Source organism: Vanellus vanellus (genome assembly GCF_965231255.1).
Source record: "Vanellus vanellus genome assembly, chromosome: 1".
Classification (NCBI taxonomy): Eukaryota; Metazoa; Chordata; class Aves; order Charadriiformes; family Charadriidae; genus Vanellus; species Vanellus vanellus.
Window position 1 is genome coordinate 49,917,891 of NC_138905.1, and position 67,481 is coordinate 49,985,371.

The 67,481-nt window shown below is 38.2% G+C and overlaps 1 protein-coding gene across 1 annotated transcript; it reads right to left on the reverse strand.

Annotated features, from left to right (window-relative positions):
• Positions 1–32,842: 32,842 nt before the first annotated feature.
• On the reverse strand, positions 32,843–55,275 carry EPYC (epiphycan; the record flags this gene model as incomplete). The annotated part of the gene is made up of 6 exons (XM_082491327.1): positions 32,843–33,013; positions 34,668–34,763; positions 35,955–36,157; positions 37,706–37,864; positions 40,595–40,748; positions 55,108–55,275. 6 exons carry the CDS (start codon positions 55,273–55,275, stop codon positions 32,843–32,845), a joined length of 951 nt encoding a protein of 316 aa, XP_082347453.1.
• Positions 55,276–67,481: the final 12,206 nt, after the last annotated feature.

The following is a 67,481-nucleotide window of genomic DNA, read 5'->3' on the forward strand; positions in this document are numbered from 1 at the left end:
TCTGCCTAAAAATACAGGGGGTCATAAAGGAGATGCTTTTCAAAGTTCTTAAGCTATTCATTTTTTTCCCCCTCAGTATCTAAGTTGAAAATGCCTCCCCTAGTTTGACTTATGGGACGTGTCAGTCTATGGATGAAGAAAACTATGAGTTCTGCCTTAAGTTAATTTCCTCTTTCTAATAATGATACATATCAAGATGACAAGCATTCCCCCCAAAAGCAGGGGCCAAATCCATTACCATCTGAGGAAAACTGCTTGACGTTTGTGGCATTTAAACCACATTCTCAAATGTAGTCAAGGGGTGTGGCAAGAAGTGATGGCTCTCAGTGAAAGAAAGTAAGAGGTCACAGAAACATTGGTTATAAAGGACAGTCCAGGGATGCTCAATATGTCACACAATCTGTCTTAAATTGCTGACCACCACATTTTACACTGCTGAAAAATGATAAAATATTATCCCTTTTTCTTTCCTCTTAATCATTAATAGCACAAAACATGGTGACCGAAGCATGTTGCTCTTCTGCATAGGCTAAGGTCAGTGCTGTTTTTTATTTTTCACAGATCTTCTAGACAAACCTGTAATGAAATAACTCAAGATTTGGATGTATATCTTTAGGTTTGGGACTGCAGTTGCTAAAGCCTTACTTTACACCAATAGTGCAATATTTAAAATTATTTCATTTTTTAGCTGTTTTCTGAAGAGACTAATCTTCCTAAGCCATATGAATACAACAGAAGTCTGTGGCAGATATGTTTTGTGACTAAGTAGACGTTCAGAGCAGTGAATTCTGACTCATGTGCAAAGAGACAGTGAATTAGGCAGTTCTCTGACTCAGGGTCAAGAGTGATTACACTGCTGGCATAATTTTGAAAATGCTACATGGAAAATTTTGAATCTTTTAGCCATGAACACTTGCTGTGACTGCTGGACCACCTTAAATAAATCTTTCCTTTGCTTGACAGGCTTAAAAGCTCAATCAATAGCTGTGAACTCTAAGAAGAAATATCAGAGGTTCATGTAGATCATGGAACAGATCCTCCTAGGAGGAGGATCGTAAAGTACATGGAGGACAAAGACGTGATCCAAGACAGCCAGCTTGGCTTCACCAAGGGCAAGTCTTGCCTGACCAATCTAGTGGCCTTCTATGATAGACTGACTGCATCAGTGGACAAGGAAAGAGCTACGTCTATCTGGATATTATCTATCTGGACACTGTCTATCTGGACTGCTGTAAGACCTTTGACACGGCCCTCCACAACATCCTTCTCCCTAAATCGGAGAGCTATGGATTTGATGCATGGACTGTTTGGTGGGTGAGGAATTGGTTGGATGGTCGTATCCAGAGGCTACTGGTTCACAGCTCAATGTCCAGATGGAGATCCAGTGGTGTCCCTCAGGGGTCCATATTGGGCCCAGTACTGTTTAATACCTTCATCAGTGACATAAACAGTGGGATTAAGTGCACCCTTAACAAGTTTGCAGACGACACCAAGCTGGGTGGTGTGGCTGACATGCCTAAGGAATGGGATGCCATCCAGAGGGACCTGGACAAGCTCAAGAAGTGGGCCCATGTGAACCTCATGAGGTTCAACAAAGACAGGTGCAAGGTTTTGCACTTGGGTTAGGGCAGAGCCCAGTATCAATACAGGCTGAGGGATGAAGGGATTGAGAGCAGCCCTGAGGAGAAGGACTTGGGAGTACTGGTGGATGAAAAGCTGGACATAAGCCAACAATGTATGCTCGCAGCCCACAAACTGTATACCACATTGTAGCAAAAAAAGCATGGCCATCAAGTCGAAGGAGGTGATTCTGCCCCTCTGTTCCTCTCTCATGAGACCCCACCTGGTGTCCTCCATCCAGCTCTGGAGCTCTCAGCACAGGAAAGATATGGATCTGTTGGAGCGGGTCCAGAGGAGGGACAAAAAATGATCAGAGGGATGAAACATGTCTCCTGTGAGGCCAGGCTGAGAGAGTTGGGATTGTTCAGCCTGAAAAAGAGAAGACTCTGGGGAGACTTTACTGTGGCTTTTCAATACTTAAAGGGGGCTTATAAGAAAGATGGGGACAGACTTTTTAATAGGACCTGTAGTGGTAGGATGGGGATAATGGTTTCAAAATAAAAAAGGGTAGGTTCAGACTACGTATAAGGAAGAAATCTTTTACAATGACGGTGGTGAAACACTGGAACAGTGTTGCCCAGAGACGTGGTAGATACCCCATGCCTGGAAACATTCAAGGTCAGGTTGAATAGATTTCTGAGCAAGCTGGTCTGGTTGAAGATGTCCCCGCTCATTGCAGGGGCATTGGACTAGATGACCTTTAAAGGTCGTTTCCAACTCAAACCTTTCTGTGATTCTATGAATACTGAGTGAGAAGATATCATTAATAAATGGGTCTGGACAGGAGGGAGTGGGAGTTTCTTAAGAAAACTCTTCAGGTGAAGGATTTACAATTTGGAAATGCATCTGAGAAGGTAACAGTCTTCAAAAAAAAGGTATAGACACAATGATATTTATGTCCATCAAGATGATGGTAGTTCTGACCATGTGAAAGTTCTACCTATTTCAGCCAAAGAAGGTATTAAAGAGAAGCTATACTGTTGAAATTAAGCCCAAAACTTAGTCTACTGGGCCTTCTTTTCAAAGTGAAAATGTTAAATGTCCAATTAGAAAAACAGTGTCTAAAACTGTATTTCATTCTTCGTTCTCTGTTTTTCCTATGGACTGAGATAAGATGATGCCTTATGCTACCAGGAATTCTCCTGGTAATGGTTTTAAACTAAAAGGGGGTACATTTAGATTGGACATAAGGAAGAAATTTTTTACGAGGGTGGTGAAACACTAGAACTGGTTGCCCAGAGAAGTGGTAGGTGCCCCATCCCTGGAAACATTCAAGGTCAGGTTGAACGGAGCTCTGAGCAACCTAATCTAGTTGACGATGTCCCTGCTCCTTGCAGGGGGTTGGACTGGATGACCTTTAAATGACCCTTACAGTCCAATCTATTCTATGATTCTGTGTAGACAGTTTACCTATTTAGTTACATTGAAGTACTGCTGCTGCCTCTTTTCTCCTGAACTGTCTCCTGAATGACCATCTTAAACCCCTTTCCTTGGCAGTCCAGAAAAATATACCTGTACTTAGCAAGTTCTTCATATCAAAGATAAATGTATCTGGTTCTAAGGGAAAAGAATGCAGCTACAGTAGTCCATTGTTCTGACTAGCTTTTGTAACATCCATAATATTTATCACATTAAGCATTATCAACAGTAATTCTTCTGTTTTGGTAATAAAAGCAGTTTCCATAATATTCTGTGTTAACATCCATTCTTCAGTCTCAGCAGTGTCAGACCTTCAAGTCTGTATGTGGGATATACCTCTTTTATGGGGTGGGTTGGTTGTTTTTTTTTTTTTATTGGCAGCATTATAGAATTTGTCTCTTTAATAAAGCCATATTAATTTTATTGCAGAAAAAGAGCTATTTGGATGGCTGTTTTTACAGCCATTGTTTTTGTTAATTGTGCCTTCTTAGCAGACGCATGCTTTATTTGGTATTTTGTCAGAATTTGAAAGCATCTTGCCAAAGAAAAAAGGGTATTTTTCTATCATTATATATTTACAGTCCAAGTCGCAGTTCTTGCTGTTGTTTTGGTTGATGTTTCAAGCTGCACTGGAAGCAAGTCAAGTTCCAGTGGCAGTTGATATTTTATTCTTTAATGTAGGCAGGTGCAGTAAGAAAAAGGTATGGCGCAATATCAGAAGAACTATCTGTAAACATAGGTCACATCTCTCTGAAGACATAGTGGAACCAATGAGCCACTAATATTCACTGTAGTTTTAAAGCCTGTGTTTAAAGCTATATCTATCTCATGGATCAATACTTTAGCGTAACAAGAAAGAGGAAAGTACTTTAATGATGAGACCACGAATCAATAGCTTTTCTGTCAGGCTTGATCTGTGTCGGGAAGATAGATTGAGATGCTCCAAAATGTTGACATAATATCTTTGAACAGAAATAAAACACTAAAGTAACTAGAGTTTGAAATGGGAAGATGACAAAGTCCTTACTGATTGCCATATTGAAGTAGAGGAAAGACCTTTATTTTTAGCTTTGCTTGTGTTTGAGCTTTCATTCCTAGATGCACTTTTTAGTGGCTGCTCAGCTGGACTTATTTAGCTATGTCCTCCAGGAAATAAAAACGGTTATATCTCCATAGTATCAAAGCAAAACCACTAAATTAGTTGTCAGACTTATTTTGGATTTATGGTAATATAGGAGGAAATGAGATTCAGTTTGTAGATTATGGCACCTAATGCAGAAATCTTTAAGTAGACTTGCAGACCTACCTTGAGCGAGGTGTGTAGGCTGCCGTTGCACTGCAGAGATCTATATTATACTGAGAGTTTAGATGCCGATGTGTAAGCATAAAATTTAGGTGTCTTAACCTTTAAACTAAATTCTAGCCATGCTGTTTTACTTAGGCTATTAACCTTGAAACTGAAAAGTGATCATTTGAGACAGTCATGCAAAAAGCCTCTGGGTCAGTTAAGCAGGGGTAAATAAAAAGTTGTTTGGGATTCTTGTCTGGATCTGTGTGAGACTGGATTTAATAATTTTGGGCTGTCATGAGATTTTCCTACTTCCATTTTTTCTGTGACTGAAAAAAAAAAGTAATTGATGAAGGACTTGAATATTGATGGAAAGACTGGCTTTCGGGCTATATATTGAGCTTTCAGACTACAGCTGATCAAAAGAACATAGACATTAGTATCCATCTATACTAATGAGATGAATGTATTTGGGACCATTCTCCATATGACTAAACTCTCTTACCTTCTAAGAAACTTATCCTTGTAACTGCATAATGAGACTGATATTCAACCCATGCTAACTCCTGAACAGCACCAAGGAGGTGTTTGGAGCAGTGCTAGCTGACTTGGTCCCAGCACCACAGGACCTATTCTAACAATTTAGCTTTATAAACTGGTCACTTCAGGGCCTGGGAATATCTCTTTGTACTCTTTTAGTTTATTTCTATAGATACAGCTTATATGTTTCTCTAGCAACTTATTTATAGCAATATAGCAGTGGATGGGGTGATTCTTCCTCAGGTGCAGGACTTTGTACTTCCCTTTGTTGAACTTCATGAGGCTCCTGGTTGCCCACTTCTCCAGCCTGTCATAGTCCCTCTGGACGGCAGCACCTCCCAACTTAGTGTTGTCTGCAAACTTGCTGAGAATACGCTCTGCCCTATCATCTTGATTATTAGTGAAGATGTTAAATAGGCTTGAATCCAGTATTGATCCTTTGGGTACACCACTGCTTACTGGCCTCCAACTAGACTTTGCCACTGTTCAATTTGCCCCACTGTTCACCACCCTCTGGGCCCAGCCATCCAGCCAGTTTTCAAGCCACCTCACTGTCTGCTCATCCATCTATGACTTCCCCTTGGTGAAGCCATGCTGACAGCTTCTGATGATTTCTCATTCTTAATGTGCCTGGAAGTAGTTTCCAGTATTACTTTTCCAGGGATTGAGGTGAGGCTGACCAACCTGTAGTTTCCTGGGTTCTACTTCTTGGCCTTCTTGAAGATGGGGGTGACATTTGCTTTCCCCCAGTCTTCAGGTACTTCTTCCAGCCGCTATGATCAATCAATTATTGAGAGTGGTCTTGCAATCATCAGTCAACTGCCTCAGTACTTGTGGGTCCATCTTATCAGGGCCCATGGACTTACATATGCCCAGTATTCCCTGACCTGATCTTATTCCACCAAAGGTACATCTTTTTTGCTCCATTTTTTTCCCTGGTCTCTAGAACCTGGGATTCCTGAAGGACCTGTCTTGCTGGTAAAGACTTAAGCAAAGAAGGTATTCAGTACTTCCATCCTTTCCATGTCCTATGTAACCAGGTCCCCATCTCATTGAGCAATGAGCCCATATTTCCCCTAGTCTTGCTATTGTTTCCTATGTTTTCTAGGTTTCTTAATTCCAAACACTGAAGGCTCTATCTATATGGTCCTGTGCACTATCATAAATCTCACCTTAGGAAGGGGTTACAATGTGAGAACGTAGCTGGGAATAGTGTATTGACTGCTGCCTCTGAATATGAAGGCCCAACAGGTAGCAAACTGCCAGCTATAGCACAACCCAGGGATCTGGTTTATCACTTTGTGACTGTAAGCGCCTGATCCTGCTACATCAGGGTCATGATATCCTGCACAAGGAGAGGTTGTCGTATCACAAATGGTTACATGTCTTGCTGTCTGAGTGCCAGGGCAACCTGACAGACCTGTGGAAGTTGTAGGAGTTCTGGCGATGATAAATGGCCTCACCTCAACATACACAGATCCCACTCTGACCTTCCTGATACCACACTACTGTGAGACTTAGCACCATCACAGATGGTGGCAGACTTAGTGGAGGACCAGACCAGCAGGCTTGCAGGGCAGGTCTGTAGTTGCTGGGTGGCAGGTCCTGGACATGTCTGCCACAGAGATGCCTTCTTGGACGTCTACCCTATTTTAGGGAAGGCTATTGACTGGGGCCAGCCAAGACATGTAGTTGGAAGGTATTACCCACAACTTATTGCTTTCCTTAGATATCTCCTGTATTATAAACTTGGTGATCGATGGGCAGTGCAGGATTGAAAAAGAATAGCAGGAGAGGTACAGAAAAAGTGAAGATTCAAAGCATTTTGCTTTGGCAGGCCTGGCCTGCTCTGAGGCTGGTGATGTCAATACATCAGTTCCTATCAACTTGGTTTTCACCAGAATTTATTTTATTTGTGTTCATTAAAAAAAAGCAATCAAAAAAAGTGAACACAGTTGTGGCAGTTCTCGTCAGTGGTGTTTTTTTTTCAGTGAACTTGGTTTGGTAGTTAGAGAAATATCAGTCTGTTAAAACTCTAATAACTAATCAGTGACATTGGTATGACATTGGTTACCAATAACTTGAAAGCAGAAACCTCTGTGGAATCCAGGTCCTCAGGTGAAATAAATACTTCTGGTGACACTGCCTTGATTGGATATGAGAGTTTGTATTAGTTAAGAATATCCCAGATGCAGACATTTGTTATATAAATGGCATCACTTGCAAAAATCATTTGTTAAGAGCAAGGTGTTATTTTTCACATAATATATAACACATTTTTCTTTTTAAAGTAGTGAAAAAGTAAACTAAACTTTATGGAGTGGAATGGAATATAGGCTTTAAATTAGCAGGAAAATAATTCTTCATAGCTTTGTCAACTCAAACGGTAGTTCTAGTTCACAAAATCTCTATCACGCTAATGCTACCCATTAATTTGGTCAATACTTAAAAGGCACAAAGGTTGACATATACCCCCATAGGTTCTTTATTTTTGTTTTTATATAAAATAAAAATTAAAAAATCTATGCATATGTTCCAACTGCTACAAGTAATTATATTTCTTAGGTGAAGATTGCTTAATTAATTTTTAAGCCCCTGATTCTCATTTAGGGATTTAGGGATGATGCACTTTCAGTGACTGTTACTTGTATTTATTGTAAAATAAGTAGTTTATTTAATGATGTGATCTTAAAACTTATAGTCAGGTAGTTTTAATTATCTGACACTCTTTATTGAAGAGCAAGTTACATGTAAAAAATTAATGTAAGATTGTTTCCTTATAAATATACCCTTTTTGGGGGGGAGGTGTTAAAAAATACTTCACAAAGAACATGGGAAAAATGCTCAGGAATTTTCTTTAGTGGTTTTCATTGGGTCTTGTCACTTGGCTCCAGAGTTTGATTTCAGAAAAAAAAAAATATTACCTGGTTCAGCTATTGTCTCTGGAAAAAACTATTGATTTTTCATGAAACTGTAAGTTTTTATTGCTGGAACTTGACAAAAAAAAAAAAAAAAAAAGACTTATCTCATTTTTAGAAGTATTGCATACTGAAACATTCAGTAGAGTGTGAGGACATGCTTCAGGAGTTTTATATCAAGAAATGATTTAATATTCTGCCTCCAAATCCTCCCGTTCTTAGTTCCTTAAAATTGTAGAATGTATATCTTCTCGTCCTTGTAAAGCAGTAGTGAAAAAATATTGTAAAAAGCATTGGAAGGATTGCAAAAACCTGTTAAATTATGAGTCTCTTAAGACTGAACTTCAGATTATTTCTATTTATCAGTTTGAAGAGTTTTATTAACTTTTTTTAAAAGTAAATTTTATATTGGTACTAAAATCAGCTATTGAATTGCAGGTGATGCTAACAACTGAATTGTCGAACAGCTATGAAATTTCTTTTCCTTGAAAGATAAATATATAATGTGACAATAAAAATGCAAAAAAAAATTAGCATTGTCTCTAAATTATGTGTAGCTGTTCCTTATTTCCATGACACAGTCCTCAGCCTCTTTGCTATAACACCCCAAAATTTACATTCTGTGATCATATCCTGCCCTGATGCAATGTTGTCACAGTGGAAAAAGGATGAATAAAACTGATTTTGGAAAAAAAATACCTTGAGACACAAGTGGATAGAAAACCCTACTAATACGACGTTTTATCATTTAACTCTTCAAAACTTTACTGCACAAAAAGTCTTGAAACAAAATAGGTTTTAGGTTTTGAGATTGTTTTTTGTTGTTGTTGTTTGTTTGTTTGTTTGTTTTAAAATAGTAATTGTTTCAATGTTACAATGTATTTAATTTGGGTTTCAAAAACCAAAGGCAAGTTTGGCCATTAGGATCTCAGCGTTTTCTAAAATCTCTGGGGCATAGTAACTTAGAATTCTTTCCAGGAAATCCTGATTTTACACATTAATTTTCTTACCAGTTTTATGAACAAAGAATGAGTTATGTGTAGTTTTGTCCACCATTGCAGAGAAATGTATGCAACAAGGAAGCTTTTCTAGCTGTTTGTTGTTTTGTTTTGTGTTTGTTTTTTTTTTTTTTTTAACCAAGCAAACAATCATTCTCGTTAAGACTAAAAACACATTTTGAGAATACCTGATATTTTGGAACAGTTTCAACATTTGCCTGTAGTGCAGAACAGTTTGTGAGGTGTAGTCTCAAAAACACCTGGAGGTGCAGGTATGAGAATACCTGGCACATCTACACAGGAGTCTCAGCTTTGTCATACGTATGGCAGCATGTTCACAAGTGCAGTGCAGATGGGTCCCAGCGTGCATTGGCCAGACCTCTGACCATCTGCCCTCGAAGTGATATCCCCAGAGCTGCGTCCAACAGGAAATTCTCCAGGGTGTAAGTGGGTAGTTTACTTCTTGGGCTCTTTTCAAAAGACAATTAGGATTTTGGAACAGCCTAACTTCAACAGCAGAGGACAATGAGGTCAATGTGGAGGTGGGAGCCTCTGTTTGGGAGTGTACCACGTTTTGGTCTGCCTCTAGCTAGCTCAAGGATGTTATAGCTATCGCCTTAATTTCTGGTAGTTCAGCACATCTTTGAGTTTTAGCTTGAAGGCGAATGCTGCTTTCAGAACTGTTTGAGAGGTAGGAATACAGGCGACAAAGTTGCCGTATGTAGATTTGTGTTTACTTTGCAAAAAATCTTGGTCTGCATAAAATGCTATACATCTATATAGTAAATACTCTTAGATTTGTGACAAATATTTTGGGTTTTATTTTAAATGCAGTTTGAATCACGGCCTGCTGCCGTAACATATTAAGAACAACATTTTTGTGGCGTAGCACTGCACTAACCTTTCTCTGAAGCGCTCATTTTCACGTTCTCCGCAAAAATCTGTCAAAACAGAAATTTCAGCAGTGTTCCAGAAAGCCATCTTTCATCCTAGAACAAGCACACACGAACACCTGCTCTTCCATGTAGGAAAAGTCTCAGAGGCAGGAAAAGAGGCTCTCATGTGAATCCAAGGATTACTCAGCAATGCCTGCTGCTGTCTTGAGCAAACACATTAGTCTGTTGCTTAAAACAGATGCAGGTCACGTTCTCCGGGCCAACAAGCGCAGACAAGACTGTTGAATTGCCATCTGTGCTTAATCTGTCACTAAAGAGCAAACAAGGGTGTTCCAGCCTTTCAAAGGAAACGCTGACTGGTAGGAACATGTGCCGCATTAGAAGGCCCTCCAGTAACAGGGCTTTCTTCAGTTGTGCCTTCTGTTTGATTGCTTTCTTAATTCTTCCTCCAAGGCACTCAGCTTTATTCTGACATTTTACAAGGCTGCTCATCTTATTTAGTGTGTTCTTCTCCCCCCCCCCCTCTTTTTTTTTTTTAAGACTTTTTTAAAAATTGGGTTTATTCCTGAGCTAAAAAGGGATCCGTCATGTAATCCTAATTTGAAAAAGAATTCTTCTCTGTAAAAGGATAATCCAAACAGAAATCTGCCCCAGCAAACCCTCATTCTGAGCAGTGAATGAATGAATTTTAGCTGTAAAATATTTTCAAATAATCAAGAGATTTATAGTCAATTAAGCTAAAAATTGGATGCTTATTTGGCCAAGATAGCTATCTTAATCAGTATAGGCATTTACTTAAAAGAGTAACTGATAAAAAAAGGAAAATAAAAATCCCCTTGAAGATTTTTTTTTTTTCCAGTATATTACAGAAGTTATGTAATTTCTGGACATGTCTGTTCTAATTAGCCATTTTGTTAAAGAAATCCTGTTTTTTAAAACATGATTTAATAAAGTACGTGCTTAGGGATGTAAAAATGCACAAGAAGTACTTTCAAGCTATTTTATTTTAATATATTATCTGAGGGTTTTTTTAGAGACAATTCACACTGAAGCATGTTTTCAGGAGAAATGTTCTGCCAAAACCATTAGTTTGCCAGTGAGTATTTTAGTCCTCTTTTCTACACCAGAGATACTTCTGTGGATTAAAAGTAGACTCTACCCTGCCAAAATCCATCTCTTCTGTGACTCTCTCCTACGTATACACTAATTCATGCAGCTCCATCTTATTGCCCATCACCAAAGAAAGGATGTAATTTCACAAACCGTGTATTATGACTCAGCTACAGTAGCAACTAGAAAAACATATTAAATTACTTTCTCTCTAGGGGCAAGACATCTCTTTGATAATTAGGCGAGGCGGCAGAGAAAGTTGGTGAAAACAAGTTCAAGATAAATCTCCCTGGATTTTAAATAATGTGGATGAGATGTATATCTTGTATGAAGTGATAGAGTTCCGCTGATTCAAATGACATCCTTATTAATACAGCCTGAGAATTAAACTGATGTGTTCTTGTAATTTATGTAACAAACTACTTAGCTACCTGCTGTCATGGGCTGGGTGGTGGGGGCAGGGAGAGAAGATAAAATATAAATAGTCAGGCAGTTTATTTCCCCGGGGCGGTTAGAGGGCCTCCCAGTGGAGACACTGAAATAATAGGAGGAGAATAATTTTGTTGCACCTTCCCTTCTGCTGGAAATCTACAGCAAACTGGACAATTTCTTAGCCTTTAAAAGGTCTGCATGAGCTGGCTTACCTACAAAAGAAGCAAAATTATGAAGATAAAGATTTCTGAGAACGATTAGGTTTTTTTCTTCGCTCTGCCAGTGTTTGAAGTCCTCATGCATCTTCTGTAACCTCACAAGTTTTCAAGCACCCCTTTTTTCCAAAACTTACTATATTTCAATATGCCTCTGTCTCCTCAGAGATTGATTATAAGTTGGTTTTCTTGCACATTTAAGAGCAGAGACATCCCTAGCCTGTATTTTGCTGAGCCTAAAAGGGAGAAGATTCAGCCCTAAAATGGTAACACTTTTTAATATGCAGCTTTGCCAAATTCAGTGGCATATTACATCAACTATAGGCACCTCGTATAAATATATCTCTGTGGGTTTTTTTCAGCTTATGGGCATAAAATCATCACTGTATTTCATATTCACTATGGTTTTGTGCTCACAAGTTCTATTCTATAGAGGCAATGACATTAAAAAAACAGTGTGTGATTTTTTTTAAGTCTCTAAAATATTTCTAAAGCAGTTTTTATGCACTCTTTGTGCTATATCCAGAACACACGGCTATGCAATATAATGGTGATTTTGAGCAGTTTTTTGGGATGTATGATGTAAATTGATCCTGGTTTTACCATGTATAGATAATTCAGTTTCTCCAAACTCACAGAACAAAAAACCCCAAAAAATTATTTGGAAACAAACCCAAAATATGCTCCCTTCTGCTCTGAGCAGAATCTCCCCTCTGTCACAATTGTTTTTTTTTAAACAATGACAGTTTGTCAGTGTGACCCTGAACTATGTTTCAATTTTGATAAACTGTTTTTTCAAGCAGGAAAATGATCTGTTGGACTCTTTGACTATCTCTGCATGCTTGAGCTGAGCAGATGGGAAGCTACTTCTACTACTCCCACCAGCAGCAAGATTCAGGAGGTTGATACTTTTCACTTCCCAGGAATTTTTACTGGCTTAAAATTTTTCTCCTCCCACTCCAAACCATCAATCCTCACTGGGGCTGAAACCAGCTTTTCTTCTGTTTTTCAGTTCTTGCTTCTTAGTAACGGTTAAAAATACTCCCCACCCCAAATAAGAGCTGGGATGACCCCAAGATACACAGACATTTGTATTTCTTTTGCAGTGTGCATCCAGGGCTTTCTCAACAATTTGTGAATGGATTAAAGACACTGAGATATCAAGTTGTATCAAGTAAAAGATCACTATTTCACCTGTAAAAAAATCAAAGTTCAAAGTCGTTTGGCAACTTGCTTGTCATCGTTCAGCATGCCAGGACTGGAGTGGAGATGAAAACAGGTTTTACATGGCTGTGGGCACATTATTCATGCTGTCCTGAATTATTTTGTCTCTTAAGTATCAAACTATTAAGGCTATTAAACCATTTAGGACTTAAGAGGACTGTCCCTTTGATGCCCAAATGATATAACGCTTTGGTGCCCAGGTGTCATTTGTCAGGGAAATTGAAAGGGTATCTTGAAGTTGTAATCTGGTTCTTTCAGACTACTGTCACTTGGTGCAAAAAAAAAGCTCTGCTGAACACAGAAGGGTTTCAGTGCAAGGAATGAAAGCCTGGATCTGACAAAAACCTACAAGCCCCTTTTTCCGCAAAAGCCCAGCCACTTCGGGAAAATCACCTCTTAAACTAACAATGCCGAAATGTCTCTGCTCCCCTTATTTTGCAGCACTTCGAATGTACCGTGGTTGTGCAGCTGCTGGAAAAGACCCGCAGCCGAGCCGTAAGGAAGAGGCAGCGAGAGGCGGTGCTGCCGGAGCCGGCAGCAGGAGCCATCTCTTTCCCACCGCCGCCTCCGCCTCCCCGACGGCGGCCGCCCCCGCTCGGCGCCCGGCAATTCCCGCGGGCGCAGCGCCACCGGCTGGGAACGGGACGGAGCCGCCGCCGCTGCGGAGCGGGACGGAGTCGCCGCTGCTCGCCAGCAGCCGCGGTTCGCCAGCCCCGTTGCCCGGGAATCGGCACAACTCCGGAAAGCTATGGCAAAATGTAGGGGGGGCTGGGAAGGGGAATGTTTGTTCATATACAGAAGAAGAAGAAGAAGAAGAAGAAGAAGAAGAAGAAGAAGAAGAAGAAGAAGAAGAAGAAACCCAACCAAAACAAAACCCACATTTAATTTCGTTAATGCACCCTCCCCTGTTGTGTCACCATGCTGGCTCTGTAACTACTTGCGGATTTCCATCCAGATTTTTCACATTCAAAAGGATTTTAAAATATAAGTAGATAATTTAAGCCACAGTTTTGATCCCATCATAGAAGAAATGGTACAGTACTGGGATCTCAATTTTGTCATAGCTAAGTATCACACTCTGGCCAGTCCTCTGACTAAAAATGTCATAACTTGTGGTTCTGTATGGCTTGTTCTTACCTAGATGACCAAAATTTTCCATGGGCATCTTAAGTAGTCCATATGTAAATATTGTATGCTGCTAATATCTCCATAATGCACGTATTAGTCTGCCAAAATGTTGCACCAACCTGAATGACTCAGAAATCACCTTTTCCTGCCAGGGCTAAAACTGGCCGTGCTGTGGATGAGGTATGGAGCTGAACTCAGTGTGGCCTGGAGAATGCATCTTGTGCTTGCAGGGCTGAAGCTCATTTTTCTTTTCTTTTGTGTCTGGACCCTGTTCTTAAAGCCCCGTAGGGGACAACTGACATTGAAGACATCTAAAGTTAGGTGGGATGATTTCCATCTCAGGTTTAGGTATGAAAACTTTGGCACAGACCAAGGTTGTTTACTCTATCTGGTATACAGCTGTGTTCTTCAGAATACGTTTTTATTCAGGTGTAATTTCCTGCAGGGAAACAATTACTTCACACGTGTGCAGTTTTTGTTGGTAGTTCACTAGTTTGTAATTTTAAGCGCTGCCTATTATCAATGGTAATTCTCACTGTAATACCCCATTTTCAGGTGTTTGTAATTTTGCCAGATTGAGCCTGGGACTGAAATTTTCCTTGTTGGATATCTTCTTCAGGTTTATCTTTTGGGAAACTTTCAGTCAAATTTATTTTAGCTGTTTCTGAGAACAAGACTCTGAAAAGGTGTCATGTCCCTGTTAGAAATCCCTATAGCTCTTCTTTTTCAACCTCCTGTACTTTAGAGCAGAAACTCGATGTTGAACTGAAGAATGGCTTTTGGTTTAGGGCACACTAATTTTTCTTCCGTTTATGAATCTTTAAAGAAAGTGCAGTTTAGTTATTGCTAACTTGCCAAGGTTTTGCAGTTTGACTGCATAAGGATTTCACCTGCTCCGAGCACACCCATGCTATCCACACAGGCACACACATACCAGCAATTATTCGAGTGTAGGGTTGGAAGGGGTTCATAAGGATTTGGGCAACTCTGATCTTTTACAGGCTGAGTTGGGGCTGGGGTCTGAACTCAGAGCAGGGAGTTTGCTTCTGTTCTGTGTGAGCCTGTGCTTCTACCAAGTAATGTAGAAGGAAAAAATATTTAATTTGAACCTAAAAGGGAGAAAAGATAGATAAAACAAGATAACAGAGGATATACAGATTGGAACAAAGACTCTGAAGCTGCATCTATATTAGTAGATAAATGGGCTTCTCTGGCCTTGAAACCAACTGACACAGCATAGCTTGTTGCTGTATAGCTCAAATCCCTTCCCGCCCAAAATAGGATGTCCACATCCTGACTGCTGGCTTTGAGTGATCTCCAGCCTATGCTAACTCCAGGTATTGCCTGGAAGAGCACTGGTACACTGTCATGGTTTAACCCCAGCTGGCAACTAGAACCATGTAGCCGCTTGCTCCCCCCCACCTTTCCCCCCCCAAGAATTGGGGGGGAAGGAGAGGAAAGAGAGAAAAAAATTCCTGGGTTGAGATAGAGACAGTTTAATAGAAATGATAACAGAAAATGAAAAATAACAATAATAATAGCAACAATAATAATGACACACATTACTCTCATCACCCAGTGAACAGGCACCATCCCGAGCAGTGATCGTGGGTGCCCGCCCCCTGGCTAGCCCCCATTTATATACTAAGAATGACATCTATGATATGGGATATTTCATTGGCCATTCCATCTTTCTGTCTATTCTTCTATGGGAAGCTGAAAAATGTCCTTGAATAGTGTAAATATCATTTAGCAACAACTAAAACCAATAGGTATTATTGGCATGCCTTTCACAGCAATCACGAGAAAGAAAATGAACTCTTTCCCGTCTGAAACCAGGGCATACATTCCGGCCAAAATGATGCCAGATTCCATGTTAATGGCATGGAGAGCTGCACAACAGTCCCTTAAACATTTTAGTTTTCTAGTGTAGATGAAGGCTTATGGTGGGGGTGAGGTGGGAACAGGGAAAACATTCAGCTGCTCAGTCTGGGAATATTAGAGGAGAAGACTGAGGAAGGGGTCTAAATGAGAAATGGGAGACTGGGAGAGAGCTGGCTTTAGTGCTTACCATGAATGAAGAGTTCCTGGATGGGGAAGGCTGGGATCAGAAAGTTATTTAATTGCAGTCTTTGTAAACAACTATATCATTTTCAAATGCAGTGTACTTCTCTCCTAAACATCTGTCAAAACACGGTGCCCAAATCTCTATTCTGGTGTAGCAATAACAGCAGTCAACACGGCATGATAATCAGTCTAGTGCTTTGCAGTCCCAGATTAGATTTCACGGATTTTGAAGGATGTTACATTTTTGTATTTTTGTAATGATATCAATACATAATAGAGTATAAACCATGTGGATGTCTCATTTGCAAAAAAAATTATTACATTTTTTGGATTTCTTTTAAGCATATACTTAACTGTGCAATTTCTTAAGTTTATGTGGCTTAATTTGGAAATAGTTACAGGTACTGTTTAATGTTTACATTTCAGATGTATTTTCTAAGCCACACCTCCTATTTAAACTATAATTCCTGCAGGAATTTTATTGCTTTTCAAAAAGTTCATTCATGATCACTAAGAAGGTAAATCCAAAGGAGCACTATTACGCAATCATTAATGGTGCGGAGCTGTTTTTTCAGTAGAATTCAGTTTATTAGAGTAGTGATTAACAACTACTTTGCGTTGCCAAAGGAGAAAAACACAGCCAAGGCAAAGTGCCTACAGAATCACACAATGGCTGAGGTTGGGAGGTCCCTTTGGAGACTGCTGCATCAAACCCTCCTGCTCAGGACAAGGTCTGCTAGAGCAGGTTGCCTAGGACCGTGCCCAGTCCGGTATTGAGGATGCAGAGAGGGACACTCTACAGCCTTTCTGGGCAATCGGTCTCGGTGTTTGACCACCCTCACAGAGGTGGTCAGTATTTCTCATATTTAATTGCTTGTATTTGCAACTTGTGCCTGTTGCTTCTCGTCCCTTCACTGGGCACCACTAAGAAGAGTCTGACTCTCTTTTCTTTACTGCCCTCATTAGGCATTTCTACATGTTTATAAGATCCCCCCTGAGCCTTCTCTTCTCCAGGCTGAGCAGTCCCAGCTCTCTCAGCAACTCATCATATGTCAGATGCTCCAAACCCTCAGCCATCTCCCTGGCCCTCCACTGGACTGTCTCCATGATGTCCATGTCTCCAGACCTAGCTTAGTCTGACTTTCTCTCAATAGCATGAGAGTAATGTGAAAGTGGAATAAGGATGGCTGCATCCCAGAGCTTCTCTTTAAAAGGCTCTCTAAAAGGTCCTGTTCCATTTTCTTTAGCAGCTTTCTCAAGGGACTGAAAGGGGCCTTCAAGCACCCATCTTTACACCCAACATAGAGTCATTCATTGTCACAGTGTGACAAGAGATTGGTTCAAGAGATCAGGCTAACAGCAGCAACAAGAATTCAGAAGTCACTGTGATATCAGAGCTGTAGAATAAACTGTGAAGGAGACGTGGTGCTTAGCTGAATTACCCCTGGTGATGTAGTAGCCTTACTCAAGAGTTAGCTAAGTATTGCTCTGAACCTGTCAATAACCTATGTGGTCATAGCTGTTTCATACCAATACATCTGTTACCAACACTGTCCTAGAGACAGCGTGTGGTCAATTTCTAAGATGGTTGCACTACAAAGATTCAAACAAGAGAATCTCAAGGTTTCTGAAGGTGCAGATGATACTGTTCCCTCACCATTTTAATAGCTCAGTGATTTCAATACTTACTTAGGATTCAGGAGACCCGTGTCCGTTCTTCCTTAAGCTGTTCTCTTGACTCTATACCACTTTGGAGTAATATAAATTGCAAGCTGAAGCGCAGATCGAAATCCAGATAACTTATCTCTCGAGGTAATATGCTAAACTAGTGGCTGCAAGGTTGTTCTCATCTTATTTTTGGTCACTGTTTGCATGCAATACCTAAAATGAAACACCCATCAGTCTGATCTCTTGTCTCTGGCACATGAGACCGTGGAAAGGAAGAGAGGCCACTTTGCTGTGCTGCTTGTACAGTGCACTCCCAGGGAGAAGGAGCAGAAGGTCATAAGTAGTTCTGTCAGTGTCACATTCAGTAAATGAAGAATAGGACTTTGTTTTCCAGCACCACTATCAGGAAATAAGAAATAGTAGATATAGCCTTGCTGCTTCATTAATGTACAATAAAGAGATATTGTCAGGTCTGTGGAGTGCCATTAATGGCATTCATAGCAATACCCTGTTGGCCTAATTTACCAAATTGTGATTATATTTAATTATGCACAGTAAAAATAGTAGTGATTTGGATTTTTATGTAATGGGCTTTTTAATGTAAATGTTAACACCAAGATGATCTTTTGTACCTTCAGATGTCATTAGAAGTACTTATTCAGACACAGTTCACAATAAATTCATGTTTTAGGAAGTGTGTATTTTGGGAGGCATTGAGAAATCTTATTCTGGAGAAATGTTATCCTTATACCTAAATAATTCACATTCTCACTCTGTTGATATGCCACATATTTGAAAGTATGTACACCTCAGATTGAAATTATTAGATACTTGTTGTCTGGAGAACTTATCTTAAATATAAAAGGTAGTTTGATAAACAAGATCAATTCAAAATGTTGCCATAAAGTTAGTATTGCTTCAGCCTCTTACTTGTGAGAGCACTTTAGAGCAAACTATTTTGCTCTACTAGCTCACATAATAAAAAAAAGAAAAAAGAGGTTGATAAGAGAGAGGTTGATAAAAAAATAAGAAGTTGTTATTTTTTCTCAGCTACTGCTTTTCACTGTGAGTTCCCTATGTCTGGCTCATACCCTCTTGGGACACTATAATAGATAATCCCTTTAGCAGAATTTTCCCAGACTCCTTACTGTTGTAAGAAAGAACATCTTCATTTTCTAACTTTTTTTTCTTTCTCTTACCCACAACAAAACAAAACCAAACCAAAATTTTCTTTTACTCTTAAGATAAAATGGTATTCACAGACAGCACTCACCTAACAACTGTAGGTTTTTTTGTCAGGAGTTGAAACTGTCAAAAATGCAATAAGTTTTTTTTCCCTAGAGGCATTTTAGACAGAAATTCAATATTTAAACTATGCTTTGCTGTATTATTGAGCAGTACCACTGAATTGCTTTTCCCAATTATATCACAAATGCAGATGAAACAGACAAAACAATCAGATATTCAAAATATAGAATTTAGGCAGTTTTATAGCCAGGTTACAAGCACTTATGAAAGATTAATTTCTTTTTATAAAAAATGGCAGAAGTAGTTCTGAAGAAAGGCATTTCAACTTTATAACAGAGCTCATAGTCAGGATCTTTTAAAACAATCATCTCCTGCATGGCAGGACCTGAGCAATACAATGTCAATGGTCCATCACTGAAGTCAAGAAGATGACACACAACCTGTAGATTGTGAATGGGGAAAATACGCTGTAATAAATTCAAACTAGTTCAGTTGTGTAGCAAAATTATAAATATTTTGTACTATATCTGTGGTGTACTACGTCTCTTCTTTTCTAGTACAATAACAAAATAGAGAAAGGAATAAGTAATTCCAGCTTCATAGGGCACTGTTATTTCAATGACCAAAGAATTCATAAGTAAGGACACATTTTTTTTCCCCCTGAATTTTGAATACTAATTCATATTGCTTGCAATATCAATTCCACTGTTCTATGATAACATTACAAACTGTTTGCTAAACAGTGGTCATGTAATACTATAGGTTTGTGTAAGCAGAAAACCAATTAAAAATGAAACAAAAATGCAAAAAATCTCATGGAAGTCTAAACTTCCTGTTATTTTTCAAAATGAGTCAGTGAAGATCTAATAAGTAACAAAGTCAGCATTGTGCTACATCACTACATAGAATCACAAAATCACAGAATCACAGAATAGTCAGGGTTGGAAGGGACCTCTGGAGATCATCTAGTCCAGCCCCCCTGCCAGAGCATTTACTACTCATTTTAACAGAAACCTGTAGCTAGTACACTTACTTCAAACTTCATATCAGCTATGATGCCTTCTTACACACCACAATCTGTAGGTTTCTCTTTTCTATTGTCAGTGAACAGTTCTATTTCTGTCATTTTTTATAAACCAGATATTTTTCAGCACATTTGAACTGAAATTTGCATCAAGATAAATACCCCAGTACAGATTGGGTTAATAGAATACTTAGTTTGACCAAAATGTCAATTTTTGAGTGATCACTAGCATCATGTCATTTGTAATTCTGTCAAAGTATTTCTCCAGACAGTCACTCTTACATACAACTAAAAGTTAATTAAGAGGGAGAAAGAAGAAAAAAAATTCTTTTTCTAATCTCAGGAAGTCTTAGATACCATCTTGATAGGGAAAGTCACTTAAAAAAGAATAATCAGACAAATCTCTCCTTATCTATAAAGGAAAAGAAAGATTTTTATCTTCATCTTATAGTATAAAAAGAAATAAGATTTGAATAGAAACATTCTGAATGAGAATGTGAAATACTTGAGAACTAAATTGAAAAGCTTTTGCTGAAACTCTCTTTTCTGGTCTTGTGACACTCCGGTTCCTGTTAACCTTTCAACCTTTAATAGAATAGAATAATATAGAATTGGTAGAGTAGAGTAGAGCAGAGCAGAGTAGAACCGAACTGAACCAAACCAAACTGAACCAAACCAATTGGAATGAGCCTACCATGATCATCTATTCCAACTGCTGGACCACTTCAGGGCTGACCAAAAGTTAAAGCATGTTGTTAAGGTCACTGTCCAAATGCCTCTTAAACACTGACAGGGCACAGAACACCTCTCTAGGAAGTCTGTTCCAGTGTTTGACCACTCTCTCAGTAAAGTAATGCTTCCTGATATCAAGTCTGAACCTCCCCCAGCACAGCTTTGAAACATTCCCACTGGACACCAGGGAGAAGAGGTCAGCACCTTCCTCTGCACTTCCCCTCCTCAGGAAGCTGTAGAGAGCAATGAGGTCACCCCTCAGCCTCCTTTCCTCCAAACTAGACAAGCCCAAAGTCCTTAGCCACTCCTCATAGGACGTTCCTTCATGCCCTTTCTCCAGCTTTGTTGGCCTCCTCTGGATGCCTTCAAGGACCTTCACATCCTTCTTTTCACAATTGTGGGGCCCAGAACTGCACACAGTACTCAAGGTAAGGCCACACCAATGCTGAACACAGTTGGACAATCACCTCTTTTGACTGTCTGGTTATAGTGGGTTTGATGCATGCTGGGATGCGGTTTGCCCTCTGGGCTGCCTGGGCACACTGCTGGCTCATAGTGACCCTGCTGTTGACCAGCACCCACAGGTCCCTTTCTGTAGGGCTGCTCTCCAGCCACTCCTCTCCTGATTTATACTTGTGCCCAGCATTAGTCTGTCCTGGGTGCAGAATCCGGCATTTTGACATGTTGAATCTCATCCCATTAATCATAGCCCAATTCTCCAATCTATCAAGATCCCTTTCGATAAGCCTAAAGGGTTTATCGAGCCTTTATTGCCTTTCAAAGGCAGAAATACACCAAAAGGGGTTACTGTAATGAGGCTATAAACCTTACATGTATTCAGATTATTTTCTTCATGATTAGCAAAGTTTTAAATCATTCTTACAAGCACTAAAAAGATTGGAAATTACACTCATTTAGGAATAAATTTAGTAACGTGTTTTTCAATTAAGTAAGGGTTTGAGAAGTCTAATATGAAGTAGCAGTTTCTCCGAGTTAGTTTATGGTATATCAGACCTTTCCTTCTTGCTTTACTGTATCTCTCGCTACAGCAGCCTATCCCATTAAAGTCTATTGTATCGTGTCATGGGCTATGTCAAGATATGGGAGATAAAAATGATGATTTCTGCCAAATAAAGAGATTTGCAGGCTGCTGTATGTTCAAGTTCTAACATTTTGAGAGGGTTTCTATTAACTAGCAGTGAAGCAGAATGTGAAGGAGGAAGAGCAAAAAGTATTAAAGCATTATGAGATTTAAAGATGAATTTCAGTAAGAGTATTTGGGATTTTAAAAAAATTAGTTAGAGAAAAGAACCCAAAGGGAAAAAACAGATCCACTATGGCGACTTAATTCTACATAAGGTATTTGAGAAATTTAAATATGTATATTTATATATAGAACTAGATACTTATACATAGTTGTTTTACACAGAAAGTATATTGATACCTATAGCAAAATTGTATTTAATGTTGATTTTATTTATCTTTTTGGTTTTAGTGGGTCGTTTCACTAGAAACATTAAAAGTTTAATACTTCTACAACTATCTGAGTTTTAGACCTTGTCTCAACTTAGACGAAAGTTAGAAAAGGCCTATATCACCTTATTCTATCTTGGTCTGTCCCTAATATAAAGGTCAGAGACATAGCCTTTCCCACTAACTCTATTTTTCCTTCTCCCCCTTTTAAATCCCTAGCCTACATCAGCATCATTCTGAGATTTTTTTTTTAATTTTTTTTTTTACAACCTGCGGTTTTACCACATCATTGTTTATATCAAACTACAAGCTTGGTTTTCACAAATCTACTACTCCCTCAACCCCAAAAGCCCTTAGAGTGCTGTTTAATGGGACAGGTGTCTCATATAAGGAGCCTGATGGAATGAAGGACTTAAACAGATGTATTTTGATTTGTTTTGGCAAGAAAATCCTCAAGGCATGTTTGCAACATCCTTTGTTTTGGGAACCGCCCTTCCCTCCACCCTGTCCTGACTATTCTGTGCCTGGGAATGTATATTGGGTTCTGTGGAGGTAAGCAATGTGTTACCTTAACTTCACTGCTAAATAAGCAGCCTCTTAAGCCGAGAATTTTTAACTACTACTTTTCTTTTACGATGTCTAGTAGACATATATGATTCCTTCACCTTGACAAGGAAGTACTAATATATATGTGATGGTTTCTATGGCTATAGTTTCAGTAATCTTAAAAAGTGAAGCTAGGGCATATCACCAAGCCTCTTTCTTTTCTTGACCTTTCATAAAAGGAAAATATGAACATTCATGATGAGTCAAGGTGCATGGTCTGTGGGCTGGCTGCTGTGCCCTAAAAGGGATTTTATGGTCTTTTTGTCTTATTTTGGAGCTGCATTTATTTTGCTTATATTATATAATGCATACATATCTGCTAATACACACTCTGGCCATTAATAAGCAGTTTTTACTGTATGTTTATATTAGAAAGTATATTTATGTAACAAACACGCTTTGTTTTTTCTAATGTCCAAAAAAAAGCCTCCATTCTAATGTGTGCGTAAATATATGTTGGGTTCTTTTTGTTTTTAATCATCTAATAAGGCCGTCTGTTTTCAGTAGAACACAGTAATGTATTTAAAAAGCTTTCCTGAATGGGACATACGTACCCAAGGGAAACACAGAGTCTCTAAAGGATAAATTTCTGGGGCTGCTTTTTCAACTACTTTGGCATATGCAATGCTAACCATTTTGTTTGTCTGGTTTTTATTCTGCCAGCCCTATCTCCGTGTCTGTGAATCACTAGGCAGTAGGCAGCAGGGTTAGAAGTACAGGTATGTATTTATTTAGGGAGCTGAATGTCAAGAGCTTGCCTGCTCTTAATAGCTGATTATTTTATAAGTTAGATGGTTTCCTCGTGCTGTCACTCCACTTTAGGTTTCACGGTAGATATCATCTTGGTATTTCCAGCCTTGCCAGGCAGGCTGTGTCTTCTCCTCTTCTTCCTCTTCTGCAGATGTGCCTTCATCCTCCTGGGCTGTGGAAGGGAGCGAGACCATGAGAGGGAAGTCCTCTCCCGCAGCGCTGAAGTTACTGCTTCCTCCAGACATTGCAGCTGCTGCTTCCTCCTCCTTTCTCCATGGGTATTCATGCTGCTCCATGATGTACTGGCTGGTGTTGTGGGGTGCGTGCATCCCTGGCAGGTGGAACCCTTCCATGTTCATGGGGCGGAGGTGCACACTTCCCTCTTCCAGCATCTCTGCTGGCAGGTGCAAGGTCCTGATGCAGGAACACTTCTTCATGTCCTGGACCTGCACTTCCTCTTGGCCACCGTGGCTCTGCTCACCCAACTGGTCTTGGTGGAGGGGCTTGATGCATTGTTGTCGATGGTGGTGGTGGTGGTGGTGGTGGTGGTTGTTCCTCCAGTAGTGGCCCTGCCAGCGTGCCTTCTCAGGCTGCTCATGCTGTAGCCCACGCACAGGAAACCTGTGCTGGCGACGCTGCCTCCTCCAGCCATTTGAGGAAGATGCACAAGGGCACTGCGCCATGAGGTGTTTCACTTTCTCCTGTTGCGCTAGCTTATAGCGTCTCTTAAAATACCGTTTTCTCCTGTGCTGCTGTTGCTTCTGTTGCCTTCGGCCCCTGCCAGCCCTGTTGCGCCACAGGAGGAAGCGGGACATGTCGTCCACCTGCGCCTGGTGCTGCTGCCTTTGCCTGGTGCCAAGGCCCTCATCCTGCCACACTTCACCATGCTGCCCAGGATTGACGGCAACCGGTGGTGCGGCATGTCTGGGTGGTCTGTGCCAGGGGTGTTCTCCTCTTCTGCTGGGGTCTGGATCTGCAACAAGTGCAGCATCCCTGTCCCCATGGCGTATTTTCAGCTGCGAGGCCTGGGAGGGAGCCCTGTAACTGGCCCACACCATGCTGAGACTCTGCTGTCCGGAGGAGGTTGTTCACCTGGGGTGGCCCGGGGGCAAAGTGACAGACTGCCTTGCCACCCTGCCTGGTGGAACCAGCGGGGCCTGTTTGTGACATAGGGGTGATGGCACCAGCCTTTGTGACCTCAGTCAGCTCGGGGCACAGGGAGCACCTGCGCCCCCCTCCTGCATAAGGCCAGGCCCCAGACCAGGTCTTAGCTTGACTGTTAGTCAATCTTAATTTTTGCTTGCCTTAAAGCACCTCGTAAAAGTGAGTGAATGTTACTCTGGCCGTGTGGTGGAGGAAGACGAGGAGGGACTAAGTAAATATCACAAGCTCAAACAGAAAGTCAGCAATGCCAAAAAGCCCTTCTCGCTCTCCTGACTCAAAATCCTGCACTTGGTTCTTTATAGCACCTGTTGAAACGAATTCTTGTCCTTTTATTGTGAAAGGTAGCAGGCAGGCCTATCTCAGGATTCGTTTTCTGTACATACTATATTTACATGACACAGGTGCTATCTGTAGCATGCCTTTTGTTGGCTTCCTGGGGTACAGAATAAATAAATAAATACATTTGTCTGCTCTAGTGACAGAAACAGCTTTATAAAAGACAGCTAGGTTGAAGACAGGTGTTATGCACTTATTTATGGAAAAACAGGTGGTGTGTCCTCATTCTCACCACACAAAGATAAGGGAGGGGTGTTTTTGTGGCTGTTTGTCTCTGTGGAAGTTCACAAGGCTTGTGTAGGTCAGAAGAAATAGGAATTTATTGGTTTAGCGTCCCTCTCCATCCACTGATACTGCCAGATGAGGTTCAACCTGTGTCCATCTGTTCCTGAGAGATGTCATCAAGGACTTTGAATTTTCATACTCGGTGATTAGAGCATCTGCATGGTATTACACCCTGAGACATAAATTGTTCTGATGGAATTTCTAGTCTATGTACTTTAATAAGTATTAATTAATGTTTATTAAATATAAAATATTTGTTTGCAATATTCTATACAAAAAGGATTTTTTCCTTTTTTTATTTTGTAGACTGATTTTTAAAAAACACAGCATCCACACAATGTTCCTTTGTTTTTCTATTTAATGAAAGCTGAAGTAATGGGAAACTCTTTCAAGATGAAAGGAAAAAAAAATGTGCATAGGATTACACTTACCAAACATAAACAAAGTCTCATCTACCCTTAATGTTAGATTTTGGTATGATACCAAGTATTACTATTTATCAACACACGATGGCAGTAGTAGTCCGTGAAATGATTAACAGATTATGTACATTAGTAAACCAAAATATCTCTTATGCCTTTTTTTCTAGAGATAGCTGCAAATTTTGCTTATGAATCTTGACAGTTACTGAGCGCAGCTCCACAGAGGAATGAAAAAAAAAAATAAAAGGAAAAAAAAATAAAAGGAAAAAAAAAATAAAAGGAAAAAAAAAAAAAGAAAAGAAAAAAGAGGAAGGTTCCTAGTCTTTGCTTAATCAAGGTGTCCGTAGCTGTTATTCCAGATGCAGTTTGTGATTTCATACTCCATGTATAAAGTGGCAGTCTGGTGATGTCCTTAACCATAGCAACTTTTTGGAAAGCTTCCTCTGACTTATTGTGTTAACTGTAGCAGGTTCTGTAGACATTCTTTACCTCCTGGTGAGATTGTAGCACTTCAGGGATCTTCCCAAATCAAAAGAAAGATTCTTTTAGCAGCCCATTCAGCTGACAATGTTTCGTTATCTGTGATCAATTTTGAGTTAGGTATCAAAAGGTTCTTGCTGGAGAGGCATAAAGGTTCCCTGTATTGACTAAGCAAATACTTTTTTTTTTGTCATTTCTTCTTCAATATGTCAAGAAAAAGCCTTTTAGACATGTAAAAGTGGTTTAATACTCACAGTGATCAGTTTGATTGGATTTGATGTCATTACTTATCTTCTTCTTGAACACTGACAGCTTCAACCTTTCCGCAGAATGTGTCTGCGTGGATTTCCTTTCAGATGAGCTGTTTGATAGTAACTAGACATTTAACATCAGCTCCCTGTTACTTAAATTAATTGCACAGTGTGGAACAGTTGTGGTTCTCATAGGTCTCCCAAGCTGAGTTAGACTGTTCCTGTGGCTGAAGGCACATTTGCACTGATCAATGGATGATGCTACCGAGATAATCCTGTATCCTTCTGGCTCCAGAAGCTAGCAGCAGAAATAACTGCATCTCTGCAAAAATCCTTGGTTAACAGGATTTACTGAGAGGGGCACAAGGGTAATGTTGCTGCCCTGTTTCAGACAGCTGATGCCCACCCAGCGCAGCTCAGTCCCCCAGGTCAAGAAATGATTTACAAATTATTTATTTGCCCTGCGACAGTCCCAGCAGATGGTCTCAGAAGATGTCAAACACACGGCTGCTGCACTGAACTGTCTATAAAATGTAACAGCAATCTTGTTCTTTTAAAACCAGCACTGGTTTAACTTTTTTGTTTTGCTAACAGAGCTCTTCTAAGCTTGTGGACTTCCTAGCAGAGAGGGACTTGCAAAAATTACCCCTGAAGAGAGAGGGCTCTCTCCACTTCCAGGACTTTGCCACAGGAGTGGCGGAAAACAGCTGCAGGTTGGCCTATACATGACTCAAACATGTAACCTTGGCAGCGTTAGTGCTAACTTCAGAACTATTTTCTGAAATGGGAAGAGCATCAACTGTATGACCTGTTAACACTTTCATGCAATAAGGGTAGTGTAAGGCCTGGTCAGTTAAGGAATTCAGAGCAGAACATACGTTTACAGACTGTGGATTCAGAATAAGTGGAAATACCATCCTGCAACCTGGACAACAGGACGAGGCAAGCCTGAAGACTTGATGCCATGCTCACTGCGTTGTCGTAACTGACTGGCGGGAGCTGCAGCTGTTTTGGCTATGTTCCATGGCACTAAGGTCCTGCAGCATAGAAGGCATCAGACACATCATTTGGTGTCCCACTCCGGAGCCAGCAAGTCAAACACTGCAGGTGTTTTCTGCAGGCACCCAAATTCTGTGTTAATAAGAGTAGACTAATGCACAAGGGGACAAGGGAGAGAGATAAGGAACTGAATTCAGCAAAGCACAGCCAATTTCCTCAAATAGGGCTTGGCTACAGAGAAGCTCAGAATCACTATTTGTTTGGGTTTTGTTTTTTAAATTAATTTAATTTGTACTCAGTTTTTTATTCTTAACAGACTTTCCAGGTTCTTGCCCCAATATTGAATATTTGGCAAAGAGAACTATCTGCAAATCTAACACCTTTTGTTTGTCACTCAGGTACTTAGACTCTGCATACAAAGGATGTACATGCTTTTCACTTGTGGGGGGACAGAGAACTTAAATTAAAGCGGTACACCTGTCTGCCTGTGTTGAAAATGTACCCCTTTGTATCCCACAGTTTAATTGTGAAACAATTATTTGATGTTAGGGTGGTCTGGGTCTGGGTTTGCTCCTCAAAATTCTGCATGATTCAGTTGCTAAGAGAAGCGTTTGCATTTTCAACTTCAGGGGAATAAGATTCTCTCCCTTTATTGTATCCTTCTGGCTTCACCACTTTTTCAAACCCACCCACCTGGGCACACACCCTTTTACCTACCATGAGTTTTCTATCTTATTGCCTGAAATTTATGTTAGCCTTTTTAATGGATGAGAACCCCAAATCTCATATACATTGCTCTTGAAATAATTACAGAAACTCATGTAAACATAGTTTTTAAATGCAACCGAATAAGAGTGAGGATAATGTTCTTGCAAATGTCAATAATACAAATAATGAAAATAGGCTCAGTGGCAGAAAACAGAAGAGATTACTATTTTTGTGTAAACATCCACTCACAATATAAAAGGGATCACAACTGATATTCTATATGTACAATGAATAAAATCGAGAATGTAGGGAGTGTGCTTGGCCTTGTGAACTTGCACCAGAATATTGTGCTTATTAATGTTTTGTTTGTTTGTTTGTTTCTTTGTTTGTTTGTTTCCCCTAGGAAGCACAGACTTATAGTATGAGCACAGGACTGGGTACAGCCTATAATGCTTTACACATTTTTCCTTTACACATTTTTTTCAAGGCTCTTCGTTGTTCTGGTTTTATCTATCTTTTGCTAAAATCAATCAGGTTCATGCACATTCACTTTGTAAAAGTAGTGTGAAGATAACTCAAGTAGAAAATTTCTAGAGGCTTTTCTCTCACAAAAGTCAGTGGAAAACGACAGCTGCACTAGGGCTCATGGCCTTGATAATATCCCCTGGGAATCTTCACAGCCCTTGGAAATAGAAGTCAGTAAGAATAGAGCTGTCAAGTTGCTGCATCTTCAGAGCTCTTTTTATTTCCTCTGTATGCCAGGCAGGGCATTTCTGACCGCAGGACACATTGTAGGAGCTTTTGTCGGCTTCTCCTTTGTTGCAGTTTTGGTACAACTTCTTTTGGTGAAATTTCACATTGACTTTTTGCCTGTCTCACACTTTCACTGTTGCAGAAGTCAAAATGTTTCTTTTCCCTAACACAGGCATGCGCTTGGCATGTGCTTGAATGGGGTAGTTGCAAGACTGCTTGAAAGACAAGCACAGGCTTAGAGTTTATGTTTGGCAGTGCTGTTGGAGGGGAGAGAGAAGCTAAGGCTTGGGCAGAGCAGGTAGCGCATGTACCCTGCAGGCTGAACATCTCTCTCAAACCTCTGAAAAATGGAATTTGGTAGCGGGCTTCAGGAGGTCTGTTCACATGAAGCAGCTCTGCACCTGAGCATCACAGCTGAGTTCCGTGAGACTCGGTCTGATTTGTAATGTGGAACAAAGACTGAAGTTCAGAGAAACCGCACAAAAAGAAAAAACATATACACAGAAACTGTGAACTACCTGGCTAATATTCCGCAACTGGATAAGGTCTACAGTATATTAGTATAGCTGACCACTATACAAGGGATGGAGTTCTGGTCTGTGGTTTTGGAGCTTTATTCCAAGTCAGGCTTTAGAGAGATTATATTCCATTTAGTATTTCTTGGCTTCTGGAGTACAATACTTGATTTTTCACAGAAATTTCTCCTTTTTTTTTTTGGCATACCCTTTCCTCACTGTCCTTGATCTGAGAGTAGCCTGTAAAACAGTCTTCTAATTGCACTTACGCACCACAGTATATGCTTGGGGGGCAGGTACCTGAACACCCACTTTCCTTTGTATATTCTTCACTGCCCCCCTCACCCCTTAAATTTCTATCTTTCCCAGAGCACATGTGATCCACTGGGAACATGAAGAGCTGGTGATGGCATGAGGGGTGAGGTGTGAATGAAAAGGAATGGCTAGAATCTCTTTAGCGTAAAAATACATGCAGCTAGAGTCTAAGACTTCTGGGGTTTTGCTGCTCTCCCTCCACCTTTCAGCAAGACAGGAGAGAACTAGAATAATCTCTCTCTGCTCTCAACCCTGCTTTCCTCCTCTCTTGCTTCATCATGCCATTCCATACTCTGTCCTTGCCTCAGCTTGCCTCCTTTCTTCCAGCTCAATCCCAGACGTTCTTTGGCAGCACAGCTCCTTCTGTTGCATTATATTCTGTAACCCCCTGGAAACCTATTTGTCCATTTTCTCTCCCTTGGTGGGCAAGTCACTCATTCAAACCTAGGAGTTCTTTCGCTTACACCTCCATTTTCTGGAGAGGAAAGAGCTTTACAATCAGCGTGTAAGGTAACCAGTTGAGGCTGACATACTTACGTAGATTTTATAGGTAATGAAACACATCTGGGTGCAAAAATGTCCCTGTTCTGTAGGGATCCAATATTCATGTTAATTAGATTGCCATAAAATGTTGCGATAGAGAGTCATCGTCTTACGATATTGCAATAGAGAGTCTGCTGCTGCTGCTGCTTACCTGCTAGGCACTGGAAAAACAGTTTACTTGAACTGGAGCATAAGGCAATGTCTGTACCTATGTTAACTATGTGAGCTTGACTAGCTAGTTCTCTTTGGAAGCCCCTGGAGATAAATTTGCACTGCAATACTAGGACTCTTTTAGAAGTAATCTTGTCTGCATGGCACTGGCAATATCTGTGGGATGTCGGAAAGATATGTTAATGCTGCAGGCTAAATGGCTAAATTAGGCAACGTTCAACCTGTCTGTATATCAGGGACATGAGTGCACAGACATTTAAACCCAACACAGAATCACAGTTGTTTTTCGAAGTGTGCCCCAAAGCCTGCCCAAAGCTTGTGTCAGAACATAGGCTTACGCCCAAGCAATGCAGAAGCACAGAAGGGGATGGTGGGTGCAAGCTCTGGCTGTTGTTTAAAAAGCAATGCATACGTACCCTCAGAGATCATAACCTTTTGGAGACAGTGTCCACTATCAGCGCAACACATTGACAGAGAAAGAGAGTTCAAAGGAAACAACAGCCCAATAGACAAATGATATTTTTCCTCCTCAATATTAGTTTTCATTTGATTGACAAAACAATATAAAGCTGATTATTTATGTGTAGATTGACAGAACAGGGAAACTGAGTCCCAAAGGTAAGACAAAATGGCTACAGAACAAAGTAGCGTGAATTCTATGAATTTAAGGATGTACTGCACATCATCCTTTTGACCACTAAACACAGTACTGTAGGTTCAGATTTTAGGCCTGAAACAACATCTGCAGCTTGGAAGGTTTTGGTTGGTTGTTTGATTGTTTTTGTTTTGTTTTTGTTTTTTTATCATTGCCTTTCAGTTACTATAAGAGAGAATAGAACTGAAGGATGGACGAAAAATATTGTCTCAGCTCTAAGAGCATGTATCTAAGAACAATTCATGTCTTCGGAAGGAAATGTTAAAATGAAGATAGCTGTTGTTCTACAGCTTGTTCTGCATAAGTATCTGAAAACAAAGAAAAGTTATTTTAAACAGAAGTGAAGGGTCCATCTGTTATGTTTGGTTTGGAATTCTTTTGTCTATCTAGATTTCAAGTAAGACTGTCAAATGGTAGAGGTATGGTCATCAAGGCAGTCATTGCAGCCTGCTGTATTTCCTCACCTCTGATTTTAGCCTGTCTGAGGCTGTTGCATACAAACCTGCTGTCCATGTTCCCAGTGTGTTCTCTTCCAGAAAGTGGTGGTGAGGGTGAAGAATGTGGTCTCTGTGAACCATTGCCTCGCCCAACAGAAATTTAGCAAGTCAACTTCACTTTTACATTTTAAATGAGCGTGTATGTTCAGCTAGATGAAAGGCAGCTTTGATATTAAACAAATATCAATTTATGTATGTGGAAGGATTTGTTACATTTTATGGGGATTTTTTTGGCTGAAGTTTTTCATCAAACCTTTATCACTGAAGATGTGCAGGTGTTATTTGCTGCTTGTCACTGTAGAACAGAATGAGCAGGTACCGGTGTTCTATCTCGTGTATATTTTCTGGGGGATTGCTCCCTAGAAAAATATATCAAAGCTCCCCCACAAATGGAGGAGAGTTGTGCAAACTATTGACAGACAGGGAATTTCCTAATCTTGAACTGGTAAGACTTTTAAACAGTAAAGCAGAAAAGCTCAGTGGAATTGCTTGAAATAATTAGAACCTAAGTCACGGCTCCACAAGGATATTTGTTATTTGGGTCTCTGAATTCTGGTTCTCAGTATATTGAACTGCATTATTTTGTATGAATGTAAAAATATGTCAAGGGGAGTTTTTTCCACTTCCTATGCAGATTAAAGTTCAGTATTTCTCAAACAGGCTATTTTTCATGAGGTTTTTATTTGCCACATAATCTGGCAGGCAAGTTTATCAAAGATACAGAAGACAGCTTTGGGCCTCATCAGCATCACAAAGACCAATTATTACTGTAAAAGTACAAATAACTAGTTAATGTACTTTTTTGTGGTAATTTGATACAAATTTAATCTCTATATTTCATTATTAATTCAAGGAAAAATTCTGTTTGCTAAAGAAAACACGCTTTTTGGAATACTGCTTGTACTTTTCCAAAATGAAGAGATGTTTAAGGAAAGAAGTAGAAAAATGGATATGTCTCTGAGAAAAAAAATAATTAAATGAAAAAGAGTTAAATATTCAATTGTGTACACATATTTTATTTCTTTTTGTTACTATGTCATAGTTATATTTTGACAAATAAAATTATTTTACTTTAGAATTCATACGTTAGAGCTGTATAATTCAGCATAAAATTTTGCATTTACATTGATCTTTTATTGCCTTCAGTACAGTTTTTGTAGTAAAATATTTTTCTTCATATTGTTATACAACTTACAGTTGGGTAGATAATGGAGTTGTCTTTTAGCATTTCATATTATTCTTTGCATCTCAGCAATCAACTTCATTATTAATAGAAACATTTGCCAAATAAATGAGATTTGAAAAAATGCATCTTACGTAGTTTAGCAGTGAGTTAATAATTTGTCTTTAAAGATTCTTATAGCATATGACAGTATTGGCTTCTCTCAAAGCTTACATGAGGTTACCAACTGGCAAACGGGGTAGACACATATATGCATAAGGTGTTCTGCTCAGGTTGATGGGATTACCGTCCAGTCTGATGTCTTCAAGAGCCCTACGTACATAAGTAAAATCTTTCATTTTGCAGAAAGTGTCTTCGTGCATCTCTTGAATGTTGTTGTTCTAAAAAAATCCCAACAAACTATCAGAATAGTTGCTTGAAAGAAATTTTTTACTCTTTGACGAACAATTTATGGATGTATTTTCAGTGCCTAGAGAGACACTTGTTTGAACCCAGAAGACCCGATTGTCGCTGCAAGTCATCAGCAGAGAAATCTCCCAAGAATTAGGAAAATTTCTCGACCAGTGCAAAACTTCAAAACTGAGTAACTCAGACCATGTAGCAGAGACAGGCTTTGCAGGAGGGGCCTGGTGGAAGAATAGAGCGTTTTCATTTGAGGGATCATATTCAAGAGCCTTATCAATGCAAATTGGAACCAGCGCAGGCTGGTCCAAAAATCACAGAACCATAATTATCATACTGACAGCTTGATACGCCTCAACCTGCAAAGACACAGTTCTGCAATTTAGTCTGTGACAAATTTCTTGCCCCCAGGCCCTCTCACATTAGCTTAGCCCACATCTGAATATATACAGGCAAAACTGAATGCTTTAGGTTTTATTCCTTTGATTAAAATTCCTCTAATATACCTTATCTTCACTGAGCTTTTGTTCTTGAAGTGAACCATTTTCAACAATGAACTGCTAGAATACAATATTGTCTGAAAATTAAGACTAAAAAGGTCATCTCCTAAAATGAAGACTGTCTGAAAATTAGTCAAAGAATCACAGAATCAGAGAATTTTCAGAGTTGGAAGGGACCTCTAGAGATCATCTAGTCCAACTCCCCTGCTAAAGCAGGATTGCCTAGAGCACATTACTCAGTCCCTTTTCCATTCCTTTGATAGTCAGAAATTGGTGTCCAGCTCACTAGCTTTTGTCTGTAGCGCATAGCACTGAATATTTAACTTACAGGCATGGGCAAATGAAAAAAAAAAAAAATAGTAAGCAGAGTGTTTCTATAGATTTATTTATTGATACATAGATGTCAAATTATGTATGTTACACCAGGCTATTTATTCAATTTTTTTTCTGTATTATCTATTAAATAAAAACATCTTCTGATAATCAAAACTGGGCATTGGTACAAGAGGAGATAAAGGGAAAGAAGCAGACACAGAAAAGGTTAAAAGGAAGAATTCAGAAACAAAAGTTTAGGTAAAAGCAAATACGTAAAAAAGGATTACAGAAAGATGATGGATGGAATGTTCCAACATAGTCAAATGGAAAAGTTCGGCTGAAAAAATGTTAGCAACTGGAAATGACCTTTATTAAAAGAATGAAATACACTGGGTATACAACCAATATATAAAGCAACTTTCTATGAGTATCTAAAAGTATTCCTGTTGGAAGATTTGTATGATCAGTGTGAGGGATTTCTGTCTTTGAAGTCTTTTAGACTGCTGGTGCTCTTGACAGCTGTGAATCTACCTTTAACAACAAGTTAAACTAACTTGTTACTACTAACAATAAATCTAGAATTTTATGTTTGAAAACTACTGTATTACAAGTTCTAATAATTAAAGCGTAGCTGAGATAAATTTTACTTCTTTCAAATACTGCGTTCACTAGTTAATTGTATGTTTCAAATAGTTTGTTTAGTCACGTAAGTACACTTTGGGATAAACAGAAGAAACAAAACAAGTCAATAGTTACCCTTTCCAGTTTTACTTACTATTTGAACATGATATATAGAGCTGTTACGTTTGTAGCCTACCTGAAGATGAAGAGATTGGAGGCTTTCAGGGAGCGGCAATGGAATGTGGTCCAAGTTATTGTCAGTGATGTAAAGATGCTGCAGTTCATGCAGATCCTAGAGGGTGAAGGAGAAGGTCAGGGGAAAATGGCAGACATTTTTGAAAATATCTAGCAAGGTTGAAATTTATCACTGCGATGAGCACTGCTGGATACTAATGCATTTCGGTTTGGTGTTGAAGCAAACTACAACAGCGTAAGAAATGCCTGAGCTAAAAATAAATTTCTCATTCCATTTTAAAAGCTAGATCATTTTCTCCCTTGATTTAGTGGAATAAACAGCTTCATCCAGTAGTTATACCAATAGTAAGATATGAATTTGGCTAGGTCAATAAGGCTCAGTAGAATACTCTTATTTTGCCCTCTTTTTACACACACAAGTTACCATGGTACCTAACTACTTCTTTGAGTGCAGTGTCCTAATTTAATTCCTACTGACAGAACTCTGAGATATCAGGGCAAATATGGAAGATAAAGGCCTAGACCCCTCGTGGCTAAAATCAGGTGAGTGCAGAAGAAAAGGGTTCTAGGCCAGAGTCTCAGTTTGGGGGACTGATTTTTGCCCATTGTTCCTATTCCCAACACATGCCTTATGTTGGGTTAGGAGAAAACATCTAATTCAGCAACTGCAGTCGGTTGCTTCACTAAGAACCTGTCTTCCAAAGGAAGGAATTCAGAGATGGCTGGCTAGCTACCTTCTTAGATGGTATCGAATAGTGCATAATAGCCAGGTCTAACATATAAAACTAGCCTATATTCCATAATGAATTCAGATTTCTCATGCAATTAGGAGCAGTACATGGCTGCTTCTATCCACCAAAATTCTTGAGCAAGGACAATCGCTCAGAGGTTCTAATTTTCCTGCTTTTCAAAGTGGAAAGTATATACATTTAATCCATACTCTAGCAAGATACCTGGCAGAGTCAGTCTGAAGCAGCAGCATCCCTAGCTTTGCCCTTCCCTCCTGCCTACTTGTAAGGGAACATCAAGCAGCTTTCTGGAGTCATGCTAGTCACTTGGGTAGCTGGTTCATAGATACAAACATAGTATGCCATCACATATCCTGTGTGGATCTTTGTAAAGAAGAATAAAAAGGGGTCTCATGTCCAGCTGATAGTGTTCATACATCTTGCTCCATCTTTATAGATTACCCAGCAGCCAGCTCAGTCATGGTGCCTATAATCTTAATCTTCTGACCACATCCTTTGGAGAAAGGAAGAAATGATTTTCCCATAAAACCCACACTTACTTTAAAAGCCTCATTACGTATTCCTTTGCGACCAAGTCTGTTTTTACTAACATCGATGAATGTTAAGGTAGATGGTAACTCAGGGAGTTGCCTTATCCTATTGTCCCGGAGCACCAGCTCCTCAAGTCGGGGCAATCTCCGGAAGGCATCTTCATGGATCTCTGATATAAAGTTTGCAGTCAAATCAATCGTCTTTAAGTTGTCTGGCACAGAAATAAGATACAACAAGCATGTAAGAAGGTATTTCCTGAAAGTTTTAAAAAAGAAAAAGGCAGATGGGTTATTTACATTGCAGGTGAAATGTCTTGAATCGGATCCATTCCTGACCCAGCTATGTGACAGCACTCGCTCTCTGTATGTGATGCAATAATCAGTATTTGAACAATTCTGAGGAAGGGGACCAACATCTCCTTCTCATCCTGTCTAGAATCACCTGTCATTCTTCATACATCTTTCAGTGAAAGATTTTAAAGTTAATAGTTTTAAAATACCTGTATGTTCTGGGAATCTTTTAAATGGTTGTCTTTTGGAAAAATAACATTTAAAGGGAAATAAACATATTCTCTACCACCTTGTTCCACATGTTTCTTTATTTTCAACATTTTCATATATGTAAGAAATTTGATATGTTGACTTTTTTTCTAAAATACACTGAAACACTTTTTCCAGTCAAAAAAAGAAATTTAATCTTATTTCTGGCAAAAGAGAACAATGTCTAAATATCAGTGCATTAATATGCATTAATTTTAAACATATTATTCTCTAGCTTATTTCTATTTTCTACCTAGAATGTTTTTCATGTTTATTTTATTTTATTCTATGATTTTATTCTTATGCTAGCAGTATATTTTGGCCTAAATAAATTTTCTCTCTTAGTATTTATTCCCCTTGGGTTCTTTTCTATACCAATTGTATTCCTTCCCAATTTTCATCTTGGTTTGAGCGAGCCAAACCCTTATATTTTTCTTTCATAAAAGGATCTTTGCATTCCTCTGAATTATTGTAGTAACCGTTTTGGCACTGATTCCATGTTTTTCCTCATGAAATCAATAAGCATTATTTAAACAAAGTTAGGTCTAAAACAAAACCCAAAGAATGTCGTTTGATATTCAGGCTGGTGAGTGTATAGCAGTCCCTATCCTTAAACAGAGTAGGCTTAATACTTCCTGAAAAATCGGGTATCTTTAAGAGTCTCAAGTAGGAAATGTGAAAACATAAGCTACCTAAACCACCAGTTTTGGCTGGATTTAGGCCACAAATGGCTTTGGATTAGCAGTATTCATTTACTGAAAATTTTACTAGATAATTCTGGAATAAACCAATGAATTTATATTTTAAAGGTAAAATTTAAAGGTAAAATTCCTTTCACACATATGCTTTGCAAATATTTGAAAGTGTGTCTACTCGAGAACTCTTTTTTTTTTTTTTTTTTTTTTTAGGAAAACAGCACTTTCTAATGTGCTACAAATGTTCCATGAAGTTTGTTTTTTTTTCTACCTTTCCAAAGCTGATTGCAAGTAACAGCAAAAAGATAGATGAAAGTTGTTATTTCTAATAATTCCAAAATTTGAAAATTTGACATAGAATCTACATTACATTCAAAAGTAGCAAACCACTTTTCCATATGTGCATTTATGTTTATATTCCGACCATCATCAAACATTACATAAAGTGAATCACTATGTCTTAGATTAGTATGAACCAGAAATTATAGAACTTATAGCTAATTGCAACAGCACTTCTGCCCATACTTAAGTTAGCAAAGTCATTTCTGTTGATCTTCCTGATTCTGTTGTAGCGTGAGTAGAAATACGTTGTTTTCTCAGGCAAAGGTGGAACAGCATCAAGCTCATGATCATCACAGTAGACTGTGGTCCCTAGACATGTACACAAAAGGCAAGTGGGAAGGCCTATCAAAGAATTTAAAAGAAAACAGTTTGTTACAAAAAAACATACAAAATTAGGTGTAAATTGCTACAATGAAATGCTCACCTAAGCACATAACGACAAGATTTTGTTGATGCTAAAATTCATTCCCATTCTGTTTTGATCAACACATCATATAATTGCAACAACAAAGTGATTAAATCCTGCTTAAGAATATTTTTTTTTTTTCTGCATATGCCTATTAGAAGGTCATTTAACTTGCTTTGATATAGCATTTCTCAGACTATAACAATAACATATTCGGTGACAGCAGCTAACCGAAGATCAATTTTCCCCTAAGCTGGCAAGTGTTCAGTTCCATCTAGATGGAGAAAGAACAGCCGATGACTGAAACTTGTTATGAGTTCCCAAGTTTGGTTCTGTAAATAGTACTTCTGAATAATTTGTAAGGAGATCAATATTTTCCTACAGATATATGGAGAACAACCTCAGTTTCTTTTGCATGTTGTTTAATTACATTTTCTGATTCAAAAATTCAGAATCGTTAAAAATTTCTCTATCAGTCTGAGTTAAGGTAACTTGGAAACCATTTTAACAAAATATTTGGTTACCACCAGAATTTCATGAATATGAAAAATTAAGCCATTTCATCTCAGTCATAAAAGGTCATGAATACCGTGAATTCAGAAGTTTCTTTTGATGATACTGTTCAAATTTGGTGACAATTGTGACACTGACTGATTTATCTGAATGTAATTTCGGCAGGAGAAGTTGTTAGTTGCAATGCATGTTAAATTTTTGATACATCTTTTCTTTGATTATGGGTATAAATCAGCATATCTGTTTCTCATCTTTTAATCCCATAGAAATACTTCCCTGTTTCATGTTTTCTTCCTCCTTGTAGCAGATGGCTGATTGTTTGTTCTGGTTAGTTTATAAAATAGTAGCATAATTAACGAGCATGAAAATGTTTTTCTTGCAAATGAGTTTTTTTCTCCAGGTCAGTTGTGGCTACATGGAAGATTTGCCTTCTTAATCTGTATCAGTCATCAACAAGCAGCAATAACTAACTGAAGGTCGGCTATATATGTGGGGTCTTTTCAGGCAAGATAAAGAATCAGTGACCGGAGTATTCTTTTATTTGAGAATCTCTACTTGGACATCCAGGAATAACATTTGGGAGAGATGAGACTCTTTTTATACTTTCCCTAAATTCTCTCTCAGGACAGCTTAAATTAGCAACAGGGGGCAAGCCTGACACAAGGAAAAAATAAATTGTGACACCTTGAAACATTCCAGCAATTCTAGGACTAAATGAATGTAGAGTTTAGGGTGGCTGACATTTTTTCAAAATATTGCAACATAGTACATGAAGAGAGTTTCCCCTTCTGCACTATTTTTGATCTTGGAGGAGTGGTATTTGCCACCTATGGCTGGTGTAGACTGAAAAATGATAGAGGTATGGGAAGGATTCATAAGGATATCAACAACAAACATGAACTTGGCTTGATGTTCTTCAGCCTTGTAGTCTATCCAGTACCAAGCCAAGAACAGCAGCAACATCTGACAGGAAAATATGTTGCTGAAACAAAATAAAGACACAAAAAATCTGATTTGCTATGTTACAGCCTTGAGCCTCCCATGCATATCTTTAGTTGATGCACTGGTTGATTTGTATTCAGTGCTCAAAAATGTTGACAGATACAGAATTCATAATAAGTAATATTTACATGAAATGTTTTGTAAAACCTGCGGCTTTCAAAATTAAAGGAAATTGTGGGTTTTTTTTCAGACCTCTGCTGGGAAATTCTCATTTCCATTTTTATTTGTTTTGACATCAGTGTATTTATTTTGCCTGGTGAAGGCTCACTAGTAATATGTATAAAAACAAGACTAGGAATGATTAATTTCTCTTCACTGAACACACAATTTTGGAAGCATGAACTCTTTGCCCCCCCTATTTCATTTGTCTTCTATGGCACTCAGTTATAGCATTAAGCATAGTAAAAAGTCAGCTTTTCCTGTTGTTGTATGTTGCTAACCACACAACACAAAGTACCATCACAGCAGGGGATAACTCTAGTAAGCTTCCACTGCAAGAATTTAGAGTAGCTGCTAACAAATGCGAATTATTAAAATCACAAAGTTTGTGTGGGAGACGGACAGATTGTGTGTTAGAACTTTAATTCCCCTGTGAGATGTAGAAAGTTCTTACTTCACTATTGCTGGTCAGAAGAACAGAAAATCAGCTTCACTGAAAATTGCTAAATAGTTCCCTTTTCTTAAGTTTCATGGTTTCCATTTTTCATGGTGAAAAATTGTTCAACATTTTAATTATGTTTTGTATGAACACATTTATAAAAAATTTATAAAAACATTTATAAAAATCATTATAAAATAAAGATAGTTGGTAATGATATTAAAATCTAAGTCAATAAAAAAGTACTGGTAGGATTAACCAACAATTGGCAAATTTTTAAGGTGTAAGTGTTTGCGTGTTAATAAAATTTTATTTGAAATAATCTTCATTGGTGCACTGTCATTTTCCTAGTGAAGTTGTGTGGAAACATTTTGACTAGTCACCTATGTGACTTCAGAGCATTCAAGATAGGCATGTTATACATCTCTACAGTAAGAGAGGTACAGAAATTGTATACCTCCTCTTCAGTAAGAGAGGCAGTTCATAAGCAAGCAAAGCAGGCTCACTCAAAGCAAAGCTACACACGGGAAACTCATTGCTCTTTCCCACTAACCGTCCTGAGTTTGGGGTCCAAGAACCCCAGACCCCTGTGCTGAAGATCCATCAATTAATTTTGGAGTTGATGCTTCCTCATCAGGTTCTTCCATCAGTGGTGCAGAAGAGTAACTCTCTTGAATTATAGAAGGTAGTGCTGTCCCAATCTCTGTCTAGGGAAAATTAAGAGGAAACAAGAAATATTACTGTTTACTTCCACTGGCAGCTGTTTCTCTTCCAGTTATTCAGATTCTCCCACTAGAGGTCATATATGTTCTGAGGTTTAGTGCTTGAGCTGTGTTTTATCCGGCAGCTATAATGAATTCTGATGGTGTGTAAAGAATTCATGAAACTTCAACATGCTCATTCACTTTTATCTCAGCGTTTTAAACATTTTTTTGTATGCACAGATGCATGCACGCTGCATATACTTTATTAGCAAGAACATATACTAACAAAATGCATTTTCCATATTTATTTAAAGTTAAATTAGATTTGTGATAAACATTGATATATTCTGTGCGACAAATGAAAATTTGTTGTGAAATATCAAAAAGATGCAAGTCATTTGACCATAAAGTTTTAAATTGTACCAGCATAAATCCAAATCCAAAGCAGCTGCTCAGGCTCTGTTTTAGGAATGCAAACATACTTTAAAAATTATGGGGGCCCCGGGGTGGTCAAACAATGTTATCAAACAATGTGGGAAATCAAGATAGAGTGGCAAAGTGACTTGCAAAGGTCACACAACTAGAGTAGATTGTCAGTGTCTGGGTGATAACAGTAAACCACCCTGCCTCTTTGCAAACACAGGCCCCTCTGCAACAAGCCTGGCAAGTCCACAATACTCTTTTGGGTGATACGATGCAAGAAAATTGCTACAACTTCATTTCTATCCTGGGGTTCTCATATAGCGAAATCAGCTGAATGCATCTTTAGAATTAGAGTTAACACAATAAAATTAATTGGTTTGACTAATGAAGTTGAGCGGAGAACAAAAAATAGGATTTCGAGTTTCATGAACGGAACTGCTAAACTTTATAGGGTTTTTCTTAATCAAGATTAAGGTCCCTGACAATGAATTAGTGTCCTCTGCAGATCTGAGGTACTGCTTAAAAGTTAGGTAATACGTCCACCTCTGTGGGTGCTGCACCCTTGTGCTGCAGTCGACACTCCTTAGCCTGTATCTAAGGCATGATCAAAAGTACGAATTTTGTCACAGTATCTTCATCCCAAGTGCAAAGGCACAGAAGCTAAAAATTATGCTTTAGTAAAGATTTTCCTCCACTTCTAACACAACACCACCATAAAACTATTGGATCCTGAGTTTTTCACCTGATCAAACCTTTCATTTTTTGACAGGAGCCACCATCTACTGCTCGCTTTGCTGCCCCCAAGGAGAACCGATTCTTGAAATCACTCACACTAGTGCCCATAAATTCTAGTTGTAAAAGACAGGTAAAAGTAGATTGCATCCAGACTGGACAGGATTTTTGAAATTAGGCTTTCTATGTAGACTATACGAGCTAAAGGAACTAACACACCTGACGTCTGGGTTCCAAGCATGAGCAAAGCTTTTGCTATATTTTGATACTTATTTGAATCTCTTAGCTTAGCTATGTAATATTCAGCAAGTAATGTCATTTTTGTCTTATTATTCCTGGGCAGGAAAGATTTTAAATATATTTACGTGAAATATCTATATACATTTGTATATGTATATGTATTTACCACAATTTTGGAAGAAAATACTTTACACTTCATAATAGATTCTCTAGATCTTGCAGTGTAGCTATTATCATTACTAGCAGTATTAAACATTATGATACTGGAACATCTAAATAACCATCTAAAATCTACCTTTTGCACAGAAATAATTTGGTTTAAGTTATATAGGGGTCGTACGGTCAAATATTTTGCATCAATTAGTTTCACTGAAGACAGAGGATATGGAAGCAATGAAAAACCAAGAAGCGTTCTGAACCTCATAGACTGAGATTTTGACTGAGCACCCTTCAGGTTCTCTGTATATTCTTGAGTTGCATTCCAATAAGCCATGGATACTATTACTAATTGGGGTTTATGGATAAAACTGCCCTGATACAGTTACTAGGATCATAACTTTGCAAAATGTGTATTGATCAAGTGAGCAAAATGAACTTCAGCTGAACTGTGACTGAGTAACCTGTTGGTGTAAGTAAGAGTAAGGATGTACCTTGTTGCTTTGTGCAGACAAATACACGATGTTCCCATCTGCAGCACTGAGAGTAAGACAGCTTAACCAGGAATGGACTTGGGGACAAATCAAAAGAAGACTTTGGGAACAAAGGAAATGGGACAGATGTTCTCCGAATGGAGGAAGCCTAGAGGGAGAGATGCATTCCAGACTTTTATTGACCTGGGGTAGTACTGCACTAAAGTGCTTGCACATGCGGTTTACTTCTTCACCACTTTTGTGGAAATCAGATAAAAGTCCCTGTCCTGAACTTTGGAACAAAATCCAATGGTTTTGAGACCTATTAATGGCTTTGTATGCATCTTTTGTGGCAGTTTTGCTGAAAATAATATACTGGAGAAAAGCTTTTTCAAGATACAGTTTGTAAATAGGCTTCAGATCTAAGATAATGTTCCTTTGACTTGTCATGGGATTTGGATCATCTACACTCACTGCCACTTGTCTGAATATTTAAGGACATACGTTACAGAATTTACTAGCTTGGGACTTGTGATTTGCTTTATGCTTTCTCAGATGTTCTTAGTTGATTAATCACTGTCACTGTTGGATACCAAAGCAGAGGTATCAATTTCTAGTAATTCCGTTCCTAGACTGTTATCTCTCTTTTATTACGGGATGTTATCTAGTTTTGGAGATGCACAGTTGAAAGCCTCCCCGTAGTTTCCTTGCCAATGTGATAAATCTGGGTTCTAGAGAAACTGTTCCAAGCAGTTAGTTAGCATTGCCTATTCAGTCTCCTGCACCAGTGGTGACTGTCATAAAAAATACCAGCAATTACTGTGAATTTAATGATGTTGCCATTTTTACACTGGTAACAGAGTAAGAGTTCACTCATACATGTGTATTACATACCAGGCCCGGAGCATGAGCAGTATTTGCTTGCTGTACACAGGTTGGACTTGAACCAGTAACTTAAAGGTAAAAGTCTGTTTCCCGTTATCAGTCATCTGATCCATGCAGCTTTCTATCTTTTACATATTTGATAAATCACGCAAGTTTGTAACAAGACAAAGATGTTACTTGGACTATATACTGCACAGAATGGACCTTTGTCTTCCAGATGTTTGTTTATTTTTGGCAACATGCACTTTACTAAAAAAATTGAAACAGAAATTATTCTATATCACTTAATGGTATTATTCTCCATAGGGTTTTGGGGAAGCTGGGAGTGGGGGTGGGGTTGTATTTCCTTTGCTACTCTAAGTAATATTCTTTATGAAAAATCACAAAGCAGGAAGAATATTGTAAGAAATACAGTAAAGCATGTTTCTCTTTGCCAGTAGTTGCAAGTCTTCAAATCATAATCAGCTTCCAAGCCAGAAAACACTGGAAAGGAACCACACCACCTACCTTCAACCATCTAACTATGTGGTTAATAGTTACCCTACTCTGTTTCTGGAACCAATCAAGAGTTTTAGAGAATACCTATGCAGAATATTAGCCACAGAACGTGCTGTAAGTAGAGTAATATTTTTCCTAAGATTGCATGGAGTATCTATTCTTCCCCCTCCTATATTTATCCAATGGGACTACATTTACAAATGAAACTGCTTAATGTGGATGGCCAATTTAGAAGCACTTTCACACCAGGAAGTTACAAAAGTCAAGACCACAGAAACCTGAACATATTGATGATCGATAAAATACAATTGGTAAAAGTCAGCTCGTAACTTTAGTCATCTAGCAGAGCTAGGCATCTGCTCTACGCCCTATTCTTTCACAGTCACCAGAGAATGAGACAAAACTTCTCTGAAAAGCAGCTCCAGCCACTGACAACAGATGCTTCTTTTAGGATGGGCTCTTTAGGTACGTATCTCCCACCACTGGCTGAAAAGCAGGTGAGACAAATGAAGAGGTTTTTAAGATTAGAAAAGGCTCAGGATGCTGAGCTCTGAAAATAAAGTAAGATGAAAGAGTGTCTGTGGGCTAGGAGTCAGTAGGGGTGGAAGAGAATAGAAATGTACGTAAGAGTAACCTACATGAAGATTATGAACCCACATAATCAATGCAAAGTAATAAAATACAGAAAATAAAGAGATTTAAATAGATAAACAGCAAGGCTGGAAGTCATCAGTTGCCACATTTTACTTCTGAAGTGGTGTAACTCCAGTGGCAGATGTTTCGCCTATTGTTTTATGTCTACATCTTTTAGGATCAAAGTTGATATATGACATGTAATAAATTTAAATCCACAGAAGAATTTGAAGTGTGTCCTGTTTCAGTGCTTCTTTTACTGCAAAATATACTTTAAAATACAAACAAAAGTTCAGAACTTAAAAAGAGACATTATAAACTTGAAGGGACTGTTGTACCACATACTGACCCATCAAAAAGACCTATTTTCCCCCACAGCTGTTCTGAAACTACCAAAGGCTTACAAGAATATGTCTAATTATGGTAGAGGTTTTTGGTTTGTTTTCCTTTCCAAAACTGGTTCATACTTGCTTCTTCTTGAATTTTTGCATTTAAGGTCTTCTTTTCTCTTATTGTTCTATCTCAAAGATAAATAGATCTGTGAGCCGCTAACACATGCATGCTAACACAATATCTACTTATATTACAAATTCTGCAGCTCAGATAAATTGGTATTTTCTTTTAAAGAGCTACATAAACAAGTTGCGCAGAAAAAATAGTGTAATAAAACTCATGGAGATCTTGGGGAAGGGGAAGGTGATATTTGTCTACAAAATTTCTAAGTAAACTGATTTTACCTACTCACACTCATTCTCTCAGGTTCTAATCACTTCCATGTTTACACCCACATACTCTCACATACCTAAATGTGTGTGCCCGAGTGGTCTGGCCAGGATCACTTGTGTTCAACACAGAAAAGAAGGGACAGAAACTACTGAGTGCTCTTAGTGCCTCTGGCATTATTCCTGACAATTGTTGAAAACTAACCTTCGGACAAGTTTTAATCTCTTTTAAGAATCACCGTTTGTTATGGGGCAGTCTTTTTCCTCAGAGTCTTGGATATTCCAGTATCCATGAATCTTATGCCAGATTGCTGTCCATTGCCTTCATTTCCTCACTGGGAATGTGATTTCATGATGGCTTACATGGAAAGGAATGGTATATATTGTATACTACAACCTTTTTTCCTGTCTGGTGGTGGTAGGATGAAGGGTCTTCACTGAGAAGTTGTCTGTGCTGAGACGGTATCAGTGTGCAGGACATTTGATTTTGGCGTAAACAACACATTCCTCGGTTTTACTGCTGGGAACAGTGTTCTGGAAGTGGTGCAGTCGGGTACAGTGTCCTTCATTTTCAATGCAGGCCATTCTTTTAACCCTTTAAGCCTTCTAATCTTTTTTAAGTTATTTTGTTGTTTCTGCTGGGTCGGACCAACCTTAATATTTAAGTTACAGAGCTTTAGAATCATAACCCAGTTCTCTAGAAATTAATGTCTGTGGCTTCTGCCTTGGAAAATATAGGTAGACTCTGAGGTTCTTATAATTAGTCTTAGAAAGAGACGTAGTCTTTTTAGCACCTTGACCACAGAATATCCTAAAGCTTCTTGTCTCAAAAGTAAGTGTATCTATGTCATGTCTGATTTTAGCTGAGTAAAAACATTTATGCTGTATAGCATTGATACAGAGACTTTACTTACTAATTCTGTTGTCTGAGAATGAAGAAAGTCCATATAAATGGAGCTAATCTGGATTTCCATGAGTACAAATGAAGTCAAAGTCTCCTTCCAGCACTGTATTTGAAATTACAGTATTTATTTCTACCATTCTGTTTTGAGGGCCATGTAATATCTTAGTTAGCCTACAGCAGATGGTTTTCTTTGGAACAGGCTGAAGTTTTGCAAGACATAAAATTTCAAAGAGAAATATGCCAGTTTTAGAAATCCGAACAGGGCTTTTGCCTTTGCACTATTATAAAGCACAAAAGGACTGAAAACTAGTCCCAGCTATTTAATGAAGTTTTCCACAGGAGCTCCTGCTGATCCAAGCCACAAAGTAGAAGTACGCAGCCAGACATAGCTGGAGATCACTCAGATGACCAGAGTGTCTACCAGAAACTGTCAACCCTCAGACCTGTGGTAAGGAGCTGTCTCAGTTGGACTTCTAGAGCTCACTGTAAGGGAGGGTTCAGGGTCTCAAGCATATTTCCTCACACAGTCCAGGAAGACTGGGCACTGCTGGAGCTGAACGTACTTTTGCCCAGTTCACCAGTTGGCCTGGCTTTTTCTAAATGCACTGTGATTGCTTTGAATCCGAACTACAACCAAGCAGTGTTAGAAACATGAACAGCAAGGACTGGATTCCCTTCATTTAACTTCAGATATTAAATTTAAGGGTCTTATTTAGTAGCTTAGTCTCCTTACACTACTGGTGCAGACAGCGGAAGAAGAATCACTTCCTGAGGTTGGTTCAGCACACATATGTTGTGAATCAACTTCCTGAGGTGCCTGTCTGTCTTCCTTTGACTGTAAAGGAGGCCATATAGAGGCAACCATATCTTTTACCAGATATCATGGCCTAAGTCTGGCATCAGATCTGATCTTCCTCTCATTTCTACAGCTTATAGTGCAAAGACATTTCATCTAATTTCATCCAATCCAGTACATACACGCAGCCTGCAGTGATACAGATGTAGCGCTCACAAGCTGTTGTATCTCCAGAACCAGAGAAGTTTCTAATAGGTTAGGTGTGCCTTCACTGTGTGGATTGTTATGCTATATAGAAATGTATTTTCAGTGTAAGATGAGTTAACAATCATTTAGTGAGAGGTCCAGGACATGAATACAGTACACAGAAGAAACCGTTGAGGACAGAGACATGGGTGTGATGCATTTCCTGTCACTGGGAGGGACATTCTGCATCATAACAATAGGCATTGCTGCACAACTCTAAAAATAAGGAACACCAATATAAAAAAGGAATAATAATAAGACAACACTTTTTTTTTTTCTGTATATTAATCTTTTGTGTACTTTCTATTTTTTCTTCAACTTGTGGTCTGAACTCTATGTCCAGGATCAATAGCTGCAGCTGTTTTATCCACAGCTAATATTTCCCCTTCTATTAATAAGAGCTAATTCAGGAGTGGAATCTGAAAAGCAGAAATTGGAAGCTGATTCAAGCTTAGATCTCCTGTAAAGAAAGCCAAAGCCAAAACCACCTTTGAGAAATAACATTCAAAGTAAATTTTCAATCCCAAAAGGCGTCTGTGATGTCACAATAGGGATTGTGCTGCTATGAAATATATACAATTACTGCAGTACCACTTCTATACTATTTTTTTCTTTAAACAAAACAAAAAAATGGTACAAATCATTAAAAACAACAGCTAGGCTGACAATGGTGGACGGTCCACCAAATCTTTAAGCATCTAACAAGATATTAGGTTGCATTGAGGAATCTAGGGAAAGAAATTCAGTGAAGTTTTACTTAGCTAATTCAGGTGCCTGATACATGTGCAGCTAAGGATTTAGGCAGAAATTTCATTAGGTCACAACAACAGTTGTGGATGTACTGAAGAAATTATTGACCTGTCTCACACTCAAGGCTATTGGTGTAGGGAATGAGGCATTCCTGCATCTAAGTAATTCGAAGAACCCATCTGCTAAATTGACACAACTGTTTTACTCCGGTTCAGTTCAGATGAAAACAAAGGGGCTGATTCTCCATCCATCCAAGAAGCAAGAGAGCTGAGACATTAGTTGCTAGCTTGAAGAGGCTGACGCCCCAATAACCTTTGTTCTGGAAGACATCTTAATCATCAAATGGGGTCCAGAGGAGAGTTTGGATGAGATGTTGAAACAAAGCCAGAATACATCCAAAGAGGCAAAACTCATGGCAGGAGAAGGAGAATAAACCAAAGGACACATGGTTATGTAGCCTAATATGAAAGGAACTGAGACCTGGGAGCTTTCAAAGGATTGTTAATGTCCCATTCATTAAAACATTAAAACACTAAACATGAACAAAGACAGAAATGACTCGGAGCAGACTCAGAACAGAACCACAACACTCCCTCCACTGGGTTCTGTGCCAAACCACACTCTGGATTACGTTTTGATTGACTCTAGAATGATTCTAATCTTAAATGATTTTTAAATGGGATAGAAATGCACGTTATTTAACTTGACAGTGTTCAGAAAAAGTACATAGATATGATTACAATTCAGGAATTTGGGGTAAGTTTCTAAAATATCTGTATCCTTGTTTCATACCCCACATCTGTAGGGATGATGCATGTTACTTCTTTCTGGAAGAAGCCACAAAACTGGAAGTCTTAGGAAAAAAAAAATAAAATTAAGTGACCAGGGAAATCGAGGTAGCAAACATCTACTGTAAAAGGTCTATGTAATCTCACTGTGGACTTTCAGCTGTCACCTCTCTCACTGGAATTTCAAATATTGTGACAGTTACTCTGAAGCAATGAGCTGATTTAGGTGTTTGCAGACCAGGACAACTACTTAGAGAATCTCACCCAGTCTGAGGCAAGATGAAGGAGGTAGCTACTCTCTTCACCTAAGGTAGTGGTAGTTAGTGGCACGCCCAGTATTAGTTTTATGTGCTTAAGAATGTCATAGCCAGTACACATAGACTTTATAACATTTCAGATAGCTAAGTGGGTGAGACAAGCTCTTCTTGGATTGTTGTACTAGAACTTAGGGACTAATGTTATATTTCAAATCTTTCCTTTTTGCCTTGTGGTATTTGCTTTTTCTGTATGACAAAATAGTTGAAACATCACTCAGGTATTTCATGACTATTTTTTAATCCACAGAAATGTTTACCTACCATGAAAACAGCTGTACAGAAGCACATGGAATCAGTTATGAACAACCAAGTGAGTATAAGAGCTGTACTCAAAGCTTTTCTGAAAAAGTAGAAAATTTCCTATTTGGGGATAAAGCTTCAAATGGCAAATTTAATTCTCTTATCAACTATGTACTTATCTGACCTCTACATTACTTGTATCAATTCATGAGTTTTTTAAAAGTGTATATGTTCTGAAAAGTCATTGCATATCCACCTTGAAGTCTCTTATTTGATCAGATACCTGCCACAAAGATAGAAACAGCAGTGTAAGCCTCTCACAGAGCTGCAGAATGGCAAGAAGCAGTTCTTGCACAAGTAAGATCCATCTTCATGTGTGTTATGACCGTAGCAGAGATGTTTTGTGTGTATGTGCACATACAGATAAGAGAATGTGTGCGTATGACTCAAGTTCCGAGCTTTGTGCAGGCACCTGAATATCCTATTTTCGGTTTGATTCAAATCCAACAAGCTAGTGCAGTATCTAAATATTAAGCTTTCACAGTGCTTGTTTCTGTTTATTTTGTGGATCATACTTTCCAGCTCACCTCTTCTGTGTACACAGACCTGGACCAACCTGTATTCAACTCCGTTGTTTCGCTGCCAGGATAGCTCCCTTACTTCTCAGCCTCACTGATAGCCTATCTTATTGATGAAAATATTTTCCTGATGCTCCCATATTTTCACTTCTTGTTTTTCTAACATAGCTTTCCCTACCTGAAGGAGAGTGGGCTGGTTATGTTTAACAGGCACTGTAATCAAAAGTTTGCAATATGATTTTATTAGACATCAGTGGCTGATGTACATAGAAATCTCTCTCCACAATTTGTTTTTCTCACACACTATCCAAACAAAGTTTTAATTTCAAAGAGGGAAACTCTGAGCCTTTGGTTTTACCAGCGAGGAGCTTACACAAGAATGCCTTTGACAGCCTGGTTTGATTGTATCCATTTCAAAGAAGGAAGTCCTTCTTTGTACATGTTTGCAGAGTAGCCGGGACAATGAAGACCCAGTCTTGACTGGAGCCTCTGAACCCTATCGTGATATAAATATTCATCGAAAATAATAATGAAACTTACTGTGAAGGAAAAGGGCGATACAGCAGATCATGTTTATACTGTTGTAACTGTCAGTTTCAGAACACAAAGCTTGTACGCTACCTTAGAGTAACATTCCTTTGCAGACTCTTTCCTAAAGGACCTTGGAATTTGTTCCTTGGTAATAAGTTTTCTTTTTACATTGCCTTTTTTTACCATTATCTGTGAAAGAATTGATACTGTTCTCTCTAAAGACTCTGTACACATTTTATTTCTGAGTCATATATTACTTAAGTTTTTTTTTTTCAGTAACAATTTGCTTTTGGATGCAAAGCTTTAGCTATGTCTTCCATGTCTCACAACCTGGGAACTTGGAAGCCACAGATTTTATAGCACAGATTTGACCCATCTAATATATGACAATGCATAGCTTTGATTGAGGATTCCGTACAATTCTCCCAAGTAATTGACAGCTACAATTATTTTCCCTGTGCAAAAACTTTGAATTAAAAAATGTTTTCCATGTACACATATTGAATACATTAAAAGAATGCAATTTCTTGAAACACGTCTACTTCTGTGAGCAGGCAATGCTAGATAACCTCTGTTAAGTAACTTTTCCAAACCTTAAAGTTAGTCTAAAATCTATGAAAAAAAAGGCAGATTTCAAGTGGAAAAATATCAACAGCCATTATCTAGATAAAATGCTCTCAGAAAAATATTTGCAAGACAATGAACTGTGTGCGCATATACACACATACACTTCATTTTTGGCACACATACTCCACAAGGAAAAATACTTCCAGAGTATGAGAAGTAGAAAAGAAGTCATGAACTTGGACTCAGTCACTCTTGATTAACTTTATTAAGCTGAAATCTTGGTGCTAAGCCTGACACAGGTGCCTAGGGTCCATCTAAAGTTATGGGAGGAAGATAGGTGTATTGGGTATGGCTGGGATGGAGTTGACTTCCCCCATAGCAGCCCTTGTAGTGCTGTACTTTGTATTTGTAGCTAGAATGGTGTTGATAACACACCACTGTTTTGGCTACTGCTACCGCTGAGCAGTGCTCACACAGCATCAGGGCTGTCTCTCCAACCCCCCCTCCCCACCCCAAGGCTGGTAGGTTAGGGGTGGGCAAGAGGTTGGGAGGGGACAGAGCTAGGACAACTGACCCAAAATGACCAAAGAGGTATTCCATACCACATGGCATCATGCTCACCAATAAAAGCTAAGAGAAAGGAGGAGGGGCTTGAGGGGGTGGGCTTTGTTATTAAGGCATTTTTCTCCCGAAGCATCTGCTACATGCACTAGGGCCCTACTTCCTGGGAAGTATTTGGACATCACCTGCTGATGGGAAGCAGAGAATATATCTTTTTGCTTTGCTTTTCTTCTGTGTTCAACCTTTGCTTTTCTTCATTAAATTGTCTTTACATTGACTCACAAGTTTTTAATCATATTTTCTCCCCTTGTCTCTCTTAGAAGGGGGAGTGAGAAGGCAGCTTGATGGGCACCTGGCAGCCAGCCAAGGTCAAACCACCACAAGAGATATCCCAAGAGAGTGAGTCATACTTGTCTTGGAGGATGGTCTTGGGCTGCAACGCCTAATTTTAGCCCAATAGGATGAGTGGGAGGAATCCTTCCCTAATTACCTCTCAGTTTTTCCTCATTTTTATGATTACACATTGAATAAGTGATTACGGTACCCAGTGGGTAACAGTCTGCAAAGGACATACTGACATAGGTGCTTTTAATTCCTTAAGACACACAGGTGGCTAATTCCCATTGAAATCAACCGGGGCAACACACTAAACACATATGAAGCCCTAGAACCAGTCAGTCTCCCGGATCTACTGAAAATTAGATGGATGTACAACGTTGGAAAAGTTTGCATTTCTCCAATGAGTCTAAAAATATGTTAAACAGAATGGTTTATATTTGTACATAACTGAATTTTAAAATCTTAAACTGAAGACAACAACGAGAGAAAATGTTATTTCATTTTTTTCTCCACTATTTCAGAAGGCTAAAGACAGAATTCAGAGATTTCTAAAAGGAAATCAGGGCCTTTAAATCAGGCCCTAAAGAGTTACTGTACACAGGCTAGATCTAGTGAAGGCCCGCTGTTTATCTGGGTCTCTGTGGTATTGCTCATCATTTAAGCTATGCATAATAAAAACTAACCTGTGACCTTGCATAAATACTGGGTTTTACACATAGAGCCACTTGTGTAGTTCACATCTTTACACTAACAGAATTTAGGAAGGTAAGTCAAAACCACAATCAAGAAATCAAATGTATTCTGTTTAAAACTTGAGTGATGTCAACAATATTCAGTATCTAAAAGATAACTTGCAAGACTGACGTGCCCGTCTATAAAAGCTGCTTGATTTGCACAGCACTGACCACTGAGCTCTCCTGGGTTTAGGGGAATTGTGAATGCTTGGGTTTCTTTTGGGTGGTACACAAATGAGGAATGTAAGCAAAAAATGGTTTTGGCTAAACATCTAGGAAAAAAAAGGTTCTCACAGGGAGGTCCATCCATATGCAAAGTAACATTCCTTTCAACTGCTGTGATGGATGACCTTCACTTGATGAATTTTAAGAAGGCTTTCTGAAGAACTCAGTAATGGGAGAAAATCCTGCTCTGGAAAAGCAGTTTACAAGTCGAAATGAAAAGACTTTTTGGACTCTGCCTGTTCTATGCTTCCCGAAAGAAAGCAACCTGTGATAGGACCTGTTATGTCTTTTCCTGTTGGGTGCAATATTGATCATCCTGAATTTCCTTTCAGCTGGGAAACAACCACAGGAGCCTTGTGTTGTCTCTATCCTTCACCCAGAAACTTGCAAAGGGGCCACCCCATGCTTCAGTGCCATAGGACCTCACAGAGAAGGCACAGCATGGGAGAATCCCACCTATCATTCAGTGCGTTACTAAGAAATTTATTGTTTGAATGAGAAAATCTCTGTGCTGAAGCACATACAAAATAGCCTCTCTCATTTCTGGGAAGGAAGGGGAATTTCTGTAGGACTGATAAAGACTTCATTTTTTAAAGCAAAGAAAGACAGGAACTGTGACTTATTAGTCAATGTGAAATAGAGAGAGCACAAGTATCCAGTGACTAAAACTGGGGGTGACTCCCAGGGAAGAAAGCTCAAGTACGTGGGTTTGTAAAGAGCTTTGATTCTGCATGGCACAGGGAAGCAAGACAAAGGCAAAGTAATTTCCTCAGAGCAAAGTTCTTCTCAGTCCTCCTTAGATGGACTAAAAAAAAAAAATTATTTCCTCCAAACTGTAAGGCTCTGACTTAGTACAAACTTTGAGATTATTTTTATCTCTTCAGTTCTCCAGTTTTGGCATATATTTATTCTTAAATTGTCTCTGTCCTTTGATTTCAAGGCTGCTATCCAATTTTGATCTCACCTTGATGAACGACTAGTTCCTGTCCCTCCTGCTGCAATCATGAATCACTCAAAAGATCATATTTTCATGAATGCTGTACTGTTACATGAAAAATTTCTAAATTATGTGTAATAGCAAAAACCTCATATTATTATTTAAATGTTATATTTTTCACTCAACTTTTATCGCACTTAACCCTGAATCATACAGTGCGTAAATGACCTTCAGGGAAGTTGTGCCCATGTCCAAGCAGAAGAGTGAGATTAAAATTAATATACCCTTTTGGTAATGTAGAGAAATACAGGAATGTGGAAGGGGAAGGAGGCATTTAAGTCAACAAATTGACTCCCATGCTTGTACAGGCAACACATCTCACTATCTCATCCTACAACAGAATTTCAACAGTTTTTCTGCAGTAATCTTACTTTCCCATGTTTCAATTAAAGTGCGTTACATTTCTTTTTTACTTCCTTCTGCCCGCTTTCCTAACAGAAATAGAAACCACTAGCATTTATAGCCTGAAATACTCGTATTGATCATATCTATTACTATAAGAAATAAACTCAGGAAACAGCATTTTACAAACTCATTTAACAGGGAAAGCTGGAGGTATTATCTCAGCTGCCTCTGTGCCTCATTTGGACAGAAAGATTCCAAGGACAATCTCCAACAAAATTTGTGGCAATGCAAGGAGACCTGAGGGAAGCACGGTAGCATTTACCTGCTCTCAAAGATTACCACAAAAAAAAAAAAAAAAAAAAAAATCAGGAAATATTTTGGCCACATTTTTAGATTAGGGAAAATGTGAATGATCTACAGCATCTGCCTGGACACAATCCTGTCCAACCTGCTCTAGGTGAACCTGCTTTGGCATGGGGGTTGGACTAGATGATCTCCAGAGGTCCCTTCCAACCCCTACTATTCTATGATTCTGTGGTTAGCACGGAAAACTGTTGATCAACCAAAGGCAAGAGCAACCACATGAGCAGATTTGTCTGATAAACGTTTTCATGGCCAACGTTATCAGTAGCCACTGCATTTGTGCACTTTGGAAAAATAGAATAAATGAAGATCCGATTACCTCTAATTGGTCAGACTGCTCGTTTTCATCATAGATAAATGAGTGAGGCAGCTCTCCAAGTGGTATATCATAGAACTCAGAATCATAAATTATGTTATCAGTGATAGGTGCAGCTCCAACAGACTTGAAGATAAAAAATCCCAGAAAAACATTTACAAAGGTCTGCATTCTGCTTTCTTTTCTGAAAGAGAAGAAAATGGACAAAATATGGGTAATCTGGTATTTGCAAGGAATCTATGAAAATTTAGTCTCACAAATACAGTACTTATATTTATGCAACAATATTTCTGATGGAGAACTCATATTTATTCATGATGAATCAATGGTTTATTCTGTTTTGCTTCATGAAGAGTTCCTGGATCTGAGAATTTATGCAAACTACTTTGGCCATTCTAATATTTAGATAATTTAGGAAAGACCTATAGAGTTTTATTGGTATAAAAATAAACTGACTTCAATGAGAAAGTACATAAAAAGGTGAAAGGAAGATATATATTTGTCTTTTTCCCTTTTCATCTAACTTCACCTATTTCCACTGCACCATTAGAAGTTTCTGAGAAACTAGCCAAAAGCTAGATTAGTATATTATTTGTGTCTATCACAATTAATAATCTTTTGAAATGCACAACAATGTAATTTTGTCTTCCTCCTCCACCATAGAAAAAAAAAAAAAAGAAAACATTAGGACCTCTTTCTTTATCGTCTCTGGATGAGCATAATCAAAACACTTTCAACCCAGTAGTTGTTTTGCTAGAATAATTTTAATTTGTTGAATGGTGTGGTATACTGGGACCATCACTTCTGCAAAGGTCTGGAGAGCAGAATAAAAAGTAATCTGTGTTCTCCATAGCCCTGTAAGTGACAGTACTCTGCATTCCTTCATTATTCAATCAACACCGTTTTTAAAGTAGTGAGAAATGGCAGCATAGTACAGTCACCTGTTCTCCTTGAAGAACAGAATTGTAAAATCGAATTATCACCCACTGAAAGGTTCCATATTTTAGCAAAAGAGTAGAAAATTCATGCTAGGCTCGAACATTAGTGTATATGCATTCCCTATTCCTTGTACGCAATGTATTCAGTATTATCATCTAAGATGCCTGACAAGACTCTTATTCAGCCCTCTTTACTTACAGCTTGATTTAGCTACAGCTCCCACTAATTTCACCAAAAGCACAGACAGTGATAATGAACAGTGCATAAGTCTAATAAATTGTACTCCTGATGTGATGCCATAATACACACACTTAACTATTTCATTTTTAACCTGTAGCTACTTAAACCAGATTAAGTAAAAGAAATGTACAGGACATTTTCTTGAATGTGTGTGCTGAGCAACAAGCTGAATGTTAGCTTCATGAAAAGAGGTCTTTATGAAGCTAGTTTAGGCATGAGGATATGAAATTCCTCTGGGGATGGTCAGCAACACAAGGCATTCATTTTTCCCTCATTTGCTTTATTCAAAAAGACTTTTCAGCTGCTGCTGGGAGAAGCTAGAGTCACTTGTGCTTGTCTTTGAGAAGACTTAGTTAAATTGCACCTTTCAGAATTAGCTTCCAATATTACAATAAAAATGAAATGAAATTAAATAAGAATGAAACCAGTTTCTGAAATAAACTGAAGTATATTGTCTTCTGTCTTTATATTTCCTGATGCCTATTTTTGACAGGACTGGTTTTGGTCTTGCTTTTCTTTCGCTTGTCATTTATCCCATATGATTCAGCTATGAAGGATGTTATCTATTAACCCAAAATGTAATACTAACATATCTGGTGTAATTTTTCTTCTGAATAAACAATTCCTAAATAAAAAAATATTTATTTTTCAAAACTGTTTTCATTTCACATTGCCTATAAATAAAGGGTTTTTAAAGGGTATAGGACTCGATAGGTATTTAATTTTGTACATATATAGACAAAACCAGCAAATATAATGATGATCTCTATGAAAAAACTATTTATCTATGACTATAGTATCTACACTAACTTGCAAATTTTGCATGTCTCTGTGCTTCCCTTATGTGTAATATATTGGAACAGACTGTAATGATATTGGCATCTGCAGTAGCTCTAAGATCAAATATTTTGATGAAGATTATGTACTCCTCTCACAGGAAGGAACTAAGACATATCCAGGGAAAAATAAATAGTCTCTTCAATCTGCAGCCTTTGAATCAGTATTATGCATGATAAAATAAAACAAATACTATAAAAATATTTCCAGCGTTAAAATTCCAATTAACTGTTCTAAGAGAGAAGTACCAAAACTTACCTTTAGCTTCCAATCTCTCAAATGGGATGGAGTTACTCAGAATGCAGAGCCGGTGGTATTAGACCCTGACCAATGGCAGTGGCATTCTGGGGCTGTGGGAGGTGGTACAGCTTCTACCCTCAACTGGGGACCTCAGCCCAGGGAGTTTCTCAGACTTCAAACACCTTTGTATTTATTTTGCTGAATCGAATTTTAGCAAGGTCAAACAAAGGTGTGTTGTAAGTAAATGGCATTTATTTCGTGTCACAGCTTTTTACCCTTTCCCCTCACATTTCTTACTGCTCCTACCAACGTACCAATAACATTCTCAGTTGCATTCTGGAAACAATCTTTTGGGTGTCCCGATAATCTAGAAGTGCATATTTTCCAACATCTGAAATCAAGGCTTAAGCAAATTGGATTACATATGAATATTTTTTCCTATATGTAACATTTCTATTTTGGTACTCATTGTATGTGATGATGTTTAATGAATTTCAATCTGCTGTGGGTATTATCTGGTGTGTATTTAGAGATATTTTTTCTCCTTTTACTTTTCTATAAGTACTTACAAGGCAATACTCATAGGGTCTACTCTTGCCAGAATGTTTTCCTTCTGAAGGGGAAATACCACTTCCTATTATATATTATATATTATATATTATATATTATATATTATATATTATATATATTATATTATATTATATTATATTATATTATATTATATTATATTATATTATATTATATTATATTATATTGTATTGTATTGTATTATATTATATTATATTATATTATATTATATTATATTATATTATATTATATTATATTATATTATATTATATTATATTATATTTTCCTACTATAGCAGATATGAACTGCTATAATATGCTGCAAACGATAGGCATACACAGTAGTATCACACACGTTATTACACCAGAAAAAGGTTTTACAATGTTAGCAGAAGTCAAGGTATCTCTTTTCCTTATCAATGGTATGTTCTTTATTATCAGTTCCTACTTAATTCTGGACTTACTTTCATATTACAGGTATTTTGTACAGCATACAACAATTCCTTTGAACTTTTTTATCATTCCTCCAATGCTTCAATAAAGAGTACTTCCTAATACTGTCAATGTCCTATATTAATGGTTAGTAAAAGGCAGAACCCCTTCCTTATCTATGGAGGGATATGATTCACGCAGAAGATTCCGACGTTCTAAGCAAAACTGATTCCCTTTGCTTTATATAATTTCTACATCAATCTTTTTCTAATAAGAAAACTGTCCTAGAAGGCTCATTTGTACAAAGGACCGAAAGCATGTTAAGACTTTTAAGCCAGCTCTCAATAATTTGAATGTCCAACATTGAACTTCTGGCGTTAACCTAGGGAATCCAGGACATATGAAAGGATTTGACAGATAGATAGGTCAAAGGGTAGAAAAGCAACAGCTCTGCTAGCAGATAGGTAGAGGGTAGGGTACTGTAGGACATATCAAATGGCACTAGCTATCATGTACTATTTTGGCAACTGAGTCAAGTTTGCAGTGCCTTACAGTACTATGACCTCTCCTAGATAACAGATTTCTTTCTAAGGAAGTTTCAGCATGATTTGTTTCTATGAAAACTGAGGCATTGATCTTTAAATCAGATATTTCGAATTTCTGTATTCACAGTCCTTTCCCACTGTAAAAGCAGCTTCTGCCATGAAGAATCAGGGCAATAAATACAGTGGGAGCACCACACTGCTGTGTCTTGTTGATTTTTCTTCAGGTCAGTAGCCTTGACCTCAGTTTACTCTGTAAGTTTGCGATCTAGTTGCTTTCAATGCCTATGTATGCTCCTTTCTGGCAACAAAACACATATCTTCTGCAACAAAATGCATCATTTCACCTTCTCACTACTACTGGGAACTTTTATGCTGCTCCATGTGTTGAAGTAATTAATGTTTCTTCAGTTTTAAGTGTTTTATTTGCTGCTGTGCGTGGTGATTTAAGATTTACTCTACTAAATCCTCACCCTCAAATGTCTTCTTCATTTACAAAACATATTCTTTCTAGACAGGCACAGCATTCATTGATTTCACTTGTACAAAAGACCCCAATCTTGTATTCTTTATTGAAGGAAAATTCTTATCTACAACAAATTCTTCATATCTATATCAATGTTTTTTCTTTATTCTTACACAACTAAGTTGATTTAGACATACTGTGACATAGGGCCTGAAACTTTTGTATCTTTTGGTCTGTAGGGTTGCTTTTTTCGTTTTATTAAGACCAGTGAAGTCCAAACACCTTTGGCTCTGAATCTTAACTTAGTCTTGATTTTAGTGGCTTACTGCATTCCTGTCAGACTACAATATGCTTTGCTGGTCTGGTTTTCCAGAAACACTCAGCAAGTAAAATTAATTGATTTCTATTTTTTGTTAAAGCTATGGAAACTTATCTGAAAAAAAAAGATATATATTATACAAAGCATTTTACAATCTTATGAGTATGGTGACACACACATTTTGCCAATAAGGGTCAAACAGAGAAAACAGTTATGTTTGTCTTAATTTATACTTTAAAGAACCAGAACTTGGAGACTGAGTGGTATACCTGTAGGGGACATGCCTTAGTTGATGCTGGAATTAATGTTTGGCATTTTGTTCGAGGTTGGATACTAGATGTCCCGATGGTATCAACCCTAGACTAGCCAGAAACCCAATATTTAAGCAGTTCAAGAATACTATGCCATTAAGAGCAAAGGAAAAGAAAGACTACTTATAGCCCTTGTGGTGTTGCTGAGCAGAAAGACAAGCATTTAAAAAAGTTCACAGAAAATCTATGCTTAAGTTAGGAACCGATTCAGATCACTGCCTTGTGCTTTCTGAACCCTGTTGTCACAGAAGATAATGAAATTCCTGACTATGACTAAAGGATATTTGGGACTGAGCTTTCATGTCCTCTAATCCCATCACTGACACTTGGTTTTTTCCCAGATCCTCTGGCCTTGTGCAGTTTAAGTTACTGTCTTGCAAACTTCCTTAGTTGTCTCTAAATCTTGCTGTCTGGCTTACTAACACGGGCTTGGTTAAGAGCTCACAAAAGTTAATGGAGAGTTCCTTTGGATTCAGTGTTTTTTGGAGCATGACTTCAGCTGGAAGTATATCCAGCTGTGGTCATTGCCTAACACATTCCTAACTAAAATGCATTCCCACTGTATAATTGTTGGTGGTGCTAAATGAATTAATTTATTTCCTTGTTTTTTGAGAGGGCTTTGTTTCCATTTCAGTTCTCTGAGTTCTTGGAGGTGCAATGACTCCTAACTGTGTTCTTGAACTCAGTGCCAAATCCTCAGGGTTGTCCTATTCTTGTTTTTCCAAAACCTTGATTATAAAGCACTAAGCCTTTGATTCAGACTGTCAGCATCCACTTGATATAAATATATTTTTTTTTTTTTGCTTTGTTTTCTTTGAGCCTCACAGATTCATCCCCAGGAACTTGTGATAAGAAAGAATGCATGGGAAAAATACTAGCTTTGCCATAAAATGATAAATCCCGTCTGACCCTGAGAAAGAGTTTGTCTGTAGTACCTTCTCGGTCTACCAGCCTGAACAGAAGTACAGGTCTTTAGTCTGCTGCATCAGCTCTGGAAAGTTCTAATGCTGATTGTTAACAAGGAGGCAAGATAATATCCAGCTTTGAAAGGAGTGACAGGAGAGTCCCAAAATGGGTCGTTCGTTTGGTTGTTTCGACTTGGCACCTGGCTAAAAGGTGTTTCCAGTGTGAAACTATAGAGGAAGTGCAATAAACAAAGATGTTGATGTATTTTCATATAAAACAATAGCAACAAAATGAAAGATCACCTTCTCCTGGGCCAGGGGCCAGTCCACATAAGGGAGAGGAAATACGTGAGTGTTCCACTACTGGTGACAGTAAGTTCAGCTGCTTGGGCTACAGTCTCTTAAAAAGACATAGTTGGTTTCCTCCAACTCTTTTCCACATTCTGTGGCCAGAAGTGCATCTGCCAGATGAACAAAATTGGGTCACTCACATTATGTGATGGGGACAATTGTGTTTTGGTCATATGGGGGAGGTCCATAAGTATTAATTTCTCAAGGTATGCTATCTCTCACAACCAAAATGCATGTAACTTTAGCCTGCTAATGCTAACATTAGCCTGTTAACATTAATGTCAGTGTGAGGAAGCAAATGTGGGGCACTTACAAAAGACAGTGGCAAAAAGTAGTCCATTTGAATTGGTATAAAGCAGAGCCATCTATTCCCAATCAAGTTGTTATGAGAAAGTCACCTCAGTGGTTATATGAAACGTCGGTCCTAAACTTGGCAGTTTACTAATATATTTAAACTTATGCAAGGGTTATTTTTAGAAAAAGCAAGTTTGTGTTGTTTACCTAAAAGATCTGTATAATACGTAGTTTATTTTTCATATACTAGGAGAGAATTCATAGTTGAAATAATAAAATGCCATACATTGTGTCACTTTGGTTAGTGATTTAAATATACTATATAATTTTCAAAATTTTTGCTCTTTTTTTAAATTATTATAAACTGTTACCTATTTAGGTCAGGTTTCAGATTGTTTGGTGGCACGCATGTAAACTTTATTAATAAAATGCCCACAATGAATGCTTGTTTTCTTGGACTGTACTGCTGAGAAGAGACTGCAAAGCAGAGCTAACTCCTTCTCTATACATTCTAAACTATTTGGAAAGACACCTATTGTTGTGAACTTGTAAAAAATTTATTTAAGAATTTAAAATATGATTTTTCAACCAATACCCTCTAACCTGCATATATGTACCACAATCTAATCCAACTGGATAGTAGTTAGCTTTCTTAATAAAAGTAGTATTTAGCACTCCAAACTATGTCCACTGAATGTTCGTGAAGAACTTTACTAAGGTGCATAGCAATGAACTTTCCCTTTTTGCACCTGGATCCATCTTCTTTGACATCCTATTTCTCTCAGGCCTTAAACATTTTCACAAATGTTATATGCTGTACCAAAGAGTCTGCTTTGTGTCCAAAGAAATGCTTTTTCTCAGCTTGTTCTTGGTGTGTGACATTATTATTTCCTGAATCATTAGTTGTGATTTGGTTTTCAATTTTAAATATGTGGCCAGAATCACAGTGAACAAAGAGAAACTGCAATGTGAAATCCTGTAATCATTGAAATTAGCTACAATCGAGTTCAGAGCTAAAATTCAGGCCAGTATTTTAGAGTGTTTCCTTCTGAGACATTGAACACCCTGACTCATCTTTCTGTTTGTTTGTTTGTTCTAAAGGCATAGTAGGAGGACAGAGAGGTAGGAAGCTGCTTTGATGCATCTCTTGCCTGTCTCAGTATCACTGGCATTTCATGAATTGCTGGATTGTGGAACCTCGTTCACCCTAGGACCCTGGGAAAAGGCGTGCATCATATGAGCCTCGTTGGGACCAGGGAACAAAGGCTGAAGAACAGAAAAACAAATGTCTCAGAGACAAGGAAAAAGGAAGGAAATCATGTGTCTGCAGAAGGGATTAGCATTTCCATTTTGCTCATCAAAGTTAAACAAAGTACAAAAGAAGGATTTAGAGTGCTCCAACTGTTCCATCCCTTGTGCAAACCACCATAAACAGGAGGAAAAAGAGAGTTAAACAGAAAATGTGAGATAGCTACAATTCTTTTTACTAATAAAGTCTTGTTTAGATTTAGTTATTTCTGCATAAACAGTGAATGCAGGGAAGCAAAAAGGCTTTTTAATGAGTCATGGAAATAACTAAAAATGCATTACATATGGATCAAGTGCCTTATTTCTCACCTCAGTTTGCCTGATTTTCAGTTCTCAATGGCAAATTCTCTTTCAGTTCACATGCCCTTAGAAGCTGTTGTTCTTTTCCTTTAAAGTTACTTTTATTGTCACCTTTTACTTCCGTGGTTGATGTAGGCAGATTAAAGTGTCAGATCTTGTAGTATAAGACTTTTTTCCTGTCATTCAAATAAGAATTGTTGCTTGTTTGTACTACCTGTCCAGCTGTTATTTTTTCTATCTTCCAGAAAAAAAAAAAATGGCATGTCTATTTAAAATTTGTCAGACGTGCTGGATCTGGTTAATATTGACTACTAACAGTGACATCTCAGAATATTTTAATGCAGTCTGGTCTACCAAACAATAACGCTTTTCTAAATGAGCACCCACAATATTGTTTTCTTGCATATGTAAAGCCCATATCGATTTAGACTCCGATTCATCATTGCATTCAGTATATCTGAAATTTCTTAGTTGCAAAGAATAAAACATTAGCTTTAACAGGCACCATGCACATTTACAGTAAAATCAAACAACAAATCCACAGTTACGACAGGAATGGATGGGTCCCACTTTTCATTTAGAAAGGTTGATTTAGGACCTGCAATATCTGCTTCTGAAATTATTAAACTTTGTTGCAAACTATGAACATGATCCAAAAGCTATTACTTTTAAACATCTTTAGACAGGCTTGCTGGCATGACTGTCCTGTAAAATTCAAAGATCCTCCTTAAATACATTTCCAATTTTACCTCTCTAACATTTGTTTGTACAATCAGCCTGTAAGTTAAATCCATCATAGAGTGCTGTTCACTCTTTCTGTATGTTAAAAATTTTCAAGCAGATGAAAAGTTTGTCAGATTATTACTTTATATTATATATGAATAAACCATATGGTTAGCTTAGAAAATCACTTAGAAAACCAGACAAATCTGATTGTTCAAACTCTGCTAAAAAAGGTCTGAAATAGCCTTAATAATGAATTGCATTCCTTGCACTTGTTTTTATTTGATTCAAAAGTGTCAAGAGAATATATTTTTCTCAGAATATTTAGTAATTTTAGTTTGGACACAGCTGGCAGGTAATGATCTAATTTGGGCTGGTGCTTAAGATAGCATTTTTCCTTGCTCCATGTAAGTATGCAGAGGAGAGATGGAGAGATGTATTTTCTGAAGATTTGCTGGAGAAAGCATAATGGGTCAGGTTTTTTCTACCTTGTTACTAATTCTCTCGTACTTTTGAAATTAGTTGGGTGAAAACAAATGTGCATTTTGTGCTTCATTGGTCTATCAGTTATGTGTACACACGCAGATATATGAAGGTTGTACTGTAGTTTGTTAATGAAGGCAGTCTCAGGAATTCCCACTGAGGCCAAAGATGGGAGTCAGAGCTTCAGACTCACATATTTGGGCTATATTCCACTGACATTAGACAGACTGCCGTTCTTCTAAAACCAAATTTACAGTTTGCTGTTTAAGAGGTATAATTTGCATCAGTTTTGAGAAAGAGTTGGGAAAGGAATCTCTGTTCTTCCTTTAATCATAGTTGAACATAAGATAGCATTGCTGAGTATGCAAGCATGTGGTGTTGCAGAATGTTTTTTATTAACATTCAGAGCTATTGTCTGCTGTTCCAGCCCAGCCTGTGGACTGGTTGGTGTTAGACCCTTTCAGGAAAATGCAGTTCCTGGCCCCAGAGACGGAAAACTTCTGAGTGTTTTTGCTTAGCTAAACAAGTACAGTTCAAAGCCGGGTTATCATATTTATCGCTAAAAGATGTATGGTGTTTCACTTGGGATGGAAAAATAAACCAGAAACAAGGTTCAACAAGACAAGAATTTGGAATTCACTAGAGCACAGGCTTCACATTGTGTTTTGTATGTTGACATACCCATTTATTCAAAAGAAATGGTGAAGACTATTATATTATAGTTATTTCTTGGATAGAGACTGTAAAAGACTTTATGTAGCATAATGAGGGTGATAACGTGCACGATATCCTGAGTAAATTTGAAATTGAGGACATGAATTAAAGTTCATGTTCTCATCAGCTAAATTTTACCCAGTTCCCTATAATGTTTGAATATGAAATTGTATGTGTGTTCACAGGTTTGCATTTTGTACTGCATATATTGCAGAGGTTTATACCCTCTACATATGCTTCTAAAATGTTCAAAAAATGTTTCTAAAGAGGACAGCATGACTGTTTGCATTTGAATGCCTTCATGTAATCCTACAGTTGTAACATAAAGATGATCTCTACTTTCACTGAATTTGTTACAAAATGCATGAATATGAATTACTTGTAGTATCTTAAATTTTATAACGTTAGTACAACTCACTAACAAGTAATTCTCACCTACAGTGATTCAAAGAAGTCATAATTACTCCAACCTACAGAACATAATCTGAAAATCATTAATGCAGTTAATAAACTGGTCATTATCATACTTTGCTCAGGCACAAGTGTGTCAGACATGCAGCTGGCATTCATGTTATCATAGTATCGGTTGCATCCTTCAATGGCATTGATGCATTGTCTCCTTTTGATTGTTTCTTCTAGCGGTAGTCAAGTTAGTTGTTCTGAGGGCATTGATGTCAAGGGAAGCTCTACTGACATTAACCTATGTTGCTCTGATCTGATGTTTGGGAAATGTTTTCATTCTCTTAATCTCTTATGGAATCAAGGATTGAATATAAGAGCGCCTAACCCTGGAAGAAGAAAACTGGAAAAATACTTATTGTAAAGCTGGGATACAAACAGTAAACAGCTCCCTTTTTCTCCCCCAGCTATCTTTACACACATGTTTTCAAACAAATAAAAAAAAAAAAAAAGATTTTAATCTTAAAAGTTATTTTAACTTTTTTTTTTTTAAATTATTGTTATCACATTCCAAAAGCCAGGAACAAAAAGTATGTAGTATTGGAATATATTTCATAGGATTTTATAAAATATTAAAATTCTAAGCCTACTTGTTGGGTTTTTAACATATGCTGGCCTGCAAGGCAGATTCTTTTTCTACTTAATTTACCTGAGGTACATACATTGTAAAATGGAGCTGCAGTAATAATTGAAAGTGATTGTAGCAAAATAGATCTGCCACTATATCCAGGGCTCAGCGGAACTTTAGCAGAACTGCTATTGCCAGTCCAACTGACTTTCTACAATTTGTTTTCTTCCCATTACTCTAATAACAGGGAAATGATTTTTTGAAATTATATATGTTTCCATAGAGTAAGTTGTTGGGTTTTTTTGGCAAAAGTCCTTTTTTTTTTTTTTCATAACAGTCTCGTTTGATGGGAAGTTTTCTTTTCTGTTAACTAGCCGTCTCTGAAATATTTGATTTAAAAAAAAACAAAGGGCCATTGTCCAGGCTTGCTCCTCAGTGGTAAGAATAGCACCAAGAGTTTTAGACAAGGTGTAGAGGTGGGGAGCAGCTTCACCACCATGGCCCATGCGTTGTTTTGTGTCACCATGGAGTGGGAAGAGGAGGAAGAGAGAAGGTACACCAGCTTTTGGTAGCCCTCCTTACTGCTCCTCCTAGCAAAAGACAACATTCACAGCTGAGTTCATCTGACAGAGGAAAGACTACCCTGCTTCACATACGCATGCAGGTAGCTTGAGTGATACTATGGCTATATCTACACCAGCACTAAGTCATCTGATAGGGAGCAACCAAAGATATATTTCCCAGTAGACCTTCTGAGACAATGTGAGTCCTGTTAGATGACCCAACCCAAACTACTAAACAGCATTTCAAGCTCTCTCCATCTTTTGGATGCCTGGTTCCAGTTGGCAGCAGCCAGCCAGCATTGACTGGCACAATTGAGAGGTGCAGGAGGAACTGTGGTGCTCGGTGGGGAGTGTGGGAGGTGGACGCTGTGGTTGGGGAGAACGGGGCAGAAGTGCCTGAGCCAGTCGCACAGAGTGAGACAGACATAGCTGGACTGTGCCATGGCTAACCACAGCCTGACTCCAGGACCTCTGGCACTGTAAATAAGAGACACACCACCCTTCAGCCCATATTTCTGTTTATTTGTTTTGAATTTCTGCTTTAAACTGTTTCTTTTCTGAGTAGACTTGGGAACATATCCTTTGAGACAGTAATGCACAAAGAATGTGAGAATCTAGATTTTTCTCATAGGCTTTAAGGAAAAATATTAATTTTTTTTTTAGCTGTTAGAATCACAATGGCATTTTATCTATTATCTGTAAAATTATGTGACTGTAAACAAGAACTGAAATACAATGTTAGCCAGACCTCTATTTCTATCAATTAAATATTTGGAAAACAACTTTAAAAAAATATTAGCTTGTAGAAAACATCAAG